Source organism: Cupressus sempervirens, chromosome 9 (genome assembly GCF_028749045.1).
Source record: "Cupressus sempervirens isolate cs-2001-9-10 chromosome 9, ASM2874904v1, whole genome shotgun sequence".
Taxonomy (NCBI): Eukaryota; Viridiplantae; Streptophyta; class Pinopsida; order Cupressales; family Cupressaceae; genus Cupressus; species Cupressus sempervirens.
Genome location: NC_143126.1, coordinates 311,645,357 through 311,717,445, shown reverse-complemented (window position 1 = coordinate 311,717,445; position 72,089 = coordinate 311,645,357). Strand labels below are relative to the sequence as shown.

General features: G+C 34.4%; 1 protein-coding gene across 2 annotated transcripts; it reads left to right on the top strand.

The window, feature by feature from the left end:
- Positions 1-35,384: 35,384 nt before the first annotated feature.
- Positions 35,385-66,123, top strand: ABCG32 (pleiotropic drug resistance 4). Of its 2 annotated transcripts, XM_089799946.1 has the most exons (24): positions 35,385-35,742; positions 36,206-36,326; positions 36,947-37,035; positions 37,110-37,194; positions 37,325-37,484; positions 38,372-38,448; positions 38,537-38,593; positions 38,751-38,841; positions 38,920-39,221; positions 39,485-39,766; positions 40,362-40,678; positions 40,926-41,086; positions 41,538-41,641; positions 41,741-41,891; positions 42,665-42,793; positions 42,878-43,032; positions 43,135-43,467; positions 63,019-63,309; positions 63,392-63,475; positions 63,751-63,884; positions 63,972-64,199; positions 64,697-64,868; positions 65,187-65,441; positions 65,531-66,123. In XM_089799946.1, exons 1-24 carry the CDS (start codon positions 35,468-35,470, stop codon positions 65,798-65,800), a joined length of 4,323 nt encoding a protein of 1,440 aa, XP_089656072.1. In that variant the 5' UTR covers positions 35,385-35,467; the 3' UTR covers positions 65,801-66,123. The 2 variants fall into 2 exon arrangements, with proteins under 2 accessions (XP_089656072.1, XP_089656071.1); XM_089799945.1 differs by having other exon boundaries at positions 42,665-43,032.
- The last annotated feature ends 5,966 nt before the right edge of the window (positions 66,124-72,089 follow it).

The following is a 72,089-nucleotide window of genomic DNA, read 5'->3' as shown; positions in this document are numbered from 1 at the left end:
AGTCCTTCAACCCAATAAACATTGTCACATACAAGTTCTTTAGTCAACAAGATTCATCCTTTTCCTTTTATGTTACAAGGTTTATTGTTTTCAAATCTTACACTACCTCCATCATAATATTCCATATGATCAAATTTTTTTTTGTCACTAGTCATATGATGTGAACAACCACTATCAATAATCCATATATCATTTTTTCTAACATGAGAGATAAGTGTCATTTTATCTCCTTCATCATTAGATGTATCTTTCATAGCAATATATATTATTTCATCTTCACTATTATCAGAATATTTAGCTATAAAACAAGATTTATTACCTTTCTCTTTGTAGTTCTTGTAGTTCTCGAAGTCCTTCTTGCCTGTATGCTTGTTTCTTTTCTTCTTATCTTTGATTTCCTTTTTGGACACCTAGCAGCAATGTGATCAACTTCTTCACAAGAAAAATAGATTAGAGGAACTTTACCTTTGTACTTTTGTCTACCTTTGGAATATTTCCTTACAAGCAGGGCTTCAATAACTTCAAGATCACTGTCTGAAATTTCTTCTGATGTTCCATCTTCTTCACTTCCTGATTGACTGGACTTTGATTTTTTTCCTTTTTCTTTGTGTGTGAGTTTGGCTTTAAATTTAGATTCAATATTCTTTGAAGTAGGAACATAGTTATCATAGTTATCTAGTTCAAAAGCTATCAATCTTCCAACTAGAACATCCAAGCCTAATTTGTTATTTGGATCACATCTCATTTATTGAATAGAAAATAGTGTAATTGCATATATAGGAAGAAGAGTTCTGAGCACTTTACTTACAACAATTTCCTCCTTAATTTCTCCTCCAGATGTTTTGATTGCACTTACATTGGTCTTGATCCTTTCCACATATTTTGCAATGTTTTCATCTTCTCGCATTCTCATTTGATCAAATTATCCTCTAAGGATTTTTTCTTTGGCTCTTCTTACATTTTCATCTCCTCCATAGATATCTTTCAGTTTGTTCCACATTTGAAAATTAGTTTTGCAATCCTTTACCTCATCAAATTTAGTATAACTGAGAGCATATGCAACATCAATCATCATGATATTATGATTCTTCTTTTCAGAAATGCCTTCAACTAATAAAGTTCTTGTGGGAGTTTTATATTCAGCATCAAGATATTTGCAACTTGAATCACTGATGGTAGCCAGATGTAACCTCATAAGTCCTTGCCATGCTACAAAATTATATCTGTTTAGCTTGGGAATCTCTCTTTTGTAAGACATCTTGATCTTTAGCTTAGGTCCTTGAAACCTTATTTACAAGCACCAAATCTCTAATGCCAATTGTTGGAAATATAAGAGGAGTAACTAAGAGGGGAGGGGTGAACTAGTTACTACAAAAAAAAATTCCATATCCCTTAGATGTTAGTACAAAAAGCAGACTAATAACTGAATACTACTGAAGCTCGATAACCACATACAGAATATTTTAACTCGATAATAACTGGATTAGCTCGATAAATAATTAACAAATAAGCTTTTAGATGTTATCAATGATTACCATTACTTTAACTCAGTTGTAAACACATAAAATAAAATAGCATGAACACATTTGACACTAGGATTTAACGTGGAAACCCAATTTGGGAAAAACCACCAATTGCAACTAGTTACTATTTTTCACTCTTTTGAACCGAGCCTTATTAAGAGCCAACCCTATTAAAAGTTACAAAACACATTGTTAGGTATGACCCTATTAAATTATTTAATCACCCTATTAGGAGTGGCCTTGTTAGAGGTCTTGAGAACAATTCATTGGAATTGCCACCTTATTAGAGAATTTTGCAAATAGTTGTTAAGCCAACTCTATTAGGAGATTTAAATCATTGCTACAATGGTTAGAGCGTAACAATGAGATGACCTAATTTGAATGCAACTAATTTTTTGATTATGAATCTCCATTTTGGCTTGTACTTTCTCCTTCTTGATTGAATATATCATTGTTGCTCCACAAGGATATTATGCTTATCCTTCAAATTCACTTCCTCTTCTCATCATTAGATCTTCAATCACATCACCATCTCTTACACTTTCACACTTTGAAATCATAACTTGACCTTATACTTATATCTTCCGCTCTATCAAGTTAGTTCAAATACAACTTAGAATAATTATTATTCATCACCTTTTTCTAATGGAATCAATAGATAGACGAATTAAGCTTAAAACAAAAAAATAAGAAAATTCTTCATTAGTTGACCCAACTTAATAAAAACTAACTCAAAAATGATTTCCTTTGCTAACCAATAGAAGCTCAGTTAACATTGCAAACCTACAAAAATCCTTTGGCAATTGAGTTAGCTCAGTTAGCACTAGTTCCATCCAACTTTCCTTCATTACCCGAGTGAACTTGGTTAACACTACCTTTTGAACTTGGAAAACATAGGAATGCTTAGTAGACACTTAGAACTATCTTCACTACTCAAGTGAGCTTGACATATATTGACTGATAATGATATGAAATTTTTGTAACATTAAAGACAACCCACAATTAATCAATTGTATCCAATAGTTATGCTCGACATGAATTACTTGTTTGGCATGAACTAAGATCTAAGTTGTAAATGACTTAAGTGTATAGACACTCATATGTAAAAACCAATCTAAGATGAATAGTATTTTGTATATGGACATAACCAAGAAGACCTTGTAGCTAGGCATGTATGTTGAACATTTGATGAATCAATAAAATATTTGTTCTCTCTCCTTGGTGTTGTTTTCTATGTTTTGATTTTGTTGTATTTACCCATCTTGGTGGTTGGAAAGTTAGAAGTGCCTTTGGCCCTAGCTTCTCATACCTCCTTACACAAGGTAGTACCAAAGATTGAGGTTCATCCTGGTCAAAATTGGATCATGTAGAATCCTAAGTTGATTTGGTTGTAGGGTAGCATACCTGAGGATTTGACCTATAACTTGTAGAGGGTTACGATGTTGTAGGAACCTAATTACAAAGATGGTTCAAGGTAGAGGAAATACTGACAATTTCATATTAGATACATTGAGACAAATTGAATTTAGATTAGATGCTATGGATACAACCAAGAGGAGAGGAGCACATCTTGATGATGTCGATGATGATAAATATATAACATCAAACACTAATCCAAAACTTGATGAAGATCAAGATGAGGAAAGATTGTTGAGAGTATTAATGTATAGGGTACATTCTAGTCCTACTGTATAAGTTGTTCCTTATAATAGAAAATTTAACACAAATATTGTGTTGGATTGGATCTCTGATATATAGAAATTCTTTGAGTTTTAAAACAATCTTGATAATAGGAAGATGAAAATTGTAGTTACTAGGCTGAAAGGTCATGCCTTATTGTGGTGGCAACATTTTCAAACTAATAGACAAAGGATAAGAAAGGAGAAGATTACGACTTGGCTGAAAATGGTGAACAAGGTAAAAACAAAGTTCCTTCCTACTAATTACAAAATTAGCTTGTTGAGGAAAATTCAAAATTTCAGATAAAGGGATATGACTATGAAGGTGTGTACTGAGGAATTCTATAGATTGGACATTAGATCTAGATATTTGGCTAATGATATTGAGAAAGTTGCAAGGTACCTAAATGGATTTAGATCTAGAATTCAAGATGAAATAGGTTTTATAAAATTGGAAAATTTGGAGGATTTATATCAATATTCCTTGAAATCTAAGGAGATTTTGACAAACAAGCATGAACAAAGATAAAGAGGTAGCGATGGAAGATTCTAGAGAGGCAGAGGTAGATCTTATGGAAAGATAGAAAATATTACAATATTGGGCAAGATAAGGGAAAATCTAAATAGAAGAGTGACGACAAAGGAAAGATCGAGTGGAAAGGTGGTAATTCTTAGCAAGGAGATAATAGTTCTTACCAAGGAAGAGATAATTCTTATTCTAGAGCTATTTTTCATGGTAATTATTTCAGATGTGGAAAAGAAGAGCATAGATCTTTTTAGTATAGATCCTCTAGTGATAATGAACAATGTAACATAAATGTTGTGATTCAAGGAGACATTGAGGTTTCACCAAGTGGACATGAGGTTGGAGAAAACTGATGGTAAGGAGAAACTTATGTAATAAGGAAATTGATGAGGAATTTATTTGGTGACACATGTCTGTTTGCATAATATGAAGATATATGGCTATTGAATAAGAGGTTATGTCATGTAATTTTTGACAATTTGGTTACCATTAGTAAGATGAAAAGAGTAAGAAAATTGCATAAACTGAAGAAACTTGATAATGCTATGTGTAAAAAATGTCAATTGGGTAAAATGAAAAAGTCTAGTTTCAAGAGAAAAACATATTCATCTATTTATATTTTGGAATTGGTTCATACTGACCTTTGTGGACCTAATGGTGTTCAAATCTATTGTAGAGACAAATACTTCATTCTATTTTTTGATAACTATTCTAAGATAATGACTAATGTTTCTTAGAGAAAAATCTGATGCTTTTTAGTTGTTTAAGTGATTTGGAAAGAGTTTGAAGTTTTTGAGATCTAATAGAGGTGGAGAATTCATCTCTAATGAATTCAATATTTTTTGCAATGGTAGAGGAATCAAAAGGTAGATGTCATGAACTAGGATCCCTCCCCAAAATAGAATATCAAAAAGGAGAAATATTTCAATCATGGACTATGCTAAAACATTAATGATGAAGAAGAATATATCACAGAAATATTTGAGAGAAGTTGTAAGTATAGAACTTTATACCATAAACATAGTGTAAGTCAAGAAAGGTACAAATGTTGCATCCTTTGAATTATGGTATCAATATGCAGCTATTTTAAGTATTTCAATGTTTTGGGAAGTAAATGCTATATACTAATGGATAATGGAAATGGAAAACTTGATGCTAAAAGAGACAAAGGAATATTCCTAGGATATTCCACTAAGAGAAAAGTTTATAACTATTTGAACTATAACATGAGCAAAGTTGTTGAAAGTGCAAATGTGAAATTTGATGCATATGTAGAAAATATTAGCATTGAATGGAAGATAGAACCTAAAACCTATAGTACATTCTTATATGTGAATGAAGGTTCTTCCTTCACTCTACTAGAGCAAGAGAAAAAAGTGACAAATCAACAACAAAAAGAGAATGTCAAGTTGCAATAGTAAGTTCTTGATCAACAGGTTGTGGGAACCAAGCAATAGAAAAATGATGCTAAGGTACATGCAAAAGGAGCCAAACATTAGGAAGAAAATTTTGAGAAAGAAGAACCTAAACCTAAACCAAAAATAGAAAGAGAGGATAAACTTGAAATCATTTTCCAAGATGAACCTATAGAAGAAGAGAAAGCATAAGAACCTATACTAGAAAAATATGTGAGAAGACATCATGCACCTTAGAAAATCATCAAAGATAAATAATCCAGATTTATGAAAAGGAAAAGACTTAGAAGTGATACATATTTTCTTTGTGACTTTGAACCTAAATTAGTAAAATATTCTTTGGAGAATGAGGACTAGATTCAAGAAATAAGTGAAGAAATTGAGTAGATAGATAATAATAAAAAGTTGGAAACTTGTATCTAAACCAAAGGACAAAAATGTTAGTGGAACAAAGTGGATAATTAAGAATAAGTTAAATAAAAAAGGTGACATCACAAGGAACAAGGCTAGACTGGTATGCAGAGGTTATGTAGAAGAAGAACTTGACTATGGAAAAACATTTCCCCAGTTCCACAATTAGAAGGAATTAGAATAGTACTTGCATAATCTACTTATAAAGGATTTAAAGTATACCAAATGGATGTCAAATCTTCATTTCTGAATAGAATATTGGAAGAAGAACTTTAAATTGAGAAGCTAGAATGATTTTTTGACCATAGAAATAAGAATATGGTATGTAAGTTGCAAAAGACACTATATAGTTTGAAACAAGCCCTTAGAGCATGGTATGAAAGATTGCACAACTATTTATTGAAGATTGGATTTTCTATAACTAATGATAACAAAAAATTTTACTTGAAGACTAGTAGAAACAATGGGGTATTTTTATCTAAAATATTTGTTGATGATATCATATTTGTAGAAAATAAAGCATTATGTAAATCATTTGCAAATGAAATGAAGAAGAAATTTGAAATGTCTATGGTTGGTGAGATCAAGTTCTTTGTTGGTTTACAAGTATATCAAATAAAGAAAGGTATTTTCATTACTCAATCCAATAACATCAAGGAGATATTGAAAACCTTTGGAATAGAATACTCAAGACCAGTTAGTACACCTATGGTCATAGGAGATAAGTTGTCCAAGAATGATGATTCTACTGATGTGAACCAAATATTATATAGATCAATGATTGGAAAACTAAATATGTATCTCACAAAAGACATGTGAAATGTCCCTTTTCTGATTTTGTATGATATTTCATGCCTCTAGTCATATTTTCAAGATCAAACAACTAATATCACAAAGATCAACCAAATTTCTTAAGAAACCCCAAATCGGGTATGCCAGAAATAGTGCCAAAAGCTTCACAGCTTCACCTATTATTAATAAATCTGAAAGTGGACATTTTTACAGAAATTTTAGCAGCATAAAAGCCTAAAAAATGAAATTTCCAGATCTTTGTAGCCTTTACACAACAGTTCACAAATGTAGGACAAAAACTATGCTCATCGGGCTCCCGAAATTAACACAAAAATGCCCGAAAACACCACAAAAACACTAATAATCTATCTCATAAGTTTAATCAAATCCCAATACATATATTCAGCTCTATTTTAACACCTTAAAGTCTTAAATACAGCAGCAGCCAAAACTGATATGAAATACTCAACTGAAAACACCAAACTCATACAAAAAAACACACCCGAAAACCCACAAATCTACACTGTTCAGCACATAGGCAAACTCTGTATGAGCATGCACATGGAATGGCTTCAAACTCCCATCCTTAGCCTTCCTGGAAACCTACAAACTTCCATTCTTGGGTCTCCTTGGAAACCTGCAAACTCTCGTTCTTGGGTCTCCTTCTCCACAGGTTTGGCAGCCTCTAAAGAATAACAAAGAATGAGCAAAAATCAAGTTCTGAAATCCACCCAAAATGCCTCCAAAACCCTTAAAAGAGGGCATAACCATAACTCACGTCCAAGAGAGGTTAATGAAACATATTTTAATAATAATTTTCATTTATTAGTCCAACGGTTTCCAAAGATTAACCCCCTTTTCTGAAACTTCACTTTCTTGGGCCTGCCTGCCTTAGCAAAGATTATTATTTTTTAATTACTTGAAAAGGGGACATGACAAGTCCTCCCCTCCCAAAAATTGCTTGTCCTCAAGCAATGGCTGAACAATAAACCAATCAATCCACCTGGATCCCAAATGTAGTCATGAACTATACTACTACCAATTAACGCAGGCTCCTACAATATCCTCTGCAATATGACCAAGAGGAATCCATAATCAAACTGACAATTATAGCTCAACCAAACTCCAAAATCACCACTACCATAGTCAAAAACCCATGAGACACAAACTCTTAGAACATCCGAACCCAAGTAAAGTGGACAAATCAAACTACCAACACAGTAAATACCATCAATGCATCCCACTGGCCTATACGGAATGTACAATCCAACTCTGCAACAATGGTGAACGCTCTCGAATGAAACTGTACCAAATATGGAGAATCCACACACTGTACAACTCCTACAGTCAACACAACTCTGCAAATCACCAGCCACTATCTCATAACCATAACTCCCATGCACTGCTGATGGTGAAAAGATATTACAAGATAAAGAGTAAGAAATGGAATCCAAACCAAATTTTCCTGCCATCAACTCCTCAAAACAAGGATCAAATGCTAACTGATGTACATACCCTGCAATATAATGTTGATTAAAAAAACCAAACTCAGTCAACAGCTCACCATGAACAAGTGATACAACCCACTGTGACTGATCACTAGCTAAGTTAGGAGATGTCATAGCCAAAGGAGTAGAATCAATAACAACACCCACTGAAGCATCACTCCCAAACTCCTACTCTAAGTCACGTATTATCAAGCTGTCAACCGTAGAACCTATCACCATGTCATGCCCATCAAAACTCTCATCTTGAGGCATCAAACTATCCCATAACTGATGATAAGCACTAGGAACAAAAGTACATCTCTGTATCATCATCTCATCAACATGGTCATCAAAGGTAAATTGATGAGCGTACCTCACAATGTAATGTCGATAGAATTTGCCAATCTCAGCCAGTGGCTCAGACTGTAATCTAGATGAAACTAACTGCAATTGATCATTAACCATGTTGGAACTGACTACTACCTCTGAAGATATCACCAAGGGAGTAGTATTACTAGCAGGAACCATGCCAACTGCCGACTCACCAACATCACACATGATCTTTGATACATCTCTAGTCTTCGAGCCATCAGTACTAGAGGCCACCACCATGTCAGGCATACAGCAATTTGCTACAACACCCAACTCAACTGAACCTAACTCTAGTGGGAATGGACCTGATATGCCAATGTTAGTATCAAGGATGGATGCATCCCCATCTCCACTGTCTCTGACAATCTCGGCCATGGACATCCTTGGATCACCAAACACCACAGCTTGTGACTATATAGAATCAGGTAAAGATTGTAGTTGCTCTAACTCCATGGTCACCTTAGCCAAATGAAACTGTGACTCCTTGAAAGCCAACTGTGTACTCTCAAGAATCTCAGAAGTCACCTCAAGCTGCTCAGTAAGCTCACTCACCTCATCTTCCTTGGCCAACAATGCATCATATGATGTACTGCCCCACTCCATAAGATAATCTCTGTCGGCTACCAACTGCATATAATTCTATCTCAAAATTTGAATAGCCTCCCATTAAGAGTGGAACTCTGTCAAGGAAAGATAATTGCCTCCCTGCTCATCACTAGTAGGAGAACCCCATCCATAAACTGCTAACAACTGACGAGCAGCATCGAAATGCTGGTAAGTGATAGCAATGTCTCGATCACTAACTCTCAACTGATTAGACACATGATGGCACTGGCTTGACTGTCTCTTACAAACCTACTCTGATGCAGTGTCTAAAGGAGTATCCTCAAAGTTACTAGTCTCTAGAGTATTACCATCCATATCCTATGAATCAAATCTAAAGCTCATATCAACATACGGAGTATCAAAAACATTAGCATTATTGTCCAACTCCTCTATACCCAAGGAAACTAAGTCTTCAAAACTGCCCACTACATCCTCCTGGATGTCATCAATGCAAATATGATCCTAGGACTCATCTATACACACTGCCAAATATGAAATATCATCAACACATTTTAGCAAGTATGGTCGACTGGATATATGAACAAAGCCCAACATCGGTGTATAAAAACTAATACCAACATCAGACAAGATACTGGCACAAGAAAAGACAACACCATGTAATCTGCTAATCAAATCCATGATAGCACCCAAACAAACACTACTACCAAAAAGTGTTAAACATCTCCAGTCAACTGAATCCCAAAAGGCAATATAACAATCTCGAGTCCATATCCATAAACTAGAATCAACTGGTAACTCAAGCAAACTCCTCACTTGAGTAATATGAACAATACCAACTAACTTCACATACCTGTCATGATGAGATAATGAAGTCACAATACTATCTTTGTTCACCTTCAGCTGGCTGGACAAATCATGTGAAGTACTACCAGCCTCAACCTCATGTGATGAAGCATCTAACTATGCCTGGTACTCTTTCTCAGCAAAGTCATGAATGCTCAATGTCTGCTCATCTCTACTAGGTATCTCACCATCCTGCACAACAACATCCTCATAATCATCATCTGAACCCACTACACTGTAGTCACTACCTATTGTAACTATACCATCCTGAATTCCTGTGGCATCACCCTTTGACGACCTATAAAAAATTGTCTCAATTTGAGTATCAAGTTGACCGTTACTATCAATCTATGTAATATCCTTTCCCACCACCTCTTGTGGCAGAGTAGAATCTGAGACCTCTACCTGGCTATCAGCTAGTTTCTCAAACTCCTCATGCAAGTTCTTGGGAATTGTGTCATCTATCTTGTGAGAAAATCTGCCAAATAGAAATCCAGTCAACTTATCCACCTTAGCTGGGTCGAACAACATGTCATTCATTATACGGTGGTGCTCAACCAACTGTTCAGATATGTCATGGCTTATTTTCATAAGTTTATCTCGAATGTCTAAATAACCATCCTTTCTACTGTTTTGACTCTGGATATCAATTGTCCAAGATCGTGTCCTCTGAGACTTTGTACTATACCTGTCCATTCTGGATAAAGTAGAGTGTAACCCCAATAGGATATAACTTCTTCAAACACCAAGAACTAACATGCAAATGATTAGAAGTAGCATGCAACCATAGATTTTGACATGCAACTGATTAGAAGCAACATGCAACCACCAAATTCACCAAGAACTAACATGCAAATGATTAGAAGTAGCATGCAACCATAAATTTTGACATGCAGCTAATTAGAAGCAACATGCAATCATAAATTATGACATGCAAGATCTGGGTAGTTGTCAAAACTGACATGCAAGATCTGGGTAGTTGTCAAAAATGACATGCAAACTTCTACAATCACCAAATTCACCAAGAACTAACATGAAAATGATTAGAAGTAGCATGCAACCATAAATTTTGACATGCAGCTAATTAGAAGCAACATGCAACCATAAATTATGACATGCAAGATTTGGGTAGTTCTCAAAACTGACATGCAAACTTCTACAAACCCTCAAGCTGGCAAGATCATGGCTCTGATACCACTGAAATGTCCCTTTTCTGATTTTTTATGATATTTCATGCCTCTAATTAGATTTTCAAGATCAAACAACTAATATCACAAAGATCCACCAAATTTCTCAAGAAACCCCAAATCGGGTATGCCAGAAATAGTGCCAAAAGCTTCACAGCTTCACCTATTATTAATAAATCTGAAAGTGGACATTTTTACAAAAATTTTAGCAGCATAACAGCCTACAAAATAAAATTTCCAGATCTGTATAGCCTTTACACAACAGTTCACAAATGTAGGACAAAAATTATGCTCATCGGGCTCCCGAAATTAACACAAAAATGCCTGGAAACACCACAAAAACACTAATAATCTATCTCAGAAGTTTAATAACATCTCAATACATATATTCAGCTCTATTTTAACACCTTAAAGTCTAAAATACAGCAGCAACCCAAACTGATATGAAATACTCAACTGAAAACACCAAACTCATACAAAAAAACACACCCGAAAACCCACAAATCTGCACTGTTTAGCACATAGGCAAACTCTGTATGAGCATGCACATGGAATGGCTTCAAAATCCCATCCTTAGCCTTCCTAGAAACCTACAAACTCCCATTCTTGGGTCTCCCTAGAAACCTGCAAACTCCCGTTCTTGGTTCTCCTTCTCCACAGGTTTGGCAGCCTCTGAAGAATAACAAAGAATGAGCAAAAATCAAGTTCTGGAATCCACCCAAAATGCCTCCAAACCCCTTAAAAGAGGGCATAACCATAACTCACATCCAAGAGAGGTTAATGAAACATATTTTAATAATAATTTTCATTTATTAGTCCAACGGTTTCCAAAGATTAACCCCCTTTTTCTGAAACTTCACTTTCTTGGGCCTGCCTGCCTTAGCAAAGATTATTATTTTTTAATTATTTGAAAAGGGGACATGACAACATGATATTGCATTAGCAGTTGGGATAGTTGCAAGATTTTTTGCAAGTCATAAGGAGAACCATATGATGGTAGTGAAAAGGATACTAAGGTACCTAAAAGGAACAAATGATAATGGATTGTATTACAAGAAGAATATCAATTTTAAATTAAATGTGTTTACTAATTCTGATTAGGCAAGAAATATTGATGAGAAAAAAGATACAAGTGGAGGAGCACTCTTTCTAAAAAAGAGACTAGTTTCCTGGATAAGCAAGAGGAAAAACTACATTTCTCAATCAACAACTAAAGCTGAGTATGTGGCAAGAATAGTAAGTTGTTCAACTATCATATGGATCAAGAAACTATTGAAAGGAATAAAGGAAGAGATTATTGATCTAGTTGTTATCTATTGTGATAACACTATTTCTATAAAAATATCAAAGAATCATGTGATTTACACAAAGACTAAGCATATTTCTATGAAGTATCATTACTTGAGAGAGCTAGTTCAAGATAAAGAAGTGGAATTGAAGTATGTAAACACTAAGGAGAAAATAGATGATATATTCACTTAGGCATTACCTAAGGATTCTCATAAATATCTAAGAGTTAAATAGGGGTAATTCCTATAGACAAGGGTACTTAAGATGAAATTGATGTAGGAGGATCTTGGGTTGCCTTATAACCCTACACTTTTTGTTCATTCTGATAGTTCAAACCAAGTTCTTTTAGACCTTGCTAAGTTCTTCAATATGAACTAAGTTGTTTCTTTGGTGATCAATTTTCATTAGTATGAACCAAGCTATTCATATGGTGACCAAGTTCCATCAATTTGAATTTATTTGTTCCTGTGTTGACCGAGCATTTCTTCATTTGTCAAGTGAACCTATGTTGTTGATGCTCGGGTCTTTCTTTGACCAAGTTGTCTATGTGTTTGGTTCTCAGTTGGAGCTGACTCTTGTATTTAATTTAGATCATGAATTTAATAATAGGAACTAGGGGCAAGTGTTAATTGTTTGGAGGTTGACCTTTCTTTGATGTATTATTCTAGAATCTTTTGTAAGCCATTTTAGAATATATATAAGTAGAGGTATTTGGTTTAGTTTTAGGTATAACTTAGAGGAATTGGAGTTAGAGAATATATTGCAAGTTTCAAGTTGAATATAGAACTTAGCATATTATTTTGTATTTGGCCATAACCAAGAAGGCCTTATAGCTAGACATGTATGTTGAACATTTCATGAATTAATAAAAGTATTGATTTTCTCTCTCCTTGGTGTTATTTTCTATATTTTTCTTTTGTTGTTTCTACTCAGTTAGGTGGTTGGAAAGTTGGGAGTGACTTTGGCCCTAGCTACCCATTCCTCCTTGCACTAGGTGGTATTAGAGCTTGAGATTCATCCTTGTGAAGATTGGATAATGTAGAACCCTAAGTTGGTTTGGTTGTAGGGTAGAAGATCTAAGGATTTGACCTAAATTGCAGAGGATTACAATCTTGTACAAAGCTAATTATAAAGATGGTTCAAGGTAGAGGAAATGCTAGCAATGTCGTATTGGATACATTGAGACAAGTCACAACCAGATTAGATGTTGTGGAGATAGCCTAGAGGAGAGGAGCATATCTTGATTATCTAAGTGATGATGAATATATAGCACTAAAACCTAATCTAGAACTTGATGAAGATCATGATAAGGAAAGATTGTTGAGAGTATTGTGTAGGACACATTCAAAGGCTATTATAGAAATTATTTCTTATGATGGAAAATTGGATGCCAATGTTGTGTTAGATTGGATCTCTAATATGGAGAAGTTCTTTGTGTTTGAAAACACTCCTGATAATAGGAAGGTGAAAATTATAGTTACTAGGCTAAAAGGTCATGCCTCAATGTTGTGGGAGCCTTTGCAAACTATTAGACAAAGGAGAGGAAAGGAGAAGAATGGGACCTAGCTGAAAATGGTGAAGAAGGTAAAGAAAAGTTCCTTCCTATTGATTACCAAGTTATCTTGTTTAAGAAAAAACAAAATTTGAGACAAAGGGACATGACTATGAAGGAGTATACTGAGGAATTCTATAGATTGGACATTAGATCCAGACATGTAGATGATGATGCTAAGAAAGTTGCAAGGTACCTAAATGGACTAAGATCTAGGATTCAAGATTAAATAAGTTTTGTAAAATTGGAAAGTGGGGAGGAAGCATATCAAAAACATAAGGAGATCTTGACAAAGAAGCATGGACAAAGAAAAAATGGTAGAGGTGGAATATTCAAAAAAGGCAAAGGTAGATCTTATGGAAAGGTAGTAGATCTAACAATACTATGTAGGATAAGAGAAAATCTTAATGGAAGAATGATGACAAAGGAAAGACCGAGTGGAAAGGTGGTAATTCTTACCAAGGAGGTACTAGTTCTTATAGAGGAAAAGTTAGATCTTATTCTAGAGGTGGTTTTCATGTTAATTGTTTCAAATGTGGCAAAGAAGGGCATAGATTTTTTGAGTGTAAATCCTCTAGTGATAATGAACAAGGTAACATAAATATTTTGATTCAAAGAGATGGTGAGGGTTAAATGAGTGGACCTAAGGCTAGAGAAAATTTGATGGTAAGAAGAAAATTATGTAATAAGGGAAGTGATGAGGAACTTGTTCTAAGAGAAGTCTTTTTAAGACCATATGTAAGATGGGTGGAAAATTCTACAAGGTGATCATTGACATTGGAAATTCTACAAATTTTCTATCTAAAGTGCTAGTTAAAAAGTTGCAGTTGCAGAGGCTGAAGCATCCTAAACCCTATCATGTTTCATGGATCAAAGATAATCATACGATATTGGTAACTAAAAAATTTATTGTGAAGTTCAAGATTGGACACCATCTTGATGAAGTTTTGTGTGATATCATGCCTATGGAATGTTGTCATATTTAGTTGGGTAGACCTTGGCAATATGATAGATACACTATACATGATGGAAGATTGAATCAACATACTCTTTGGGTGAATCAGAGAAAGAAAATATTGTTTCCTTTGATTAAAAGTATAGAAGAGGTTAATTGTACTACTGTGAGTATTTTTATGGTTAATGGAAAGCAATTTGAAAAAGAAGTGAAGAAGAATCAAGCCTATTTTGCCATAATTCTAAGGAGACATAGTTATGCTAGTCATAACTGAGTGATAGATGGTGGCAACCAAGTGGAAGACCTTAGTGATAACCAAGTAACATATAGTGGAAACTGAGTGACAATAGAAGCTAGTAGTATTGACCAAGTGCGAATAGAAAGTGCAAGTTTCCTAAATGAGTAGGTAGATATTGTTGTAGAAGATATACATGGTGGTTTATCACTATTAAGGAGTATTAGTCATTGTATGGCCTTGATTCTTGGAGCTATTTTACCAAATAAAGTACTATATAGATGTTGGAAATGTAGTATTGACTTGGTGAATGAGAGGGGGGGAGGGGTGTGAATCAAGAACTAATAAAACTTATACTACAAGTCACCAATTAAACATTCACCATGTAATCTAGTCTAATTGCATGAAAGACTTAAAGCAATAAAAATTTCATAACACTTTGACACAATAGTTGCCAACTCATAAACCTTCCAAATAGAAAGTTAAACTAGGATGGGGATGATACCCATAAGATTTATTACTGCAGTATAAATTTATCTTGTTAAAGCTTACAATTGACCACTTTTGGTGATCTTTCCTATTAGGAACAATAAGGATTGTTAGGTTCACCTTGTGAAAGGATTTACAACATATAATGAAGTATGGAATTTGTAAGGAGATTTAGAATGAGACTATTAAGTCCACCTTGTTAAAGGATTTGACTGATGCACCTATTAGGATGAATCAATGGTTGATCTTTGATCTACAATTTGGTTTGCTGAATGAGGTTCCTTTGAATAACAATGATCACCATACTATGGTAGACAAGTCTCTCCTTTTCCTTATATTGCTTGTAGCCTTTTTAAATTCACACTCATCTACTTCTTACTTATTCACATACACATCTTGTTATTAATATGATATAATCCATTACATGTATACCAATTCACTTAATTACTTTCTGGAGTTAGCTACAATAACAAATTTATCATAATTCACTAACTTGGCCCACTACTATAACTTGGGTTCTGAAGACAATTTGGTGATCTTTAGACACTTGACAAACACTATCAACAGTTGATAGAATCTGGCACTCGGTTGATGTTGAAGCTTGGTCCATGCTAATTGCTCTAAGTGGTAGGAATACTGAGAAACTCAATAGATACTAAATTAATCAATTGACACTATATAGCTCAGTCAATAATGACTTCAATTTGTTAGCAAGTGCTTGATAGATACTATGAAGCTCATCATGAACTATAGTTTGACTGATTAGCTTAGTAGAAATTGAAACACTTGATTAACACTACTAGAGTTATGGTAAGCTTAGTAGTATTGAAACCAATTGAATAAGTGTTAATTCAATAATAGAAAAATGACACCTATAGAGAATGAAGACCTTAACAAACAAGTGCATGAGTTGTTGTACAAATTTTTGATTAGATAAAGTTTGAGTCTATGTGTTGCACTTGATGTATTAGAACCTAAGAAGAATATGAGAATAGAGAATATGTACTTATTCAAGAGCTATTAACAAAATCACAGTGAGTTGTTATGAAATGGATTCAATTACAAAGCTATGGAGGTATGTATTAAGGGTTGTCATTGAATTCATTACCTTGGATACTAGGTTTGGTAGAGTCAGAACATGCCACTTTGTTTTGTTAAACCATTTTAGACATGAAATAAAAATTTCTTTTCCTTTCTATTTGTTTACCTCTTTGAGCAAGAAATTGAGGGTTACAAGTAGAAACCCAGAACAAACTTGACTCTTCGTGATGGTTTGCTTCTTCTGGTCTGCAAATATCTCAAGACCCAAACTAGAGGCAAACCCTTAGCCCACTCTAGGAATGCTTTAGAGGATATCGGGAGGTCAAATTTTTTTGACTCTGAGAAAATCCAAAGTCTTAGCTCAAAGGAAGAGGATAATACCACCTTGATGGATAAGAAGCCTAAGAGGGGGGGGAATTTTTCTCCCTCCACTAGTAATGTTCCATGTAGGAAGAGCCCCAGAGGATTAACACCTAATCCTGTGGAATAGAGGGAGGAGGAGTATAATGATGAGGAGGAGGAAATGGAGTTAGAGGATGAGAAGAAGGGGGAAGACATCACTATTCTACCTAGGAATCCCAAGAAGAGGAAGGCTAAGGAGGATAGCCCTCTAGAAAGGAGAAGTGAAGACACACCAAAGATTCTTGGCCCCTCCCCTTCCCTCTCTTCACCTCAAAAGAAGATAAAAGAGATATTAGTGGAAGACAATGGGGAGGAGGTAACAAAATAAAGGAGGAGGGTGTGGATACAATTTAATACCCAAATGGAAAAGATGGGGATCATCAAGGAGATAATGAATCCTCAAGTTCTTGAAGATAAGAAGGGAAAACTTCATTTTGAGGAACTCATAGACCCAACTTTGGTAGCAATGTCAAACAATGCAAGGGAGATAGGGCTCAACCTACTCAATAATGCCAAAAATAGTATGATAGAAAAATTTCACTTAATTAAGTGGTTGTTCCATGAGATTGAAGAGCTTAAGGAGAAAAGTGACAAGAGGAAGGTCAAAGGAAGAGCAACGACCAGGGTTTTCTAGCCGACTAAGAGGATCACCTTTCCAAGGTTGAGAAAAGGGTGCAAAGGATGGAAATATAAAACCAAAATCTTGCTAATTAGGAGATCGCCACTCTGAAAACTCTAAATGAGAACATTAATAGCCTGGGAAAATCATTGAAAAATGTGGGCATTGGTGGGGAAAAGGATGAAAGGGTCAACAAGGAATCCAAGCAGACTAAGGGGGAAATGAATGCAATCAAGGGCTTGGTGGAATTATCTACTAATTTGAACTAGAAGTGCACTACCATGGAGATCCAAAGTGCTAATGAAGCAGCTAAAATCATGCAGGAACTTGATAGGAAGATTGAATAGTAAGGGTTTTATTTCTTGTCCTATCCTTTTGTCAGTTGGGTTTGTTGCTTATTCCTTTCTGGCCATTGGCCTATCTTTTGTTTTTGCCTTATGTAGGTAGAAGTACTGGGTTTGGACTTTATTTAATATTATCCTACCAAATTTTTTGTCAAAACTTTTGGGTTTCAAGATCCCTATAAAACTTATTTTTCTTAATAAAAAACAAGGTCATAGTGAAATATAGGTTTCCTATGCCAAGGATGGATGATATAATGGATTTTTTGAGTAGAGAAAAATATTTTACCAAGATTGATTTGAAGAGTAGTTATCATTAAATTGGAATAAGAGAGGGTGATGAGTGGAAGATTTCTTTCAAGACAAATTGTGGTTTGTATGTATGGTTGGTAATGCCTTTTGGTTTCACTAATGCACCTAGTAATTTCATGAGGTTGATGAATGAAGTTCTAAAGAGATTTTTGGGTAAGCTTGTAATTGTTTGTTTGGATGTTATTATTATATCTAATAAGAATAAGGAAGAACATCTTAATCATGTTAGAAAAATAATGCAAAGATTGAAGGAGGAGAAGTTGATAATTAACTTGAAAAAGTGTTCATTTATGCAAGAGGAGATTGTATATTTGGATATTTTATTTTAGATGATGGTTTGAGAATAAATTCTAAGAAGGTTAAAGTAATTTTGGAATGGCCTACACCTAAGAATGTGGGTGAGGTAAGATAATTTCATGGTTTGGATAGTTTCTACATGAATTTTATAAAGAATTTTAGTTCTATTTGTAATGGTATTATTGAGACAATGAGAGGAGATAAAAAAGGATTTCCAATGGACACATGGAGCTGATAAGATTTTTGAGACTTTGAAACAAAATGTTGTTGAGTTACTTGTATTAGCTTTTCCTAATTTTAACAAAGTATTTCAAGTTGAACGTGATGAAAGTGGCAATGCAATAGGAGTTCTATTGAGTCAAGAAGGCAAACCTATTAATTTCTTTAGTGAGAATTTGAATGATGCTAAAAGAAAGTATTATGTGTATGATCAAGAACTTTATGAAATTGTTCAAACCTTGAAGAAGTGGAGACATTATTTGATTCCTAAGGAGTTTGTGTTGTATACTAATCATAAAGCTTTATAGTACTTGGGAAGTCAACATAAATTGAATCAAATACATATGAAGTGGGTTGTGTATCTACAAAGTTTCACATTTGTGATCAATCATAAGAGTGGAGTTACTAATTGAGTTGTTGATGCATTGAGAAGAAGACATTCTTTGTTGACTAAGATGAAGGTTGAAGTTCCTAGTTTTGATGAGATGAAAATATTGTATGATACTAACCCTAATTTTTCTAAGATGTGGAGAGAGTGCAGAGCACCAAATCTACCAGATCACATGAGTAAATATGATGAATATTTCATTCAAGAAGGTATTTTATTCAAAAGGAATTCAATTTTGTATACCAAGAAGTGCTATGAGAGTTAACTTGGTTAAGGAAAAGTATTGTGGTAGATTGGATGGACATTTTGGAATTGATAAGACATTGTGTTTTCTAAAGGATAAATACTATTAGCCACAAATGTATAGGGATGTTTCAAAGTTTTTAAGGAGTCATGGAGTTTGTCAAGTTGCAAAAGGAGTAAATGAAAATACTAGTTTATATACACCTATTTCTATTCCTAAGAAACTTTGGAGTGACATCAGTATGGATTTTGGTCTTGGATTACCTAAGATAGTAAAGGGGTATGACTCAATATTTGTTGTTGTGGATAAATTTTCTAAGATGGCTCATTTCATACAATGCAAGAAGAAACCAAATGTTGAGCATGTTGCTGAGATTTTTTTCAAAGAGATTGTTAGATTGCCTGGATTACCAATAAGTATTATTTCTAATAGAGATAGTAAGTTTCTTGGTTACTTGGAGGATTTTGTGGAAGAAAATGGATACTAAGTTGAGATTTAGTTCTACATTCTATCCATAGATAGATGGATAGACATAGGTTGTGAATAAGAGCTTGGTAATTTTTTGAGACGTTAAGTTGGAGATAAATCAAGTAATTAGGAGTTGGTATTGGCACAAGCTAAATTTTCATATAATAATTTTGTGAATAGGAGTACAAGATAAACACCTTTTGAGATTGTTACTAGAATGCATCCTAGAGGAATATTAGATTTGAATAATATTGCTAATGAAGAAAAGAGAAGTGTTGTAGGGAAAGAATTTGTTGATTTTATGGAGTCTTTGCATAAGGAAAAACTTGAGGTTGGAATAAATTAATTAGAAGTATAAGGAGAAGGTTGATAAGTCTAGAAGACATAATGTTTTTGAAGTTGGTGATGAGGGAAAGGTAGATTTTCTATTGGAACATACACAAAGCTAAATATGAGGAAATTTGGAGTTTGTAAGACCTTGAGAAAGTTTGATAGTGGAAATGCTTATGAAGTTGAGTTACCTAATGACGTGAATATATCTCCTATATTCAATATTGCTAATTTGAATAAGTATAATTAGTCAAATGATTAAGTTGTTGTATTGGATGATTATCATAAGATGTATATTAAAGAGGTTGAATAAATATTGGATCAAAGAATTGGTAAGAGCACAAGAGGAAAATATTACTATGAGTATTTGGTGAAATGGAAGAATAGACTAGTGGAAGATGCTATATGGATTTCTCAATCTGAGTTGGATTAAACTCAAATTGTGACACTTGTATGATGCAGGAGAATCATTTCTTAACCTTGGTTAATATGATGCAGGAGCATCCTGGGTGTCTTTATAATCCTCCACTCTTTTTTTTTCATTCTAGTAGTTTAGATTGAGTTCTTTCAGACCTTGTCAAGCTCTTCAGTATGAATCGAATTGTTCCTTTGTAATCAAATTTCATTAGTATGATTTAAGTTGTTCCCTTGGTGACCAAGTTCCATTAGTGTGTACCAAGTTTTTCTTGTGTTCACCGAGTGTTTCTTCATTCATCAAGTTAACTTGTGTTGCTAATGCTTGGGTCCTTCTTCAATGAAGTTGTTTGTGTGTTTGGTTCTCAATTGGAGTTGACTCTTGTATTTAATTTAGATTTTTAATTTAATGATAGGATCTTGTCTCAGGATGAGTGTTGACCATTTTGAGGCCAACCTAATTTGATGTATTGTTCTAGAAATTTTTTGTAAGCCATTTTGGCAAGTACAAGTAGAGGTATGTGTTTTAGTTCTAGGTAAAAATTAGGGGATAGGGAGTGAGAAGATGCTGCAAGTTTGAAGCTAAATATAGAACTTGGGGTTATATTTTTTATCTAGTTGTAACCCAAAAGGCCTTACAACTGGGAATGTATGGTGAACATTTGATGAATTAATACAATTATTCTCTCTCTCTCTCTCTCTCTTTCTCTCTCTCTCTCTCTCTCTCTCTCTCTCTCTCTCTCTCTCTCTCTCTCTCTCTCTCTCTCTCTCTCCCTCCTTGGTGCTATTTTTTGTGTTTTTCCTTTGTTGTGTTTTCTTGGTGAGGCGGTTGGATAGTTGTGTGTTCCTTTGGCCCTAGCTGCTCATCCCTCCTTGCACCAAAAATAGAGCTATGCATCAAATGTGTTGATCAATATATCTCACAAGTTGATGTAGAGATTCATACTTTAGGAGATTCCTAAAATAGTAAAGAAAGAAGGAAAAAAATTGTATCAGTCATACAGAAGATGACAGATGATGAATTTAGTACTGACATGAAAATATCTACATGGAAAAGATGTATGAGGTAGTTATTATTGACTAAGTGTCTTTAGCATTTTTGTCAAAGAGGGAGAGATTATCAGCTACCATGAGGCAATTAGAAAGAGGGAGAGATTGAATCAGAAAGATGGAGTTTAAAAAGCTTATGTAAGGTGTTGCCAACAATACATAAGAAGCTGACAGATTTCATTATATGATATAATAGAGGGAGCATATATGTTGCATATAAGAGCTACATGGATGAGAATTAGAATGAAACTTAAATAGATATATTATTGGACACAGAGATGAGAATTGAAATGAAACTAAGGATATTAAAGAAGATTTGATACTAAAAATAGAGGAAGGTTTCTTGTTGCAATACATGTTTTGAATTGCATGGTAACTAGAGGTGTTTCCATCAATACCAAAGAAGGAGATTGTTGGAAACCACAATTGGGACACATTATATGTTGTCGTTGATGTCAAACATTATTGGAAAGACAAATTTCTATCTGATTTTGGTTCCATTTCTAGATGATTGATGAAAAGGATTTGAGAAGTTAGACATAAAATAGCACCTAGAGGAAAGTTTGAGTTATGAGAGAAAACAACAATGGGCACTTAATTAGTTAGCCTTTGACAAGATAAAGTAAATTTTTAATCATGCTACAAGTGAAGAAGATAGTTGTACTGAATCCTTGACATAGTGATCAAAGATTGACCAAATACATAGGCTTGACTGAGTAATAGAGAAAAAAAAGGAACTTGAAGTTTGTGTCGAGTGATGCTAGTGTTGACTAGGCATTAGTATATGTGCTAATTCAAAAGTTAGTAGTGAACAAGTAACATAGTGATGACTGAGTGTTAAAACATAGTGTTGGTCGAGGGATAACATTTTGATAGTTAATGAGGAAATCATTATTTCTAGTTGACAAAGTTGATTTCTTAGAATATGTATAGCATGTGGAAGATAAGGATGTATGACTTGGAAAATTTAAATCAAGGTAAACTATGTTTGCACATTTCTATGCAACGATTCAAGGAGAAGTTTGGAGAAGTTTCTAAAAGAGAAAAGAAGAAATGAAATTTTGGAAGGATTCAATGAATCTAACCTATCCCTAAGTTTTACGATGTTGTTGAAGTAGAAAAGATTAGGATTACCTATTTAAGGAGGTATAAGGGCTAACCTAACATGGTTGGAGAAGTTGTTGATGCTATTGATCAGAAGACTTAAGCATAAGGCCAAGAAGAGTTCAAACAGGATCAAGAGTGATTGTTTGAAGGGTTTCCAAGAGCATCTGAGACTGAGATGACAATGAAGGCCAGTCAATGGATCAACATGTGAGCCAAAATGTGATATATATTTTTTAAGTGAATTATATTTGTTAGATCAAAACTTTTTTTACTTTCTAACAATTCTATCAGTATTGAAATCCTTTAATCAAGGTTGAACTAATAGTCATATTTAAATCCTTTAATCATCGTTGACCTAACAATCATATGCATATCCTATAATCAAGGTGGCATTCTATTGGAATTTTTTTAAGTCCTCTAACAAGGCCACTCCTAATAGGGTGATTAAATCCTTTAACAAGGTCACATTTTAATAGTGTTTTTAGTAACCTTTAATAGGGTTGGCTCCTAATAGAGGTCACTTTAGAGGAGTGAAAATATTGGTGGCATATTATTGGTGTTTTTTCCCAAATTGGGATTCTACATTAAATCCTAGTGTCAAACTTAAGTGGATGTTATTTGTGAAAGTTTTACATTTTGAAAGTCTATCATTTTTATGATAGTAGACTACTAGTTTATGTTATAGTAGACTACTAGTTTATGTTACTGAAAGTTTGCAATAGAAGCTGAGTTAATTGATGTTTAGATCTTAAGCAGTTTAAGCTATTTTTTGTTCAATTGGTATATCTAAACCTTAGATAACTAATTCACCCCACCCCCCTCCCCGTCAGTTATTCTAAACATTCTAACAATATTATCTCTTAGGCCATTTTCTAGTCTTGGTATCCCTCTTATACAAAATAAAAGGATGCAAAAAAATTGGATTGACGTATCTTTTTAAAATCATTGTTCTAGGTACTTAAAACATTATTAAAATATTTAAAAATATTGATAATATCATCACATAATGAAAGTAACCTCATTAACATGGGCCAAACTAAGAAAATCAAATAATTTACCCTAAAATTCCTTTGGAATGAAACCTCCTTCATTTTATTGCAATTCCTGAAGAAGCTCATGAACCTTGATTTTGTCTTGTTCATCTTCTGAGTCTAGCAAATCATTTTGGTATGCAAAATAACTAGTTTTTAAGACCCTTGAGACAAAGAGGAGACTAGTGACAATATATAATCATTCTTCTTCTTCTCTATTCATGTTAGGCTACAGGACTATTTTAGGATTCTCATTCCATGGATAAACTCAAGCACAATTCCCATTATAGAGGATGATAAACACAAAAAATTCTATTTTGAAATTACTCACAAGGTATACAAGATTAGTACTACCTTTCAAAATTATAAAGACCTTAACAAGTTCTTTCTCTTAACCAACCTCACATGTATCATCTACCTCCATTTCTTACTATTTATCCTTCTCTTCTTCTTCTTGGAAATCATCATCTTGAACCTTCTTTACTTGTTGATCATCCACTTCTCCTTCATTACAAGTAGTCTTCTAATTTTTATCTTCTACATGTTCTCTATTAGTTTGTGATGATAGATTAGGGAAGTACTATACATACTTCATAATTCTTTGGGCCCTATTTTATCGAGATTTTAGGCTAACATATAATAATTAATTATAACCCTAAAGTGGTAAAAAGACTAGTACAAAAGAGCTTAGGGTTAGGGGTTTTTATAAGGTGTGATGCAAAAATATCTTCTTGTGGTGGTATTTGTTAGGATTAACCTTGGACAAAAATAACAGTTACATACAAATATAAACAATAAAAAAAAAAAATAGATCACATGTAAGAGAACACAAAACACTAAGATTTAATGTAGTTCACCCAATCCTTGGGCTACATCCACCAACGACAAGTCCAATATTATTATTATCTAATGATTACAATCCGTAATCCCCTACAACTAAATACTATCACAACAAGCTACAATATCACCATTACATTATGAAATCCCTAACCCTAAGCCTTTTTTTACAAGTTTTTGTTGCTTACAAAATTAGGGTTAGAATAAGTCATCAAATAGGAAAAATAGTAGCTAATTCCTTTTACAATATAAGGTTATTTTTTGCTTTGGGGGTGCTTCCCCCGAAACCCCTGCGAGGGCATTGTCCCTTAACCCCACCCTATACTACAATAGGGAGTGCACCTGGGGCATTGCCCATTGACCTTGTCTTGATGGCACTACCTCTAAACCCTCATTGAAATAATTTGGAGGGAAACCGTGCCAAATAAACCTCTAAGTTTGATTAAGTTCCACATCATAATAGTATTGAGCTATAATGGATTATAGATTGTAATCAGGTTGTAATAACTAGATCGTAATAATATTGGACTTTCTATTTGGTGAATGTAGCCTAGGCTTTGGGTGAGCCATGTTAAATCTTGGTTTCTTATGTTCTCTTCTATGTGATTTATTATTTTTTGATATTGTTTATATTTGCATGTAATTATATTTTTGTCTAAGGTTAATTTTCTAACAAGTCATATTAGAAAAAGGTTTTTTTTTAGTTATCTTCTATAGGAAAGTCTCACAATTGAGTGGGAGTGATGGTAGATGAGGGTAAGCTAAGGGTTGACAATTTTAATGGGAAGAACTTTCAATTATGGAAAATGAAAATGGAAGACTATCTTTATCAAAAGGATTTAGGAAGCTATTGGAAGGAAAAACTAAGAACTAGAGAACTATGACAAATGAGGACTGGGATATTTTAGACAATAAGGCACTTGGAAGTATTTAGTTATGCGTAGCACTATCGGTGACATTTAACATTACAAAAGCAAATATGATAGAAGAGTTGATGGAAACCTTAGAAAAATTGCATGAAAAGCCCTACACTTCAAATAAGGTATTTCTCATGAAGCATTTATTTACTATAAAAATGGTAGAAGGTGAATTTTTTGTAGATTATTTAAATGAGTTTAATACTATTACTAGTTAGTTATGTTCTGTGGGTATTAATTTTGATGAAGAAACTAGGTCTCTCTTGATTTTTGTGTTCTTTTCTTGAAAGCTGGAATGGCTTGGTAATGGTTGTGAGTAATTCTATTTCTAGATCTAATACCCTAAAATATGATGATGTGATTGGTGTTATTTTGAGTGAGGAAACATTTAGAAAAACATTAGGTTGATCTATATTAGAGCTTTTAAGGCACAAATCAGAGGTAGAATGACTAAGAGAGAAAATAATTTTAAAAATTACGAGAAATCAAGAGGAAAGTCAAAGGGGAAGAGGTCTCAATCCAGAGGACCAAGAGATTGCTAATACGATGGGAAACTAGGTCATAAGAAGAAAGATTAATGGACTCAAAAGAACAATGAAGGAGATAAACCAGAAGGGAACAAGGAGGAAAATGTGGTAAGTAACAAATCCAAATGAGATGCTTTTCTTCTATCTTTAAAAATTATTGACGATTCATGGGTTTTAGATTTTGGTGCTTCATTTCATGCTACACATCATAGAGGTTATTTCATTGATTATGTCCAAGAGGATTTTGGGCTTGTTTTTTGGAGGATAATGAATCTTGTTAGATTGTTGGAAAGGAAAAAGTTAAGATTAAGTTGTAGAATGGGAACCATTGGCTACTACATGAGGTAAGACATGTCCCAAGGCTGAGTAAGAATTTCATTTTAGCAGGGCAACTTGGTGATATGGGTTGTGTAATTACTTTTAATGATAAAAATTGGAAGATTTCCAAAGGTTCCCTTGTAGTAGAAAAAGGTGTGAAACTAGGCACCTTATAACTTTTTATATAGGTCATCTTGTTCCTTCTACTTTGATTAATTCAAAGAAAAATGAATGTTCAAGAACAATTTATATCGATGAGTAGGGAGAACAAATAGCTACTATAGATTCTAATACAACACTATGGTACTATGGACTTGGGCACATGAGTGAGAAAGATATGAAAGTAATTTATTCAAAGAATGGTTTACTAGATCTGAGATGTGCTAATATGGATTTCTATGTAAGTTATGTGTATCAAAAACAAAAGACAATGAGCTTTGTGAAGACTAGGAACGAAAAAAGAAAAGTGAGGGATTAGAGCTTGTGCATATAGATGTCTAGGGATCAACTTAGGTATCTTCCCTTGGTGGCTCTCATTATTATCTTACATTTATTGATGATGCAACTACAAAAGTATGGGTTTATTTCCCTAGACATAAATTTGATGTATTTCAAAATTTCAAGGAATGGAAATGCTTGGTTGAAAATAAGATTGATAAGAATTAAAATTTCTTAGATCTGATAATGGTGGTGAGTATTGCAATCATGAATTTGAAGATTATTTCTCCACTAAAGGTATTTGTAGATAGAAAACTATTCCAAGGAATCCATAAGAAAATGGAGTGGCTAAATGCATGAATAGGACAATAATGGAGCATGTAAGGAGCATGAGGTTATGTGTTGGATTACCCCTAAACATGTGGGTAGAGGCTATCAATACTACTATATATTTGATTAATAGAGGTCCATCTACTCTTTTGGGCTATGGTATTCCAAGGGAAGCATGGACTGGTAAGAAGGTGAGTTATTCTCTTCTCAAGATCTTTATTTGTAAAGCATTTTCTCATATAGATTTTGAAAATAGAACCAAGTTGAAAGATAAGTCAAAGAAATGTGTATTTGTTGGATATGGCATTAATTCATTTGGTTATAGGTTTTGGGATTTTGAAAATGATAAAATTGTAAGAAGAAAGGATGTCATATTCAATGAGAAAGTATTGTACAAAGATCTGTTACAATAACATGAGCAGAAATAAGATGATTATGTAGTGTTGGATGATATTTCAAAAGATGATGTTCTAGAAATTCCTCATGATGTGCAACAACTACAACAAAAAATACCACACACACTAGTGAATGTTAGATAATCAACCAGGCTAAGAAAACCTATAGAAAGATTTTCTCCTTCTTTGTACTCTATTTTACTAACATTTATGAGTGAATATGAATGTTATGATAAAGTTGTGCAAGTGGATAATAAGATTCAATGGGATTTTGCAATGGTAAATAAAATGGATTGCTTGCTGAAAAATAAGACTTGTGATTTGTGCAAGTTGCCTACAAGTAAATGGGCTTTATAGAATAAATGGTTTTACAAGTTGAAAGAAGAGGATGGAGGTAAGAAAATATTTAAAGCTAGGTTAGTTGTAAAAGGATTTGCATAGAAAAAGACATTGATTTTGATGAGATATTCTCTCCTGTTGTAAAAATGACTTATATCTGTAATGCTTTAAGTATTGTGGCTACTAAAGATTTTTATTTGGAGCAACTTGATGTTAAGAAACCTATATTCATGGTGATTTGGATGAAGGGATATATATGGTACAACCAAAGGGATTTGAGGTCAAGGTAAAGAGAACTTATTGTGCAAATTGAAGAAAATTTTATATGGATTGAAGCAAGCACCTCAGCAATGGTATCTAAAATTTGAAAGTATTATGCATGAGCATGGATATAGTAGGTGTCATTTAGATCACTTTGTTTATTTCAAGAGGTTTAATGATGATTACTACATTATTTTATGTTTATATCTTGATGATATGCTTGTAGCTAGGTATAACATGGATCACATTAAGGGGCTGAAACACCAGTTAGCACATGCATTTTCTATGAAGGATTTGGGGGCAGCAAAACAAATCCTTGGTATGAAGATTTGTAGAGATAGGAAGAACAAGAAACTAGCATTATCTTAGGTTGATTATATTGTGAAGGTGTTGCAACGTTTCTCTATGAAAAATGTTAAAGTTGTCAGCAAACTTTTACCTAGTTATTTGAAGTTGACCAAGGAGATGTATCCAAAGACATAAGAAGAGGAGGATAAGATGTCCAAGGTACCTTATGCTTTAGCTATAGGAACCTTGATGTATGTTATGGTATGTACAAGGCCAGATATTTCACATGCAAGTATGCTATGGTATGTCATTAGCAACTATATGAGTCATCTAAGGCTTGAGCATTGGAATGTAGTTAAATGGATTCTCAGATATTTGAGAGGTACATCCAATAAGTGTCTACATTTTGGGGGCTCTACTATGGATTTATATGCATATGTAGAATCAAATTTGATAGGGGGTATTGATACTAGGAAAATTACTATAGGCTATGTATTTACTATTGGTGGGGTAGCAATGAGCTAGGTTTCTCATTTGCAAAAGGTTAATGCTTTATCCACTATACATGTAGATCATGTTGTTGATATAGAGGCAACCAAGGAGATGATATGGCTTTGGTTCTTCCTAGAAGAATTGGGACATCCTCAGAGAGATAATTATTTTCTTACAAATAGTTAGATTTTCATTCATCTTGCGAAGAATTCAGCTTTGCATTCAAAGACAAAACAAATATAGTTATGATACCATTTCATTTGGTTAGTTTTGGATGATGAACAATTAAAGCTTGACAAGATACATACAAATGAAAATCCAACAGATATGTTTACAATGGTAGTAACAAGGGAGAAGCTAAACTCCTCTTCAATTGTGGTTGGTCTTCTAGAATGAACAAACTAAAAAAAATAAGAGTCTAGGGTAGTTTGATCCAATGGGAGCCCTATGTGGTAGTGGTATTGCTATAGGATTAGTCTACAAGTGGGAGATTGTTGTCTATTATGGAACCTGATTAGTCCCCAAGTGGGGAGATTGTTTGTTTGTGGTGACTAATCAAGAAAGTTTCAAGAAAGTTTTTGGGCCCTATTTTATCAAGATTTTGGGCTAACATGTAATAATTAATTATAATCCTAAAGCAGTAAAAATACTAGTATAAAAGAGCTTAGGGTTAGGGATTTCTATAAGTTGTGATTCAAAAATTGCTTCTTATAGTGATATTGAGTTGTAAGGGATTATGGATTATAATCAAGTTGTAATCACTGGATTGTGATAATAGTGGACTTTCTATTTGGTGGATGTAACCTAGGCTTTGAGTGAACCATGTTAAATCTTGGTGTCTTCTATTCTCTTCTGTGTGATTTATTATTTCTGATATTTTTTATATTTGCATGTAATTCATGTAATTGTTATTTCTATTTGAGGTTAATCCTAACATTCTCTGGAAACCATATTAATAGTGGTATCAAGTTAATTTACAACTTAAACTATTCCTACCATATTAGGAACTTCCATTGGTTCCTCATTTTTTGAGTATCTACATAATCTATTATTGCCTTTATACCACCAACATCCCATCCAAGTCAAGGCATGTAACTTTAGTAAGTTATGGCTCCAATAGGTCTAATTCATCTTCAACCCTTCGATGTTCTTTTTCCTTCTTTGGTTCTTCATTTTTGACTTGTATTATATATTCTTCCTCTAACTTAAAATTTTCTTTGAACATCTTCTTAGTTTCTTCTTCAACTAATTTTGAATCACCATAGAGTAGTCTAGTTAGTCTTTTCTTTGTTTGGAATATTGGTCTAGTTTTCCCAAGTTTTTCTTTAATCTCCTAAGAGTGTAACTCTAGTTAGAGTTTTCTAACAAATACTCTATTATCTCATTATGTTTTTTTATTTCACCTCCCTATCTTTCTTCCACATTATTATATTGAGTATCTAGAATCTAACCTAAATTAATGCCTTGTTGAGTTTGTTTATGATAAAAACTACAAAATCCTCCAATTTATATGTTCATCTTATTTGATATAATTATAGAACCTTTTAACATTAATAATTATTACCTAACTTTCAACTTGATTGATAATTTTTTCAATAGGGCAGTACTTACCTATTTCTACTTTTTTTTATTTCATAGTTGGTTCTCCAACTAGTTTAGATCATTTACCACTTACACTCATTTTTATGTTGACCCTCATATAGTTTAGTGGCCTCTTCTTTGTCATATTCAATAAATCTCTCCCATTGTTCTTTAATTTTCTTCCTTGTTGGCATTGATTTTGTGGGTTTTACTTCCTTTTCTTAGCAGGCTCATGCATATTAGCCTTAGCATATTTCCCTCTACTCTTTTTATATAATTTAACTAGAAGTGTCTCCTTTTATTTCCTTAGTGTTTCACTTATGCTTTGTCTCTCATTAGTGGCTTTCCTAATAGAGACATGAACTTCGTAAGAAAAAGTGATTGAAATGATAAAATATAATAAAATGAAATAGCATGAAATAATAGATTTAATCCAAGAGAGCAACAAGAGTTTTACCATACAAGTGATACAAGATCAATGGAGCAATACCAAAGAGCAATCAACACAAGAGACAAGGATTTGATAAGGGAAAAACAAAGAAAATCCTTTGTGAGTATTATGAATGAGGCAAAAGCCTAAGAATGAGAGAGAGAGAGAGAGAGAGAGAGAGAGAGAGAGGAAATGGAGCAAAATAGCTCATTTACAATAGCATCAAAAATTTGATATGAATAATGGAGACTAGATGAAAATGAGAGAGAGAAGCACCTCTTTTAAAGAGATGAGAAAGGAGTTGCATGTCTTTGCATGTGTAACTCCCATTTTTATGAATGCCACATTCATAAAAGGTGTGTGCAAAGTGTCAAGTTTCTCTTAAGGAGGAATATCTATTTTCCTTATTAAAGGAAATACAAAAATGAGTTGCCCTCACAAGTGGACAATAGGACAAGAATGACATGTCTTTTACATGTAAACTAGAGGACAAATAAATAATACATAAGGGATACCTTGGTTTATCCCAATAAATAAATAAATACAACCAAGTAAAGATTATTAATTCTAACACCCCCCTTTAATCTTTACTTGGGGAGATGTTGTCAAAACCAATTTACAATATTACAACTTGATTTTTTGAAATATCTTCACTGTGCAAGAGGTCTCTTATTATCATGGGTACATCATTGGAGATCCAAGAGAAGTGGATAATTCTTCAAGTGTGTTGCATCTTCAAGAGGATTCATGTGGCATAGGATCTGTACAATAAATAATGATATCTTGTATGTGCCTTGATCGATTACTTGAAACATAGAAACAAAGGCAACTATCCACAAGGATAATTTCATCTTATATTCAAGTTAGAAACTTTTTATGTATAAGTAAATTCTCATAGAGTAAATATAAGTGTAACTTGGTACCACAAAGAAATCAAGATAAATCATATTCTGCAAAGAACAAATATTGTAACATCTTAGGTTTAATTCTCTTGGGTTCCCGAGCGGGGCGTTACAAAAGGTCTATATTAATTTCTTCTATCATAAGTACAAAATAAATATTATTTTTTCAACATTTGTCTCGAATCACTCTCCTTTTTATAATATATATTTAAAAAAAGAGAGGTCGAAACTAAGTTTTTCTATCGTATCCAATCGAAGCTATCCATAGGATGAAATCCTATTTCTAAATACAAATAAATCTATTTTTTTAAAACATTTGATTCAAATCATGCTAACAAACATTAAATTTCCACAATCTTGTGGATTTGATTTGTTTGATTTTTTGTATCAACATTTAAAATCACAGTCCTTATAATCCATCATCATTCTTTTGCTCTCTTCATCATGATAGTAGATCATAGAATGTTGATAATAGTATGATCCCAATAGTTGATACAAAAACTTAAACAATCAAATCTCAAAACTAAAGAATCAAAATCAAATCACCCAATGTTTGTCTATAACAAGTGACTCAACTGTCATAGTTCCTGCCATTTGAATTTTTAGTTTAAACAAAATAAAAGTAGCAATGTTCCCATTCAAACATTGATAATTACATGAGACGGTCTATGCTGAATCTTGATGTGAGTGACTTGCTATGGTTTGAACAGTGTAAAAATAACTTATTTGCATTAGATAGAAAATATAGCTTCAGATAAGATGGCGCCCTGGTATATTAGCACCAAATTCACCTTATAATACAAGAAATATAAAAGATAAATAAGTTAAAAGAAAATAATGGAAGAATAGAGAAAAATATTCGTAACAAAATATTTGAATTGTTGGTCTTTATATTGTTTAAAATTTACAAATATAATTTCAAATGTAAAAAATTGCTAAATTTTTATCATAATTTCTTTGGTTTTTTAAATGTAAAAGCTTAATTCCTAAAGTTTTTATAATGTTCTTAAATAACCTTTAATCAATAAATAATTATGAATAAAATAAAATCTAATATATTTATATTAAATTATTGTGATTAAATATTTATATAAATATTCTAGTTCACAATCAATAATTGAAAAAGTAAAATAGAAAATTGAACATAATAATATAAAATATTAAAAATAAAATAAAACTATATTGAAAAATATTAGAATTTAAGTTGTATTTCTTATATAAAGAAAATAGTCAACATGTCATGTCATTGATATAATTACTATTTGATCTTTATGTTTAAAATAGTTCTAAAAATGATTTTCTATGATAAAAGAAGATTTGTATAAAAGATGACATAAGCTATAATTAATGCATTAAATATGGTTTAAAAAGATTTTTAAAAAAGATGACATAAGCTATAATTAATGTATTAAAAGTAGAGTGTACAAAATATTTTAATTTTTTATAAAGAAAATTAATTTTACTCCTTACTATTATTGCTCTAAGCCAATCAAAGAAGAGATAAATTGTTTTGATTAAATCATTTAAATAGATGGAAAATTTAAAACTATAGTTTGTAGACATATGTTGTAAAAATTCCTAATTCTGATTGGCTATTTAAAAGTTACTATTGCATCCTATGGCATCTAATGGATGCAATAGTATTTGCCTGCCATGGCAGGAACTAATAATTTCTTCTATCTTAAATACGACATTTTTTTAAATTTTTTTTCGAGCATGCGGCTCAAATCACTCAGCTTTTTCAGAATATATACTTGATAAAGAAAAGGCCTATAGGCTGTTAGGTTTATTACATTAATTAGGTTAGTTTTTGTGTTTATGTTAGGTATAAATAAAATCAGTTCAATATATAGTTGCTGGGACGTTATTCCCGTAAGTATCCTGTAAGCAGTTGTTGTAAGGGAAAATAAAACTATATAAAGATGCTCAGACATCAATGTAATTGATTTAGTATTATATTCAATATTATTCATATTATTTTAGTATCATTTCAATGTCATTTTCATTATCAATTCTTTATATTTCCGAATGTATCCTGAAAATCTGAATCAATAATTTCTCTTTCATTTCATATTTTCATTTTCACATTGTTTGAGCCTGTTACAGTGGTATCAGAGTAGGTTAAACAATGGGGAGAAGAGTGCCTTTGATGGATTTTGGATGATCAGAGTCTAAAATAATATGAGGTTGGAGAAAATGGAGGTTGGAGGATTTTTATCATCTCAAGCTAGCTTCTCGCTTAGAGATGATTATTGCATGAGAGGCCACTATTTGTGTCCTTGTAAAGTTGGGGCTTGGCCAATTCCTCCCTGAAGATAAGAGGGGAATCGATAGATTTGTGTCCCTAAAGAAAAGAGGGGGCTTAGCTACATGATTGTCCTTCTATTGAATGAGGAGGCGGGGGGGGAGGAGACGGGGGTGGGGGGCATGATTTCAACAATGGCGTTTGAGACACTTGGAGGAGATATCGACTTTTGAAGAAAAGACGTCCAGACATATTAGTGGTGATTGTTTCTATGGCACTTGAAGAGGCATTAGACACACTCGGAGGAGATGTGGACTTTCAAAGGAAAGGCGTCTCATGTGCAACACGAAAGGAGGCATCAAGCACACTCCATGGAGATGTGAAAATGTGGAGGAACTATGTCTCGTTGTGTAAAAGAGGTAGAAACAATGTTTTTATGAGGCCAACTTCAGGATTTGCAATTTGAAGTTGGGATATGAGGGCAACTTCAAGATTAGGATTTGAAATTTGAAGTTGCGGAGAAAGATTGGTGAAGGAGCTCAACTTCAGGATTAAGCTTTGCACTCTGAAGCAGATTACTTTCAAAGATCGGTGAAGGAGCTTCATCAAAGTTTATCATCTTGGTGAAGACTTTTCAATTTTGTTAGATTAATGTAATGGGGGGGGGGATTTTGGACTTATTACATTAATTAGGTTAGCAAGAATGATTGTTGAATTAATGTAATAAGGGGGGAATGTTAGGTTTATTACATTAATTAGGTTAGTTTATGTGTTTATGTTAGATATAAATAAAATCAGTTCAATATATAATTGTTGGGAAGTTATTTCCGTAAGTATCTCGTAAGCAGTTGTTGTAAAAAAAAAAAAAACTATATAAAGATGCTCAAACATCAATGTAATTGATATGCAATATTATTCATATTATTTTAGTATCATTTCAATGTCATTTACATTATCAATTCTTTCTGTTTCCGAATATCAAAAATTTCTCTTTCATTTCATATCTGTTACATAGGCTACTATGTTTTTCTATGGTATCCAATTCAAGCTATCCGTAGGATGAGAAGGACCGAGCAACAAATCTTCAGGCGACTGGAATACGGACTGGCCGGGTTATTAATGGCTGCGACGGGATGAACGTCGGTGTTAAAAGACCAACCTTTGTACTGCTCCAGCAGTTTTTATCTGAGAATGACTAATAAAGACAGTTTAATGCATGACGACCAGTCGGAGATGCTCAAATCTACTCCTCACCAGCTCACGCGTTTCAGACATGAGTTCGCTTTTATCATCATGAGACCCACAAGAGTTATTACAGGCTGATAAACATGGTCAAGTGTACACTGAAGAGTTGAGAAGTGGAGATTTGGAAAATTGTAGGTTTTCGCCAACGTGCTGAGCGTTATGGCAAAAGCGACCATTGTGTTGAACAAGCGGAGGAGTTTGGTATGGATTAGTTGAGAGGTGTGAATGTAGTAGATGGGCGGCATTCAATGCGTTCTCATCTGGGTAAAAAGAGGGATGAAGGGGAAATTGAAGAATAGTTTGTAGAAGGGCCGCGGGGGGATCAGATCAGAGAGGATGCAGAGATTAGGGAGCATCTATGCCTGGGGCTCTCGTCGCTCGCAGGCAGAGGACGACGATGAAGAAGCGCTCAGATGGGCTGCTTTGGAAAGTCTCCCTACTTATGATCGCCTTCGCAGGGGTGTTCTTCGTTCAGACGCCGGCGACCACCAAGACGTCCATGTCGCCGCTCTCACCTTTCACGACCGCCAGCTGCTTCTCGACCGCCTCTTCAACATTGCTGACCAGAATTCCGAGCGATTTCTCTTCATGATGAGGGAAAGAATCACCAGGTCAGTGGAAATTTCGCCCGCATTTGCATTCTCATCTTCATTTGCATTTTCCTTTGCATTTGCAGTTTCCTTCCAGGTCAGTGGAAATTTCGCCCGCATTTGCATTCTCATCTTCATTTGCATTTTCCTTTGCATTTGCAGTTTCCTTTTCCTTTTCCTTTGCATTTGCATTTGACTTTCCATTTCCATTTTCCTTTGCAATTGCATTTGCATTCTCATCTTCATTTTCATTTTCCTTTGCATTTGCAGTTTCCTTTTCCTTTTCCTTTGCATTTGAATTTCCATTTTGATTTGCATTTTCCTTTCAATTTTCGTTGGCATTTGCATTTTGATTTGCAATTTCCTTTCCATTTTGATTTGCATTTTCCGTTGCCTTTGAGTTCTCATTTTCATTTCGATTTGCATTTTCCGAGTTCTTGGCGCTTAATGTTTTCGTTTTCGCCTTTATTTTTTCAAACTTCAGAGTTGGAATCTCGTTGCCGAAGATCGAGGTGCGGTTTCAGGGATTAAATGTAGATGCAGATGTTTATATCGGCAGCAGAGCTCTGCCCACCATACCCAATTTTATAGTTAACATGGTACAGGTAAATTTGGCGGCTTTTTTCATCTTAATTTAACATGCATTTTCATTCTAATTAAGAATATCAGATTTTGTTGCATTTTTCATCTTAATTTAAGATATATTTTCCATTTTAACTAAGGATATCAGATTTTTGCGGTTTATATTTATAAGTTTGAATTTTATATTTATTAGGTTGAATTGATTTTGAATTCGATTGTATTAGACTTGTTTTGTATACATATTTTCACGTTTCCGTGAAAGATTTGTTCTGTAAAAATGTTTTAAATATTCCATGAAAGATTTATTTTGCATGAATATTTCAAGTTTTTGGATATAAAAAAATTATTTTGTATCAATTATCCGACATTTCTGAAGATTTGCTTTTCATCATCTTGAATCGTATTCTGCAGTTCATTATCAGAATAAAAAATATAAAAAATTATTTTACCTCAATATTTCTGATGGCAGTCTGATATATCATCATAAAATAGATATTATAGAACAAAATTCAACAATAACCTTCTAATTTGTTTAATTCTGCATGATCATAGTACATAACTAATTTAAAAAATATTTCGAACTAATATTTTTTTAATTGGTTGCCTGCTGCTTCAACGCTAACGATCTGTATCAATCACCTAGGCATTTTTGAGGTTCCTGCGAATATTTCCGAGCGGAAAGAGGATACTCCCCATTCTATCAGATGTGAGCGGGATAGTGAAGCCGTCCAGGTACAAATATTTGCCCGTCGTAAAGAGAGTTTTTAATTCTCCAACTGTACTCTGACAACTTGCATTTAGTACAGGATGACGCTTCTTTTGGGACCACCCAGCTCTGGGAAAACGACCCTGCTTTTGGCGTTGGCCGGTCGCCTCGATTCCCAGCTGCAAGTACGATATGTCTGTGTTATATATCTTCATCTCTAATTTACGGGATTTCTAAGTAGATTAACTAATTATGATGTGATCCGTTGCCGCTGCTCACGCGTTTCCATGTTCTGTCATTAATTTGCATGAGCAGATCTCTGGAAGGGTGTCTTACAATGGTCATAATTTGGACGAATTTGTGCCTCAGAGAACCTCAGCTTATGTTAGTCAGAATGATTTGCATGTGGCTGAATTGACAGTGAGAGAAACTCTCGAGTTCTCGGGTCGTTGCCAAGGAGTTGGCACTCGATATGGTACTTAGCTTCGCTTTAATTGCTCTAAAATCTGTACCGGATGTATAAATCAACGATTTGGATCGTAATTTAGTGCTGCATAGTTGTTGATCTCTGTAATTATAAACATTAATTTGTAAATGTATTATATTTCTTACTGTTGGTCATAATTTTCACTGTGCAAGATATTGCTATGAATTATTTTTTATATTTATAATTTTTACAGTTACAGATATTGGTTTGAATTGTTTATATACAATTCATGATATTGGTATGAATTGTTTATACATACGAGTTTTGAACATTTTCGATCAAATTCTTTAATTGGTATATAATTTTTTAAAATATCAATCTTAGTTCAAAATATTGTTATGAATTGGCTGTATACAATTCATGATATTGCTATGAATTGTTTACATGTAAATTTTTTAACATTTTCGATTAAATTATATAATTAAATTTTAAATTAATTAAAAAAAATCTATTAAAATTTTACTGATAGACACAGTTTATAAAATTGGTATGAATTGTCTCTTATACAAATTTTTTTCCAATCGATTTCAGCCACATCAAACTGATATGTTCTCTCACTTTCTGATGATAAGATTATTAAATATTATATTGAAACTTCAAGAAAAACTACACAATCTAATTCGACACCGAACTCGTAACAATTTCTTACACCATTTTCAACTTTCGTTAAACAGGTTTGTTAAAGTCTTATCTGTTTATTCTGTTGACGGACAGAGACAGTTTGAATGGCTTATTTGTTTTTTTGTTTTCTGATGATCAAGACGTTATGAATGGCGTAAAAATAGTATTCTGTTTGTATTGTCCACCAACTACCTTGCTTTTACATTCACTTTGCATACAGACATGTCAACTTGGGTGTTTTAAATTTCATACAGACATGTTAGTGGAGCTATCCAGGCGGGAGAAATATGCTGGTATTAAGCCCGATGAGGATATTGACATGTTTATGAAGGTAAAGTTTCTTGAAACCATGTCTACGTTAAGGTTAGTTCCCTCAATGACAGTTTTAAGAAAGACACATCTTTTGGAGATGAATGCAGGCATCTGCGTTAGAAGACCAGCAAGCATATCGTCTCGTAACGGATTACGTAATGAAGGTCGGTGTTCTGCTATTTGAATACAATTGGGAGCACGTCGGAAATATATGGGATAACCTTAAATTTGATACTCTATGATGATTTGATGCATATTGATTCTTTTCAGTCAAGTAAAATAATTCAAGCATTTCCTGTTTGTTGAACAAATAATGTGCAGATTTTAGGGTTGGATATATGCTCTGATACCATAGTGGGAGATGAAATGCGAAGAGGGATTTCCGGGGGTCAAAGGAAACGTCTGACAACCGGTAAGTTGGAGTGGGCAAAATGGGCCGTTTTGGGTGGTTATGAAATTTATTGAGAATGGTGTAAAACATAATGTGCAGGGGAGCTGCTTGTGGGTCCGGCCAGAGTTCTTCTGATGGACGAGATATCTACAGGTCTCGACAGCTCGACAACGTTCCAGATTGTCAAGTATTTTCGTCAATCCGTGCATGCATTAGATGGCACCGCAGTCATCTCTTTACTTCAGCCTGCCCCTGAAACTTTCGAGCTCTTTGATGACATTATTCTGCTATCAGAAGGCCAGATTGTATACCAGGGACCTAGGCAACATGTTCTGGAGTTCTTCGAATCAATGGGTTTCAAGTGCCCCGAGAGAAAAGCTGTAGCAGATTTCCTGCAGGAAGTATGTACTACAATAATAAACAAAAAGAGAAATTCTCTGGTTTTTAAATTTCCTCCACTTGGCATCTTATGTATGATAGTCTCGTCATGATCTGTATTACATATCGTTTAAACCCAGCATCTTGATTATATGGATTCCAAAATGGCGATCGTTTTAAAAATCTTCATCATGGGTGTTTTCCGGGAGCTTTTTCCTTCTAATTGTGAACTTTGCAAACATTGAAATTTGTTACCATCTATTTAAATTTTAAAAATGGTGTTCAGGTGACATCCAGGAAGGATCAGCAGCAGTATTGGGCTCACGGTGACCGGCCATATCGATACGTGACCATTGTGGATTTTGTCAAAGCCTTTCGAAGCTTTCCTCTTGGCAAAAAGCTGTCGGAAGAATTGGCAGTACCTTACGATAAGAGGAAGAGCCATCCCGCAGCTCTTGCAACTTCAAAATATGGTGTAGGTAAAGCTGAGCTCTTGCGGGCCAGCTTTTGGAGGGAATGGGTTCTCATCAGGAGAAATTCATTTATTTATGTCTTCAAAACTGTGCAGGTATAAATATCTGTACACCAAGGAAAATTTCTGGAAAAGGCTTGTGATTAATTTTGAATTTTTGAGAATTAGTTGAAAACGGCTACTTTTACAAATCCCTTTGTTCCTGATTGTGAACTTGGGAAACCTTAATCTTTTACTTATTTTCATCAAGGAAAAGATTTAGAAGGCCAGAGCTATGTTAAAAATATTAACCTATCCAAGCTAAAGATATTTGAGCATTCATGAAGGAATCGCTTGGAAGCCAACAGCCGAGTTAAAAATATTAACCTATTCAAGCGAATGACCTTTGAGCTGGCGTCAAAAGAAACAAAGAATAAAACAAAGGGTCTATAGAAACTTCATAGTATCTCCGGGGTGACAATTAATGCATACAGATAAAGCTGTATTGTTTGCTTTAGATTCATAAGATTTCTAAAAACCTGTTCTTGGTTGGCGAGCTCAGTAACTTGTTCATATTCACTGCATGTTTCAATTTTATTGGTTGTTATTGTAATTGAGTACATCAATCTTCCTCGTTCTGTTGTTTTTGTGTAAATTGTTCAAATTTCTTTATTTGAGTGTTTGAACCTTACTGTTTTTGTTTCTGCAACAGATCTCCTTCGTTGCATTCTGCACAATGACAGTTTTTTTCAGGACAAAGATGCATCATCATACAGTAAATGATGGAGGACTTTACCTGGGTGCACTGTACTTTGGAATACTTATGTGTATGTTTAATGGTTTTACTGAAACTGCCATGATCATAGCCAAACTTCCCGTTCTATATAAACAGAGAGATCTGCTCTTCCATCCCACATGGGTGTACACCCTTCCTACATGGGTTTTCAGTCTGCCTAGTTCGTTACTGGAATCTAGCATTTGGGTCTTTATGACTTATTATGTAATTGGTTTTGATCCCCAAATTGAGAGGTAGCGACCCTTGAATAGGGAAAGTTTACATTGTTATTTGTAATTTGGCTATAATTTCTCATTTGGATTGCTCTTAAGAGGCTAGGAGAACCCTGTAATGATCTTCGTATAAATTTTCATTTAATAAACTCATTTATAATCTGAGTAAAAAGAACCCCAAGAAATGTCCTCTCCTGATTTTGGAACTCATCGTAATGCATGTCAACGGTTTCTCATTTGGTGTAATGCTTAATTTTCTGATGTGCAGATTCTTTCGTCAATTTTTGCTTGTTTTAGTTGTACACCAGATGTCTCTTGGCCTCTTCAGATTAATTGCTTCACTGGGTCGTAACATGGTGGTTTCTAATACATTTGGTTCATTCGCAATGCTGATAGTCATGGCTCTTGGAGGATTCATTCTTTCTCGACGTAAGATCTACCCTATGCACGAGTTCATTTATTCTCTAAAAACTGCTCGTTATTATATTTTCTTATATGGTCAGAGAGTTTTTGGCAACATGCTATCTTTTTTTTTTTTGGTTTTTCTGTTGAGCTTGCTTGATAGCAATAATGGCATAATACTAATGTATTGATTATTTTAGATGTCATGCCACGCTGTTTAAAATCTGTGACTGTTTTGCTTAGTTCTGTTGGTGCTCAGGGTCATTAGTAACAAATTCTTTTATGTGTTTCTGGCTTAGATTGTGTATGAATTTTTAGCATCAATATTTCGGATCACACTCTGTGCTCCATCATCAGGATGAGAAATGCTAAAAATTCATATGCAATCTAAAGCCAGAAACACATAAAAGAATTCTAATGGATTGTGGAAATATGATGATATTGAGGGTCATAAAGTTTATTCATTCCATTTCAACAGAAAGCATCAAAAGCTGGTGGATATGGGGTTATTGGATATCTCCATTAATGTATGCTCAGAATGCAGCAAGTGTCAATGAATTCCTGGGACACTCATGGGATAAGGTATAATAATAGGTTTAGAAATTATAATTTAACGTAATCTTATCTGCGGTTAGAAAAGGATGTTGATCAATTATTGATGCTTGGTATTGTTCACTGCAGCATGTTGGTAACCAGACATTAGGCGAATTGGTGCTGAAATCTCGTGGTTTATTTCCATATGCCTACTGGTACTGGATTGGTGTTGCAGCTTTAGCGGGTTATGTTCTTTTATTCAATGTTCTGTTCACTTGGACATTAGCCTACCTTAATCGTGAGTATCATCCTCTCATATAACTGCGTCAAAAGTTTTGGATAATTCTTGAAACATTTATTAGGAAAATAAATAAAAATCATAGTGGTAATAAAGATTTTAGCTTCTTATGTGAATGCAAAATAGCTGTACTACATATAGCTGAAATTAAGGTTGAGACTAATTATTTAAGGAAAAAGTGGCAAGTATATAAAAATAGAATATTAACAAAATTGTTATTAGTATTTTACTTTTATTGAAGAGAAAACCAACCCAACCTGACTATAGCATTAGTATAGTAAAAGCTAGACACTACAGCTCTACATGGTAGAGCATGTCATATTGTGGTGTTTATCATCTAAAATGTCTGTAGGTCTTGTTTGTGATACTAAGTATTTAACCAAAACATAATTGTAATGTTATGACTGCAGATCAGAGAGATCAAATTTCCACAATCCATTACAATTACAGTGATTGGCTTTTGGATTAGATTGTGTTAAGATTTTTACCATTAACCTTTCGAATCACACTAGATGCAAAACAAAGTGTAGTTTGAAATGTTTTGCATCTCTTGCTCTCTTTCATTCTGATGATGGATCAGGTAGTGTGATTCGAAACCTTGATGTGAAAAATCTTAACACAATCTAATCCAGAAGCCAATCACTTTAATGACTGTAGATGTCATTTTTTTACCAATTCAAGCTGCATTGTAACAATTGTGTTTATTATTTTCACTGTGCACTGAATTTAATAAAATATGTAGTTTCTGAGAGATCTGAGATCATATTTTGCAGCCATTGGGAAGGCTCAGGCAGTGGTCTCTGAGGATGTTCTCCAGGAGAGGCATGCAAATAGGACAGGAGAATGCTTGATAGAGTTGACTCCAACTTCTCGAGCAGGGTCTATTAAGGAAGCAACTCAAGGTATTATACAAATAACTCTGGAGAAGGATTTCATTGTAGAAGCGACAAAAAAACAAGGCATCCTTATTAAGTTTGCATTTGCAGGACCAGATAGAAGTTTTAGGCTTACGAGGTCAGCATCTGTTCAAAATGGGAACTCAGAATCTCTCTCAACAAAGCAAAGAAAGGGCATGGTTCTTCCATTTCAACCATTTAACATTTGCTTCAAACATGTTAACTACTATGTGGACATGCCACCGGTACATTAAGATTACTGCACTGCATGCATAGTAAATTCAAATAAAGTTTTTGTATACATGTTGCTGATAGCATAACCTTGGAAAACCTGATTATATCCACAGGAAATGAAACAACAAGGCATAACAGAGGACCGGCTACAGCTTTTGCGAGATGTTAGTGGAGCTTTTAGACCTGGCATTCTTACCGCTTTGGTGGGAGTTAGTGGAGCCGGTAAGACAACATTAATGGATGTATTGGCTGGGCGGAAAACAGGTGGCTATATAGAGGGTAGCATTAATATATCTGGTCATCCCAAGACACAAGAAACATTTGCTAGGATTTCAGGGTACTGTGAACAAAATGACATTCACTCACCTCATGTAACAGTTTATGAATCCCTCATATATTCTGCATGGCTTCGTCTTCCATCTGAAGTTTCTTCTGATACCAGAAAGGTACAATTATCTGTCAAGATTCTTCAATATGTGATCTGTTATAATTAAAAAGGAAGGCATTGTTCAATCTTATAGGTAAACAATAACTGTATATTGATTGTAAACAATTACTGTATATTGTTTCTTCTTTTTCCTTTTGCACTTTACTTCATAAGGTTTAGTAAAGTGTTCTCTTATACTTTATAAGACTACAGAAATAGTAAGATCCATAATAAAATATACAGTATGCATCTCTAGTACTGTAAGACCTATTAAATAGAAGTTTGATATGCGTGCAAACAGACAAGGACCAATAATGGAATTAGGATACAGATTTGTTTCTCATGTTAAGCCTTAGAGGAAAGATATGCATATCTCATAGCTATGAATTTTTTTAGCAGCATAAAGGCAGTAAAATAACACTTTAGGAGCAAGAATTAGAGAAGAGTAGAAGCAGTATAGACAGAGAAAATACACCAATGTACAGGGGAAAAACCCTTTAGAGCAAAACAACTTCACCCTTCTAAGCACCATACCAATGTATTATCTGGTAACATATAAACCATTACAATGCACTGGCAGGCTCCGAGCCGTAATGTGGAGATGAACATCCTTGTCCATTGGAGGAAATCTGACAGCATAACCCTACAACTTCTGACAGCATAACCCTACAACTAAGTTACTGGTTCAAGTTCGGTTCCAAGTTTGGGTACGAAGGACCAATTCGCTGGTACAGTAAAATTTTGAAAAGGGTTTTAAGTTTGTTAGTACAAAAACATGTAAAAATTATACACACACATACACACATGAATGAAGCCTAGAAGCATGAGTAAAGATTAGAATTTCACATAGTATCATAAAATCATTTAAACAACAAAAACACCATAAACTTGTAATTATAGCATCATGAATCATGATCATAGCATCATATACATCAAGTTCTTTCCTCAAAGATTCAAAACATTAAAATTAAATCATAACATCAAGTTCAAGTATTATTGTTTGAAGTTCAACTAATGGATTAAAAATATATTGATATTCTTCTTCTTCTTCATCATCTTCACTTCCCTTTTAAAGATTTTTCTCTTGGCAAAATGTTTGAGGTAGTCTTAGGTGGTCTTAGGTAGTCTTAGCCTCTTGGGTGGTCTTAGGTGGTAGCAACTTTCAAGTCTCCGAGTCCCAAGAATGAGTTTGAGCAATTTTGGCTTGCTGGAAAGTAATGTGTGTCTTGGGTATGAGCAAGTGGTTGAGCTAAGCCTGTCAGGAATATATAATTGAAACCAAGTGATTTGTGAGGAAATGAGTTAGAATAATTAGAAAATACTTGTTCCTACTTCAAATTGACCTCAAAAAGCCATGACGGGTTGCAGGAGATAACACTACCGAAGTCATGTTGAATCCTACAATTTGGCCAAGTCTAGAATTTTTTGAAACCTTGAAAATCTAGAATCTGCATTTTAACTCCTATAAAGCTAAAACCTATCTCAAACATCCTAACAATATTTATACAAATATAACTTACAGTATAAGATAAGATAAAAATATTAATGTCCAACAAGAAACCACAAGGGTTTATGGGACTGAACATACAAACAAAAGAGCCGACCAATGCGGGAGCACCAAATGGTGTTAGAGAAGAAACAAAACAAGACACAAAACTAGAAAAACCAAGGTAAGGACTAAGGATCCTTCCTTGGTACAAAGAAATTAGTCACAGAAGGGTATAATCGTGGATGATCCAAAATCTTAGATCATCGCTAAGAACCGTTGTAGGAGTGTTGTTGTCTGGAAAGATTGGTGCAGTGTTTGACCGATTTGGAGTAAGCGATACTGGATGGCCTTTTCGTGCCCCATGTTGGAGACAGGGGGGAGAAAAAGGTGGTGATGAGGTGGTCTGAGATATGGCCCTAAGGTATGAGTGATTGCATGGTATGCTAACAAAGTTGGGTGGCCTCCTGTAGGTGAAGTGCAAGGCACCGCTGGTCAATATAGCTAAAGAATGCTGAAAGAGAAAAACAATCTCTGAATAGGCAGTAAAATCTCCCTTTGATCTCATAGTAGATAGGATGACGAAATATAAAGTGAGTCTCAGTCTCAACCTCCGCCAAAGTACATAGTCGACAGATCCAGTCCTCTCTATCTATATGGTGATCGGTCTGGACCCAAAGACGGTGGGAGCTAACTCTGAAGGAGCCCAAAGAGAATCGTAGGGCGTGACTTTAGCACCGATAAAGATAAATAGGGAAGACAATAATACCATTCCGAATCTCAAGAAAATGCTCAGCATAAAAGGTCAAGAAATACTTAAATGTTATATTTGTATAAATCCTCCTGCCCTTGAGCTCATAAAATGACTAAATTTGACATCAATTCGATCGATTAGTGCCTGCTTTGCTCGGGTACGAATGACAAATGGGTTGGGTCGAACTAGGTGGCTGAAAATTGAACCTTGCTCACACTAGCAATCGAGTTGTACCAAGACTAGTACCGGTTTGAACTTTGCCTGGTTCGACAACCAATATAGGCGAACTAGACATCCTAGTCCTACAACTAAATAGTCCTCCCTCCAATACATGCAAATATCACTTTTTTGAACATTTCAAATTCACTCACCCAAGACTTGTTCATATTGGTAATTAACTCACTTGGAAACCACTAGTGATATCCAAAAGCTCACATTGGCCAGCACAACAACTTATTAGGTGATTTTCATGAGGTGGCATGTACTTTCAAAAGCTCTCTTATAAGTATTTCAAGATATGTTTGAACAAGTTTGCATATTACAAGAACTGTATAAAAAGTAGACGATTCTACCTATAATCTCGGTTCCTCAATTTTTTTTTTCTCGTAAACAAATTGGTCATATCTCAACCAATTTTTTTCTTATGTGTCTCCTTATTATTTTGGCATTGTTAACACCTGCAAGCTTAACATGTCTCTAGTGCACTTGGACCTTTTAGTTGGTGATAGAATCTAATTTTCAAGCCTCGTGGTTACTAGTAGGCTCAAAACTTCTGACATTAAAATTTCAAAACCTAGAGGTTGTCATGAAAATATGCTTGACAAAAAGTTAACACATAAGGATCATGTGCTCCCAAGTTTTGGGGGTATTTTAGTTTGTTTCCATTTTAAGGCGGGTTTGACTGGTTTTCTTGATTTTGGCTACGACCTAGTGTCTCTTTTTATTGTAGTAAACCCCAGCTCCGCTTTTGTGGTGAATTGGGAAGTCTTTTTGGAATCTTTTTTTTTTCTAAATTGGGCTCTAGAGGGCCCTATCTACAAAGGAGGTCCCATAAATTGATTGTTTCAGTCCGTGAAGAGCAAATGACAAGAACTATAATATTTGATCATTACCCCTTCCATGGTTCCTCAAACCTCCTAGAAATTGATTGTTTCAGTGCATGAAAACCAAATAACAAGAACCAAAATAATTGTTTAATACCCCTTTCATGATTAAGCAACCTCTAGTTGTCTTTGTACACTTAGCGTTAGTTTTCTTATTTGGCTTGTTGGGTAACTAAACTGCCAGTGTTGTGTTATGTTTTGGAGTTGGAACTAATTAAATTATTTTAGTGATTTAATTTAGTTGCAAAATGGAAAAGTAATTGTTCAAAGTATCTTCCCTCAAGATGTTACCCCATTTACTATATTTTAGAAGCAAGCTACATAAGGCTTTCGACTAACAATTTTGAAATTGTAAACAACATATAAATGCAGAACAAGTGCTGAGTGAGGGAAAAATGAAGCTTAATTCAAAAATTTGAAGGGTCCACATGGTTGATACTTGGATGATCACTATTGTTGTTATCTTCTCCTTTCTAGAGTTGCGGTGGGCTCTTTACTTTGACGGTTTCTTTATTTATCATTTATTTACCAAGTTGGATACTATGTTGGGCACCTGAAATGTTTCTCCTCTTGATGTGTTGGCTAAAGTTTTTGTAAGTCATTGAAATCACAACTAACAAAAATTATGACTTTAGGCAATGTCACATGAGATTTCTTTCTCCTATTAGCGATAGGGGAGGCTCCCTTCTTACCATAGGTGGCTTCAACAGAGACCTAACTTAAATTAACAAAAGAGTGGTTCTTCTTATCACTTTCTCTTTTTTCAGGAATGATTCATACACAACTAAAACTTTCAACTTAACAAAAGGTATGTAGTATTACTATGATAATACCGGTGGTTGTGGGTTTAACGTAAGAACAATGCTAGAGACAACTATTTACTTATATATTTTGTGAAACATATGTAGCAACCAAAAGACTTCTACGCTTGTCTCGAATGAGGATTCAAGTAGAATAACTGGTAAGGCACAAAATCTCTTATTGGATACTCTCAAGTTTAATGAAAACATTTACAACTAAGGCCCAAAGTCTTCAACTTCAAGTAATCACAGCCACTTCTAACTATAACAGTTTGTCTTCCTGCAACACAAAGTCTAGTTCAAATTGGTTCTGATTGCATTAGGCAACTTAAAGTCCGCATAATTGAATTCAAATCCCTCTTGAGCAAAGCTCCAAAACTCACAATCAATTTCTAGAAAATGTTGTCACATAACAGCTTAAATCAGCACAAAGTTTGGAAGCAAGTTGCTCCTTTTATTGAAAGCAATTAAATTTACATTTAAGCTCAAAGTCTTAGAGTGCAAATACAAAGTGGAAGAATTTTCTTGCATCCCCAAAAGATGATCATTCACAATGAACTCCTTCCTTTATATAGGAAAAGAGGGAAGAGAAAGGTGGAGAAAAAAGGGGAAAACCTTAAGCTACCTTGGCTTATTCTTTAACTAACTAGCTAGCCTTTACTTATTCAATGCTACAAGGCTTATAGCACTTGCAACATGAATACAGGTATAACTTTGCACATGATACTATCACATGCAATTACATCTAGTTTTTACATTACATGTAATCTGTCAAATACAAATTGCTAATACATGATGAGAATATTTTTAAGTGCCTGAAAAGACATGACACCTATTACATCATCCTTTGTTGGTCTTCCTATTGTTATAGGGATGCTTTATGATTGATGTGCTTAGGTTTGGTGGAAGCATCTTGATCTAAAAGAGGAACTTGCATCTTGCATCTTGCATCCTTGACCATTTTGTAGTATAATGGTGGTTGTTTCTTGAAAAGCACATTTATTTCTTTCCATCTTTGTCTTGAAAGCATTTTAGGCTTGCAATCATTGCATCTCTCATCCCTTTCTTTGTATGACCACATCATGTTGTTGTTTTTGAATTTTCAAAAAAAAGCCATAACATGATCTTTCAAGCTTGAACTTTGTAGATCTGGAAGAGTATGCATATAGGATATAAGTGGAAGGCCTTTCAGCAACAAAGGGTGAAGGATTCTAGGCAAAATCAGTTCTTTACGTGAGGGGAAAATATACTTTACATGAGGGGAAAATATAAAAAATGGGATTTTTTGAAGGCACTGCATATGAGTGGACAACAAGCTTTATGAATGGAAGAACACATGAAAGATGAATGGTATGGCATTTACTTATAATGGAGTTTTGAATTTCCATTACAAGTGAACTACCAACATGAAGTTTAAGTCGCGTGGCAATGATGGAATAAGTACGGATAGGGAACATGTAATGCATGAAAATGAGTTTTTGAAATGAATTTGCATGGTGTGACAATGAGCTTGCTTGTCTTGTATGCTCCAAGCATAGAACAGTTTTTTTATCTTGATTGCATATGTAAGCAAGATGATGTATGTGCATATGCAACTTTGAAAAATCAAGATGGAAGATAGAAGAGACAACACTAACTAAAACATGTGCAAATCTGAAAATGGAATGAAAAATTTGCAACCATCTACAAGAACAAAACATTTACAACAAAATCCTTGAGATAAACATAAGAAAACTTACTTCTCTTTACCAAAAACAAGAGAAGTCATTACAAACCCTTGAGCAAAATCTGAAGCAAATCTAATAGATTTTTGGATTTAGAAAATATTGCAACATGAGGATTATATAGACTTCGAATCTTGACTCAATCATTATTGAATTGAATGCATTTTGGAGTCAAGATTCGTTGCTTCTCAAGTGTTAAATGATGGAGAAACAAAATGCACAACTATAACTACTATATTGACCAAATCAAAACCATATGTAATGGCAACCAAAAATGGCGCCTAGGGCATCAAATACAACTTGAAATAGATAAGGGAAAAGTTGGGAATGGCATATCTTACCCTAGAATCCTTCCTTGATGCAAGTCATTGCGGTTAAATGCTTAAATCTTGCATTAATGAGCCGTTTTTGACCAACAAAGGCATTTGGACGGGCTGTTTTTGAGTGTTTGCATGTGCTTGAAAGCATGTAAATGCATGGAAAATCGCTGCCTAGCAATAGATAGAGAAAAGCGCTTGAAAGAAGTAAAAACATGTTTTCAGAACTTGAAAACATATGATTTACACCTCCAAATGGACGCCCAGCAAGAAATGCTTAAGCATGAGGTTAAACACTTGTTTTTTGATGTAAAAAACACATGCATTTGTTCCAAGAATCACCGCCCAGGTCTATTTAGTTGGAAGCATGCACGAAAATGTGCTTTTCAAAGTGGAAAGCACATGTAAAAAAGCCTTCAAAATTGCTACTCTAGCTTGGAGAAGCAAAATGCATAAAAATAATTGTAACAACCACTTTTTCCCGGGTCTTAACTAACAACTAACATATCAAAGAAATACAATTATTACTTCATTTTCTTAGGAAGACAATTATATTAGTTACGTTCATGTGAATGAGATTAACGGCTACAATCAATTAAACGAGATTTCATGACTAAGAATTGAAAACATTATCAATGAATTAACTATGGAAATTAAAATCTACATACCAAGGGATTCGAAACCGAAATCAATCTAGGGATGCTTCTAACACCCGAGTTAGTCCACGAATACCACTTAGGATCAAATGACGATTATCATCCAATACCACTATATCAAAATCAAATGACGATTACCATCAAATACTTCTATATCAATATCAAATGACGATTACCATGAAATACCACTATATCATTTAGGGCATCACATATTGCTGTATCATTTAGGGCATCAGATACCATTGTATCATTTAGGGCTTCAGAGACCACTATATCATTAAGGGCGTCAGATACCACTGCATCATTCCTGGTCTTTTGATTGCTTAACTGTGGCAATAACATAAGATTAGAAGATACGCTCATAATCATTATTCTTATAAATGAAACACTGAAACAACAATCCTATAGATATAATCCATATTCAATTGGAAGATCATCTGATCTCACTGGTTACCAATTACATTGACGAGAAAGATTGCTTAGATACGATATAAATTAATCCATCATATCTTCTACTTGTATAAATATCATAAAAAGTAAAAATACTTGTTACCAATAAATATTTGAGTGCTCAACTTATCTTTATCTGATGCACATCCTGACATCTCATGGAGAGGGGAAACATTGTCAGGGGCTTAACCACCCAACCACGGACCTTAAACTTATCTCCACGCTTTCTTTAACTAGAAAGGCCCTCTTTACTCGAGATAGGCATGGAATAGCTTGTCAACCACTGAGCATCCTAGTATCTAATCACACCACTTGACTTGACAACAGGAGAAAAACAATAAACATGATCATGCATGAGTTATTAAATGTTTCCTTTTAAAAAAATGATAAACATTGTTATGTCACATCGGATTTTGTTTCATGTTATTGCAGATTCCTTTCTCTTAGCTCTTCACCCTTGAGTCCCAAGTGTTTGAATCTTAGAGCAACCCACTCTTTTTGTTGATCCTTAACTTATAAAAGAATATTATATGTTTCCAGCTTATCACATTTTTTGTGATCTAAGAAAGTAGTTATTAGCATTGCAGAATAATATCATTTAATTCTGACTTCCAACGGCATAAATAAATATGAAATCATGTCATGGATACTTGGCTTTTATTCATCTTAACTGATGATATTATAAACAAGGATGATTTTCTTCATAATCCAGAATTGTATCTTATTGCTATAAAAATCGGACTGCACTAATAACTGATTAAGAAATTATAATGCATTGTTTGGATTTTTGGTTAATCACATAGCCTGGTAAAATCTGTAGGAAAGAATGGAGCATTACTGGATGCTCAACAACCCGTCTCACTCTTAACAGGTAAGATCTTGAATGCTAATCTCCAGTATAAATACTGCTCACGATTTCAGCAGAACTTAAGTATAACAAGGAAATTGTGGATGGAGAAACAATGCAATGGTTACTAGATGGTAACTGCAGAGGTATCAACTGCTAAGAAAAACGTAGTCGGGTAATATGAAAGAGTTGGATGAAAAAAAACAAGGAAGTCAGACGCTTGAACAGGGAAGTCGGGTGATGGGAAAAATGAGTGTATCTCATCTGCCTCTGTCTCAACTTCATAATAAAAAGGTAACGTGTCTCCTTGGCTTCCAAGAAGTTGAAACATAAAAATAATATCTTGACTCTTGGACGCCAAATAAATGTGCCAAGTGTTCAATCGGTTTCAAGCAAGAAAAAGAATAAAAAGATGGAAGAAGATTTGAAAGTAATAAATCGAAAATAATTATGGTTTATATCTATCTATATGCATGTAGATATATTTGTGAGGTGGCATCATTTTATTATAAAGAAAATAAAATTATGGTGTCACTTTATTTTATATGTATGTGTACGTAGATAGGTATATATTATAATAATATAATGAAAGATCAATCAAAACTTTTGAGGTACGCATTATATTTTAATTAAGTTAATTAATGTTTTAAATATTTTATTTAATAGCTCATGCGGTTTCATCAATTGTATCCTGATGTTCAAGTCGCTAGGTCCTCAACCATGGTGATTCACGATTCATACCCATTTGCCTAGTGATGGTGAAGCTCCTGTGCCCAATTCTTTTCTGACAATGCTTCCACCCCTTCGATGTGCATCGTACAAGGAAATTCTCCGCAGTTAAATCATATTACCATAACAAGTTATTTAATCATATATAATCATATGGCCAACCACCTTTTCAATTCCATGAATTCATGATAAATAATCAACTAACATGTTATCTTCATGTGAAATTATAATAACTAACCATCTTACCATTTCACAGGATTATAATAGATTTAACTGTCAACTGACTTCATGTGAACCTCAACGGCTATATGAGCATTTTAAATTGGATCGAAAATTGGGATGTAGCAATAATGAGTAATGACGGGTTTTTAGGAGTAAAAAACAGATGCAATCCTTGCAAAAATTGCCACCCAAGATCTTTCAGTTGAATAGAAGCATAAAGGACTTTTTAATGTCAAAAACACATGTATTTTGACTCGAAAAAAAGCCACTATCCCCTTTAAGTTATTAAAAACAGGCCTTTTTCATATGCAAATGCATGTGTAAATGGGTTAGAAGTTGCCACTATAAAGCCTTTAAGTTATAAAGTTTATAATAACGAGCGTCTTATATGAAAGACATCTTATAACCTCACTTGCACATGTTAAGTTATATGTATATGCATATAGTTTGAACTCAACATATGTATTTGCATTTAAAATGCTCATTTTTATGGAATAAAGTTATAATAATGGGCGTCGTATATGAAAGACATCTTAAAACCTCACTTACACATGTTAAGTTATATGTATATGCATATATTTTGAACTCAACATATGTCTTTGCATTTAAAATGCTCACCTTTATGTATTTGGGACTATAAATATATTGATAGTGGAATTTTAAAGGTGATTTGCATTATGCTGACATGCAGTGTTAAACAAAAACCCCACTTAATTGCATTAAAAGTGTCTCATGTGATTGTATTTATAAGTATAGTTTTAATGATATCATTAAAACTATAGTTGTTTCGAGTAATTTTCAAGTCCCAGAAATGGTAAAAACGCCCAGGCATACATAGAAAAGATCCAGCAACATATTTTATGCTTAAGCAACCATTCTAATGCCGTTTTGGGTTTTTTTGACTGTCAGAGACTCAGAAGAGCTGAAAACATGCTTTAGCAACCATTCTAATGCTGTCTGTAGTTTTTTTTAACTGTCAGAGACTCAGAAGAGCTGAAAACATGCCTTAACAACCATTCTATTGCTGTTTGGGTTTTTTTTAAAACTGTCAGAGACTCAGAAGAGCTGAAAACGCCACTGCAACTTTCCTTTTGCTTGGGCATTGTTTTTGAAGATTTGGTTTGTTTTCTGGACACCAGCAAGTTCTTAATCTGTACACTATCAATAAAAATGCCCAGAGAACTTTGGTGGTGGCTCATTATGTATTTTCAGATCAATCACTCTATAAAATATTGTAAGTAATGTTTGCATCCTCAAAGATTGTTGGTCTCATTCGACAAAAAGTAAAGAGCACAGGGTACTCTTAATCAACCGTTGAAAATGAATCTAAAAGGGTGTGACTTTTGTTTGTGGAATGTTTAACAGTGTGCCCATCAAACACAATTCCAACAACTATTTGATATGCTGGCGAAGTGAAATGATCCAGTCAAAGTAAAGGATGTGAGTTGTTTGATGGTATTTTTCAAAGGAAATATGAGAGCACTATGCAATAATAAAACCGTTGCATGAATCACGGAACTAGTTAATGGCATGTTCAGATTTGACATAAAGGGATATGTTTTTTGAGCTTGGAAGACTGAAATTGAAATCAGTGACTGCATAAGATGTTTGACAGAATGTGAAATATGGCAGAGGGTTACAAAGGCAGCTTTAAATATCACAATGCCTAAAATTAAGTGCAGTTCAAATAAAGACTGTTGAGGGTCAAAAAAGATGGTGAAATGCATTATTTCATTGCTATGAAAGTGGGTCTTTAGTCCATAGTTTCATGGAGTTTCCTGACGAGGGAATGGGTTTTAGGGATAGCGGGACCGAGGGCTTGATTTTAAGGATGGCAAGGGTACAGTAGGGGGACAGTGGCCGAATGGAAGATGTGGTGTAGCAATTGATAAGCAATGAGGTGAATTGAAATCCTCGAGGAAAAATCTGCAATTCCCGGCCAGTGCCTCATGAAGGGCAAACTAGTTTTCGTGAAGTTAAAGGTTGTGATCAGTATGTAATGGCATGTGCCATATAGCAAGAGATCTGGTGGTATCCCTGACAAAGGAGGCTTCCCTCAAGACCTCAAATCTTGAAACTGCCCCTCTATAGGGAATGTGGGTATTTTTGAGGAGGATGCAATGGTAAATGTGTTTTCACACCCACAGAAATGGCATATTCTTTTGTCCTGGTTACTCGCAAATCTAAGGGAGATCAGTGTACTGGGTATCATATGTAGATTCAATCTGAGTTTCTCTCCTCTCTTTAAAATGTAATTGCTTAGAGTGCAAGAGCTTTTGGATCTCACCACATAGAATGTAATTGCTGCTTCATCTGAAAGGGTTCTAATCTTCTAGCTTCTGGAAGTCTGCAACCAGGCATATGATCTGCAGGAATGTACAGTGTGGTCTTAGGTGAAAGTTAGTAACTATTAGTCATTATCTCATGGTGTTTCTGTGCTTTAAAATGGGATTGTATGAATATCATATTGCTATTTAGTTTCTAAGCATAAATTTAATGCCCCTTGAATGGAAATAATCAAGGATTGTTGCTTTTTTTCACCATGATTGTTTTATGTCCAAGGGATTGACTAAGTCCTCTTGTGAAACTAGTGAGGCTATTGTGTTATCTAATGGGCCTCAAGAATGGTTATATGGTAGGCTTTAGAGATTTTATTACCATAGGGTCTTAGTACTGTGAAAGATCATCAACACATGTTTGACATTGTGGCACGAGATGTAGGATGCATAGCTCTCTGGCCCACTATCAGGAAGCCTTCAGTCTTCTGCAGTTTTTCCTTCTAGGATGGTTCCAAAATCTATAAATCTCAACGAATCATTCTCTTTCATGTTTATTTATTAGGGTTTTTGTCTGATGCAAGTGCATCAATTATATGTATATTTAATTAATATGGTCATAGGTTCTTGATATTTCTAGACTCGTGTGTATGTGGGATTTGTTTGATATAACCTATTGATAATCCCACAGTGAGTTGATAAGTAAATTAAATCTATTTCATTTTACCTCAAGTGTAGGAGGTTATAGTGATTTTAGGAGTGGTAACGAGTCTATTTTGGCTTGAGTTGGTTTTCTTTTGATGTTTAAAAGCCAACCTTTATATTCAGCAGTCAAGCAAGGAGACTTACTCATTTGTAGTCAAAATAATATGTTTATTTGTTATATTAAACTCTCATTTAGCAATATATGAAACATTTTTGAGTTAAGTGTGCTGAATTAGTCAAACATTTGCTGCACTATTATTGGTATCATAGCTAGGTGGATTGTGTTACTGGAATTTTGGTGATCGTTGGTAGATCCAAGGAGATTGAAGGTGCTATTTATCATCATTCAAAGGAATTCGGATCACTGTTGTTTGATAGAGCTAAATTGTGGTTATAAAAGATTGGTGGGTGCTCAAGGAGGAGAAAAGAAGCTACTGTTGCCAGGGAGTTCACCAACAGTTGTTTTTCCATGTCACTGATAGAGCTGTTGACTGCCATTGTCAAAGGAGTTGCTAACAAGAGAGATATTTTAGGAACTATTGCACTATAGGAAATCACAGAAAGGGAGGAAGAAAAACTGTTGAGAATTTTAGAACTTTCAAAGGATAACAACATTCCAAGAAAAATCATCCAAGGCAGAAGGAGAATGCCAGTAAAGGTTTGAGGGAAAACACTTCTAGAAAAAATTCACAAATATTGGTAACACCCCTTTACAATATCTCTTAACTTCTTGCTTACCTTGAGTTGATCCAATGAATGGTGAGAAGGGGGATCCTTCCCTTTAAGGTAGGAGAGACTCTGTCTCACAAGGTGTGGCTGGTCAACCTATTTTGCAACTGAATTTGCATAAACTGGCAGTTACGAAATATCCTCCCAACACACATAACATGTGGTACTAAGTCTCAGCATAATTCCATGGCTTGAATTACAAACATTCAAAATGCAATGCTTTGCTGACCGATGTGAGACTAAGTTTTGTGAACATCAAACAAAACAAAAATATTCTGGTCGACATGCTTGCGGTCTCAGGTTATGTTGAATTCTAAGCTGTGTGCCTAGCTTTTATGAAGGCAAACACATCCTACAGGAACCAGATCATTCTTAGGCTGTTATCACTGCTCCTTTCTTCCATGCACTGGACGTGAATTCTGGGTTTATTAAAAAGCATGTCAACATTTTCTATATTCCAACTTGCACAATTAATTCCAGTATGCAAACATTTATTTGATATGCCTTAATCAAGATGCTGATATTGACATGCATGTAGGGCTAACTATCCCAGCCAAAAGAAACTGCTCATCAATTCAGTGTGCATAGTCCATTCAATTGCTTGAACCAGCTCTGTAATACAATTTGATCATTTTAAAGACAGTAATAGATTACCTGGCTAGAGTAAGGTGAATGATAATTGGCTGAACACAGCTGACTGAGACAAAGCCCATATGTAAAAATATATGAAGGTGAGCTGACTCTTATTGCCACAAGTGGGTCAGCCAAATGCCAATCCTGGTGATGGCACAGCTTGTGTCTCATTCCTATCAACATGAGTGTATGTGTGCGCTTGACATATTTATTATGACATGGAAATTAGGTAACAAAATAACAAGAATGGGCATCCAGGTCGATTTGGTCCATTATCTTTACATGGTTGAACAAGGCTGTAGATTGTCTCACTGTAAAAGATGGAAACATTTTATTTAAGCATTTTGATGCTAAACTTATCTAACTCAACCTTGAACTTACGTTTTGCCAGATCTCTCTTCTGAGTGCTTCAATCTCTCTGAAGTGCTGTGCATACCTACTCCAGATTCTGCTTAAACAATCACCTCCATTTTACTTGGTCAATTCCATTCAACATATACACACGTTCTCTTCCAACAACCTTATTATAGTGCTCCAATTTTTCATACCTCTTCCTACAATTCCATTGTATGTTTTTTGACAGTACTTTGAGCTCTGAGTGCTCAAAAGTTTAGTTTTACTATTTATATTTATGTATGTTATGTTCTAAATTCTTCTTGCTCAAATGAGGTGGGAGTAACTCCTAATTTTTACTAACTTGTAGAATCAATTATTTTATTTTTCTAATGCAAATAAGGTTAATTTCAAGGGTCAAAATATAAATTTGTGGCGAGAAGCAGGCCATTGAGAAGTTAGAACTAATCATTGCTGGAGAGATTGTAGAAGAAAGGTGTTAGGTTGTTGAAATAGATATGTCGAGCTCTACAGAATGGATAAACGGGATATATATATATATATATATATATATATATATATATATATGTATGTATGTATGTATGTATGTATGTATGTATGCAACCCTGGTATATTGTTCCTCTGTTGTACATAACCTAAAAAAGTCAGCAAGAGAGTTGTATCTGCCAAATGGATTAATCTAAAACACAGGTTGGAGAAGAAAGTATTGCGTGGAAGAGGACGGATGGAGTTAGGAGGACTAAAAAATGTTGATTGACAGAAACGCATTTTCCTGATGAATGAGGGTGATAACAGGATTTGCATTTCACATGAGAGTGACTGAATTAGATTTGAATTTGAAGAATGTTGCAACAAAAGTAGAAATGTCTGCATGAGTTGTCCATTAGAAAGGCTATTAAGTTTCTATCTGGGAAGAGTGCACCATGATGGAAGAATATTATGCAATTGAATGTATTAATGGAGATTCTCAACCAGGAGAAGGGATCTTCCAACGAGGGTGACTGAAATGGATTCACATTTAAAAAAACAGTGAGACGAAGAAATAATTTCTTAAGCAGTCTATTGGAAAAAGATGACAAGCTTCTATTTAGTGGAAGGTGACATAAGTGTACCATGTTGGAGGAATATCACACGATAGAATGCATGAAGGGAGACTTAAGTATGAGAAGTAACCCAATGATGAAAATTGGCAAAAATGGTGTGTGCCTGTGTGAAGCAGCCTGATTGAGAAAGACCGAAGATAACATCCATATGACAAGCAACTTTCTTTATGATGAAGTTTTGAGCTACATCGCAGTTAAGCATATACAGAATTGTTTCAAATGTTATAGTGCCTTTTTCTCATGTGAAGGTGAATGTGAAAAGAAGAAAAAAGAGGGTTTGTGAGAGAATAATAGTGTAGATATCCACTACAAGTTGAAGGAAGAAAAACCTCTTTTTGAAATGTTTAATTGCTCGAGGTTCCTTATTTGAACAAATATCTAGTGATGCTGCCAATTCATGGTCCATTGTAAAGCTGACCCATGTGTCATGGTTTTCACTTTTCAGCACCCCAAGACACTTTCTTGAGGGGATCTAATCTGAAAATGTTTCAAAAGTTTTAGTAGTTTGTTCTCATACAATGGTGAATGTGAGAAGAAGAAAAAAGTGGATTTGAGGGAGAATAGTGTGTTGATCTCCACTGCAAGGTTTTTGGAAGAAAAACCCATTTTTGAAATGACTAATGACCTAGGTCAATTGTTTTAACACAAATGTAGTTTTGCTGCTAATTCTCGGTCCATGGTTAAGCTTATCCACGTTTCATTGTTTCCACTTAAAAGAACTCCTAGACACTTTCCTGAGTTTTGTGATTACTCAAGGATCAAACCATCTGACCAAGATGCAGCACACACATTTCTAGAGATGTGAGCCAATCTAGGTAGATTGAATATTCTGACATTGTACCATAGTAAAAAAAAACCCTTGTGTGATCTTCAATGATCAATTTCAGCATGGTTCCAGACACATACAAAACAAGCTACTTAGGACCACCCACAATATATGTTATTGACTCTGATATTACATTTTGACACTGTATAGGTCAACTGCTATAAGTTGAAGAGTCAAGTAAAAGATCAATAATTTGGACTCCCATAATGGTTACTTATCCTTAATGGATTTGTAACATTATGTATCAGTATATCTAAAAATGATAAGAATGGAATTAGACATAGGGAGAGCTTGAATCATAGGATTCAAACCAACAAATAATCCAAATGGAATTACAAAGCTATTAAACAAGTTTTCTGCAGTCCTCGAATCAGTGTTTCCATTGGCATAATCCTTGGCAATACAGTTCCATTTGAAGATTGAAACCTCCATAATTTTCAAGTAAATTTAGCCGCTTGCATGTTTGAGGGTCGAATTGGTGCTAATTTGATGTATGATTAGATATGTTAGAAACATATTTTTCCATGAATGATTTCTCCAATGAAGAAAATATCAAAATTGGATTTCTGAAAGTATTTCACCCCATGAACAAATATGAAAAGTAAACATTCTAAAGGCGAAAAAAGAATCTGGCACAACGCGGGAGAAATTTCTAGAGGTCTTCATGGATTAATATTATCCTGGATATATTAATGATAATTGCAATATTTATTGGCAACAATCACAGCAAGGAAATGATCAATTAGTCCAAGATACATTGACCTCCATACTAGACTTGTTTGGGCAGAGCATCACAGAGCCTTGAAGTACCATGGATGTTTGCAGCCATTTCATTCTGTCCATATTAAAGACGGAGAATTATGTGGTTAAACAAGCAACCTCTTGTATAGAGTGCCATGTGGGCGCTGGTATAGAGGATTTTTAAGTCAAACCCTGTGATAGAATCATTGACCGTGATCCAAGTGTTGTGATTGCCGCAACACAAGTCTATGCCTTTATTAAACCAATCTCAAGAAGAAGCATCCCTGCTGATTCCACTCAGATTAGTGGTTGCAGTTGTTGATCAATGGCAGTAGAAAATTTCATTCCTCAAGCAATTACGAAGTGATAAAATTATCAATCATGCCTCCTTGGAAGCCTTGCAAATTGGGATGGTTCAGTTTTGACAACACCAAATGTATACATGCCATTGTCAATGCTTCTTATTGTGTTCCATACATCCTTTCACACATGAGATGATTTGTGATAAAATGTCAATTGATGTTTTTCATAGAGTCCTTGGGCATTCATGCATGCATAATCACTATGTTACATATATAGTCAATCTTGGAAGTGACTCCTTCCTATAATCATGGCACACCAACTCCTAAGAGGATTGTGCCAAATTTGTTGTAGCTATCCAACATTTGCAAACACTCAATAGCATAAACAGCCTAAGTTGTAAATTCATTAGATTTTGGAAATGGTGAACACACAAAATTGTTCTATGTTGTTATATAGCAATGTCCCATGGTATCAAATTGGCTGGAAATAACAATGTTTCCGGGTGTAGTTCGTTCTGGAATAAGGTAGAGATCTGAATTGCCTGTGAAATTGGACTGGTTTTGGTTTTAATTGATTGAAAATTTGAGCCTTTTTAAACCAGTGAAACCTTAAATGAGTGTCCTTAAATGCTAAACTTACTGGCATTGTTATGTGTTCTGGGTGCGAAGTCTTGCAACAGTGAGGAAAATGGGAAAAATGGAAAACAATTTTTGTAGTCTCGAGTTGCAGCAACAACAGACAGTGGGAGCAACAGCAAAATGATTTTTGTGTGTTATTGGCTGACAAGGTTAAGGGGTAAAGGTCCATGTAGGGACAATAAGGAAATTCATTTATTTAATTATTTATTAGGATTGCATTATACATGATTACTTTCATCAGATCACCATTTAATTCTTATATAATCAGATTTAGTTTTCCATTTCTACTGACTTTTATTATTGTAGTTCTGCACTTTTGGATATTTTAGTTATACAATTTATGTACAGATTATTTTTATAGCATGACTAAGTATTGTTAACTGTGTATATTTACTATTTAGTTGTATAGGATACTTCATGAAATAAATTAATATTGTTTATTTATATATTATTATATATTATATTATTTTTAAATTTTTTTGTATGGAGTTAACCAGCCCCAAAAAAACATTGCTGTATTGGTATGTTGTATGCAACTACCCATTCCCAATTATGATTCCAATTTGGCAACTTAGGAGTTGTGAGAGCAGTTCAAATCACTCACTGGGGAAGATGGTTCCTAATCATTTCCCCACTTGCTTCCTTGTATTGTCATAATTGGAACTATTGCTGTTTAATTTTTTAAGGTAGAACGAATGATTCAGGTGGATAATCCAATCACAAGTGCAGTGATGTCGTGAAGACCATTCTAATGTCTGAGGACAATGTCAAATCATGCTTCATGGTCTATGGACGGGGTACCATCCCGAGGTTTTGCAGTCTCTTAATACACTTCCACCACACATTTTTGTAGTTGCATGAGACAATCTAGGTATATCAAACAGGGTGCCATTATGTGGTCTTAGTCATTAGCTTAGTTGGTGTTCCAGGTACATACAAAACAAACCACTAAGATATTCTCACAACTCGTGATACCACTAATTTCCATTATGTAATATTTTGATGCCATTCAGCTCAATTGATAGAAGGTGGAAACTCATGTGGAAGTTCAACCATATAAACTTCCATCATGATTCATTTGTATTCAGAGATTTGTAACAGTGCACATAATCTACACAACAGATTTCATGAAATAAACATTTTGTAGCTCAGGCATAGAATCTGGAAGATCAACAACAATAAATAAATAAATACCCCTCAAGAGTATACCATATAACATAAAATTAATCAGCATATTTCTAGTCCAGTTCTAATAGCTCTTCTAGGCATCTCTCTCTAATTAATGCTTACCTCTGATTTATTAATCGTATTGTTACTATGGATATAACACAATTAAATTTGAATCTCCTGATATCTGGATCATCAATCCAAGCATGGCTGTAGAAAATTGTAGCTGTGTAGACACCAAATTTGAACAGTCCACTTGCAATCGAGAAATAGATTATTGGTAGTGTCCTCATCTACTTGACAGATTGAGCATGCAGAAGCTTGGTTGGCACCTCAACCCTAGCCCTAGTTTCATTGCCAACCATAATTTTGCAGCATACTCACCAATGTAACTTTTTTAGCCAACTATGTTACAACATATGCATTTCAAGTCAATTCAAAATCAGGATGCCTGACCTTCGCACTCACATTAATCTAGCATTGTGGTTGCTTGAAGAAAATGTAAGAGTGTCATCAAGAGTTTTGAAAAGGAAGTATGCTGAATTGCTTCATTTCACTGATGAGCTTTAAATTAAAAAATGATGGGATTGGTGGCATCATGAACAACCTGTCCAAGAATTCTTTGAAGCTTTGCAAAAATGATGAACAACATCTATTAGTTTATAAAATGTTTTTGGGGTATACACGAAAGCTGTTTTGATCTTGTGAGCATTGAAAATTGGGATCTCCATTTGACGTCTCATTAATAATGCCTTGACTCACTACTGCTGGATAAACAAAGAGGCTGCTGGCTACCAAAGATTTGATAAGTGCTACGAAAATATTCACTGTAACAATCTCCTTCTAAATTGAAGTCCCGATGAATATTAATCTGGAATTCTTTTGGCTCCATCTATTTTATTTGTTTTTTAATATTCTAATTTCCTACTCTAGCTTCATTGATCTATTTTTGTTTTTATTCTATTTAATTGTATATGTAATATTACAATGTGAAATTCAATGTTCAGATGTTTGTGGATGAAGTAATGGAACTTGTGGAGCTCACTTCTTTGAGAGGTGCCTTGGTTGGGCTTCCTGGACTGAATGGCCTATCTACTGAACAGCGTAAGCGGTTAACAATAGCAGTAGAGCTTGTGGCTAATCCTTCAATTATATTCATGGATGAGCCAACTTCAGGCTTGGATGCTCGGGCAGCAGCTATAATTATGAGAACAGTAAGAAATATAGTTGACACGGGGAGAACTATTGTTTGCACAATCCATCAGCCTAGTATTGATATCTTTGAGGCATTTGATGAGGTAAAGATTTGGTTTTCTTAAAATAGCTTTGTGAAGCATTTGAAATTGGCATCTTCTTAAAGCTAAATGAAATATGCTGCAGCTATTCTTAATGAAGCGAGGAGGTCAGCTTATCTATGCAGGTCCACTTGGTCGCAATTCTAACAAACTTATAGAATATTTTTCGGTAAGATGCCATCCGCTATGGTTTTATTCTGTTGAGAGATTTAGATCTAAATCTGGTACCTTTTGATGAACAGTTTGAATTTTGGAGTTGTAAGTAGTCATAGTTTGTTGTACAAGAACCAATAGGAAGTTGATTTTATATACAAGGAATTGGTCATGCTGGATAGTGTTGACCACTAAGCTTTTAGCAAACATTCTCAATACATTGAGCTTAAGAGTCGAGCACTAGCTGCAATCATCATATATGTTTCAGCTAATTGAAAATGATTCATGTAGGCCATTGAGGGGGTTCCACAGATCAAGGAAGGTTATAATCCAGCTACGTGGATGCTGGAAGTAACTTCTATGTCAGAAGAGCGCCGTCTAGGTGTCAACTTTAGTGAAATCTATAAATCATCGGAATTGTATAGGTGAGTGAGTTTGCCTTATTGATCTCTTCAGCCTGGTCCAATGGATTTTACATTTTGTTTTCTATCTTGTACATTTTCCTATCACAGGCAAAACATGGCAATAGTAGATAGTTTGAGCAAACCAGTTCCAGGCTCAAGAGAGCTTCATTTTGAGACAAAGTACTCTCAGCCCTTTCTAGCACAATGCATGGCTTGCCTATGGAAGCAGCACTGGTCCTACTGGAGAAACCCTCAATACACTGCAGTTCGACTTTTCTTCACATTAATTATCTCATTAATGTTTGGCACTATATGTTGGAAATTTGGATCCAAAAGGTTGGTGTTCGGAATTCATATTTCATCATTGTTTCAGTTTTATTCTTCAAATTACATTTTTAGATGCTGTAACTATCTGTTAAAACATTCCTTTGCTCAGATATGTAAGTCCTATATATCACCTCATATTTAGATTAAATCTGCTCCTTGTACAGTGTGTTTTTGTACTTCAATGCTGTATGCCTGTTATTAGATAATGTAAATAGCTGCTTGAATTTTGTTTTTATGAATGAAAAAGCGTCTATGTTGTCCCTGATGGATCAAATTTAGATTTTCAGGAGGTACGTGAAGTAAAATGTGAAAAATATGTTTCTATAAAGAGCTCGTATTTTGAAGGCCGCGTCAGAAAAAAGTTTCCCTTATCTGTTTTCCCAAAAATATTAGAGCCAGTGAAATTAACCAATTCCTTTCAAAGCTTATACTACTTAGAGTTCCTTGAAAATTTAAAGGGAGTTAACACAAAGCTAAGAGAAGGCATACGCTGTGTGGTAGTACAGGAGTGAACAACAGGATATTTTGAATGCCATGGGTTCAATGTATACAGCTGTTCTCTTCATGGGTGTCACCAATTCATCTTCAGTGCAACCCGTAATTTCAGTGGAAAGAATGGTTTTCTATCGGGAAAAAGCTGCTGGGATGTATTCAGCCCTACCGTATGCTGTTGCTCAGGTGCGTATCCTGTAGTCACAAGTCCTAAGTTTGTAGAGAGGTTGCATTCAAATTCGGGGTCCTCTATAACAATGAATGGGATTTTAAATTATTGAAGGTTAGGGTAACAAAATGTTTTTCACCGGACCTTGAACAGTGGCATATTATGGTTTAATAGTTAGAGGTTTTCACAGTCCATTAGATTGAAAGGAACTTTTACGAAAGCTGCGTGTGTAGCTTTCATCAACCTATGGGCTAATTAAGTTAGGTTGAAATTGCTTTTTTTGAAAAATCTGTTTTATAAATAAGTGTGGCCTGACGATATTAAAATGCAAGCAGGGGGCAATTGAATTTCCATATATACTGCTCCAAGCAATCATCTACGGAGTGATCTTTTATTCCATGGCCTCTTTTGAGTGGTCGGTGGGAAAAGTATTTTGGTATTTCTTCTTCATGTATTTTACCTTTATGTACTTCACATTCTTTGGGATGATGACAGTGGCAATCACCCCAGACCATAATGTTGCTGCAATTATAGCAGCACCTTTCTTCATGCTGTGGAATCTATTCTCAGGTTTCATGATTCCTCGTCGGGTAAGCTGCCTTGACCCCCATTAACAAATGCTTTGGACTTATGTGGAAGTAGAATCTAATAAACAGGGTGGGTGCCTGCAACTTGACAGATGATTCCTCCATGGTGGAGATGGTATTATTGGTTGAACCCTGTAGCTTGGACGCTCTATGGCCTTTTGTCTTCGCAATATGGAGACGTGGAGACCAGTTTAAGGCTGGCCGATGGGACACACCAGCCCGTAAAGCATTTCGTACGAGAGTATTTTGGGTATCACTATGACTTGGTGGGAGTGGTGGCGATCGTGTTGGTCGGCTTCTGTCTCACCTTTGGTCTTGTCTTTGCCTTCGGAATCAGACATTTCAATTTCCAAAAACGCTAGACACTCTAATGCCTTTTATGCTTATACTCCATGAAATAACACACCTTACTCTGCTTGCACCATAATTTGTTATCATTTTTTGTAGATAAAATGTACCATTTTGGTGCATCTTCGTCCTAATGCATTTTTTTTAGCAAGGGATTGATAAAGGTTACTCCCCTTCTCACGAGAGGTAAGGTAAGGAAAGTGGTATAGCAACGTGACCAGCCAAACTTTTAGGTTATGGTTTAATTGTTGTGAAACTACGCTTCTTACTCTCCTTTATGAGATATATAAATCAAGTGAAATATATATTCAATACCATTTTCATTATTTATTATAAACTCTCCTGTATGATATGTGTCTGTCTGTTCAATGCGATTTCCCGCTATTTTATAAGATGTTTATTGGGAAACAATGCTTCTTAACTCTCTTTCTGACATATATAGATCAATTTAAATGTACATTTAACATCATTTATTATTAATTTAAAAGTATAATCAATACAAATTTTATTAAATTTTATAAGATGTGTGATTAAAAAATTTCTTCTACTAAGTAATTTTTATCAATATTATTGATTAAAAAATTTAGTTATGAAATAAATCGTGTAATTTGTTTTAGGGTTTGAATAATTGATATTTTAGTTTTGTAAAGTTTTATGGATATGATCTAATTGTGCGTGTTTAACTACAACGTATATACATGGTTTGTATCTTATGTGAAATCAATTCAATCTTGCAATTGATAGATTAATGCAACACATTTGTGTTAAATGAGGCATTTATGGAAACAAAATTGCTTTCAAAGTACACCAAACTCAATGTGTCCTAACTATTTATATGTACACACACATTTGCAAATGCATGATCACACTTGCACACATGTTGATAGATATATCCATCTAGATGCACACACACGCACATGCACGTGCACACACGCACACACGCGCACGCACATGTGTGCACACACACATGAAAGCATTTTTGTTTGTGTAAATGCCTTGTGTATAGCATAAATATGTTGTAGTTATATATCAATTTCAAGATTGAATTATCTTTGCATAAGATAAGATATATAACACAATTCATATAACCCACACTTCTATAAAAATCCTTAAAACTAATTATGTCCAAGAGAATGTATACTTCCCAATTGTGTGTGTAGACATCAAAATTGATTAATCTTCTTTCATCATTTTCCTTTGTCGATTAAGTAATCATCATCTCCAATCATTTTTGATCTTCACCATTAATCCCTAATCATTCCAAACCTTTTGTAATCATCCAAAATCTTCCTTGTTTTATTCCTAATCATATCTAATTTCCCCTAATCGTCCTTAATCTTTCCCTTTTCATTCCTAATCAATTGCACTCACCACCCCCGTTTACTAACATTGATTAAGTAATTTTATTATTTATTTTAATTTATCATTTTCCAATAATTAATACATTGATTAATTAAACTTCTTCTACATTAGCTTAGCAAGTTTATGAGCGACGAGGTCATCTAGATTCCCTTGATGCTTTTTAATATTTCAAAATTGATTTGCAACTCTCATATTTGGTGGGGGTTAACCAACTTTAGATCTTGTTAAACATACACATGTTTTTACCATTCTTCCAAGGACTTACTGTTAGGTGCTCTAGCTTTTCTTGCTACATTCCCCAACAACATCCCTCTTTAAATAGTTACCTTTACTTCAAAACATAGCTCTTCAAATTGTCCCCAAGGTGCAAGGAGAAAGTGTTTAAACCATTAGGTTTCTAGATCTAGAAGACAAAAAAATTGAAGAAATTCAAATGTGGTTGCCAAAAACAACACTTCTGTCCACAAGGAAACTCGACAACCACTTACACATGAAGTTTAGTTTCACCACCAAATCAAGGAAAGATATTTGTAAGGAGTGTTATTAAGGTCACCTTCCCAAAGGAAGATCTTTATGAGCAACTATTCCCCAAAATTGGATATTTTTAATTACTTTATAACATGCGACGTATGAAATTAAACTAATAATGTTGAACTCTAAGGATAACCATGGACAGAGAGAACTCATAATACCATATTTTGTTAATTAAGGAAACCTTGGCCAAGGGAAAACCATGGTGGGGATGGTACCCACAAAATGATCCACCAAACAAAAGTATACTATTAAGGATGTTGACCCTGTTAGTAGTCTATTACATACATATAGTGTCTCGGTCCTTGTTAGAGGACCAGGCCCTGATAAAAGCCTCAAACTTGTTAGGAGTTATTCCAACCTTGTTAGGAGTTGATATAAACAATTACAAAATGTATGCAAGATGAGCCCACTACCCTAGCATGCAATTATACAATGTACTTATTTATACAAAAGAGATAGCTACAAAAACCTCTTTATAATGCTGATATCTTCAATATTTGATATTTCGTTTGCTTTTCTTCGCATACCTCTGATCATACATCAGACTTCGCATCAATATAATTCGCATATGAGTTCGCTTATCATTTGTCACTCACATAACTTCACATGTCATCATCTTTCTTTTATACATTTACTTTTTACAAAACTACCCAGTCAACCTTCAAGCTTTCACATGCTTGGTAGAGTGCAAAAGTGATTTTTTCCCTCTTAGGGTTAACATCTAGGATGTCGTCCCTAATTAGTTAAGTAATTATTTCATAACCAAAATAATTCCTTAACCTATAATTCCCACTTTTATGTTATATGCTATTATGCCTATAGATTGCCTTTACTAGTGTTTAATCCATAACTCATTCTATATTGATTGTACTGACTTGACGCAAGGAGGGTGAGAAGAACTAGGGCCAAAGGCACACCCAACAATCCAAACCAACCTTGCAAAGTTAATACAACGGAAGAAAACACACAAAGAGAACAACTCCATAGAGAGAGAACAACATTCTTTATTGATTCATCTAATAATCAACATACATGCCTAGCTATAAGGTCTTCTGGGTTACGACTAGATACAAAATACATTTTAGATCCAAAAGCTAGCTTCAAATTCACACTTCTAGACACATGCATCAAACTTTTATAGTTCTCTCCAAATCTACCAAATCTCTCCTAAAATCTCTACTCAAATCTAAGCCTAGACACCTCATTTATACTTGCCAAAATGACTTACAAAAGATTCTAGAACATTACAAAATAGAAAGGCCGACCCTAAAATGGTTTGCACACATCCCAAGACAAGATTTTATCATAAACGTCACAATTAGAATTAATCTTGCAAGTTGGCTCCCATTAAGAACCAAAACACATAAAACTTGTCCAAAATGCTTACACTCGACATCAACAGGTTCACTCGGCACATGATTGAATGCTCGACAAATACTAGATAACTTGACACCCACTTGATAGCTCAACACACACTGTGGAACTCAACACACACTACAGAGTGAGATGAGGTAACAAGCTAAATTCGAATATTAACATGACGTGGGATAACTTCAACTCGGCTTATATTGTAAAATTAATGGCACTCGACAATTGCTGCAACTCAGCAATGACTGTAACTTGGCAACAATTGATAGAATGAACACAAATGAGCAAGATAACACATCAACCTAGGATGCTCTCGCATTATACAACCAGGGTAGAAAGAAATGATTCTCTCGAATCATTGAGATGTCACAACTTGAGTTGAATCCAACTTAGATTGAGAAATCCATGTAGCATCTTCAACTGGTCAGTTCATCCACTTCACCAAATATTCACGCAGTCTTTTCCTCTTGTGCTTTTACCAACTCTTCGATCTAATATCTATTCAACCTCTTCAATCTACTTCTTAGGATAATCATCAGGTACAACAACTTCATCATCTAACTTATGATACTTATACAAATCAACAACATTGAATATAGGGGATATATCCATGTCATCAGGTAACTAAACTTCATAAGCATTTCCACTATCAAACTTCTTTAAGATCTTTCAAAGTCCAAACTTCTTCATTTTCAACTTACTGTATGTTCCAACAAGAAATCTTCCTTTCTTCAAATGAACCATCACCTCATCACCAACTTCAAAAACATGATGTCTTCTAGACTTATCAACATTCTCCTTGTACTTATGATTACTTTTTTCCAACTTCAACTTCACTTCCTTATGCAAAGACTCTATAAAATCAACAAATTCTTCTCTTACAACACTTCTCTTTTCTTCATCAGCAACATCCCTTAAATTTGATACTCCTCTAGGCTTCCTTCCAAAAACAATCTCAAAAGGTGTCTTTCCTGTACTTTATTCACATAATTATTATATGCAAACTCAGATTGTGCCAATACCATTTCCCAATTATGTGGTTCATTTCCAACTAAGCATCTCAACAAACTACCCAAGCTTCTATTCACAACCTCTGTCTGTCCATTAGTTTGTGGATGGAAAGTAGAACTAAACTTCAACTCAGTACCCATCTTCTTCCACAAAGTTCTCCAAAAATAACCAAAAAATTTACTGTCTCTGTCAGAAATAATACTTCTTGGTAATCCATGCAATCTAACAATCTCTTTGAAGAAAAATTCAGCAACATGCTCAACTTCTGATGTCTTCTTACATGGTATAAAATGAGTCGTCTTTGAAAATCTATCCACAACAACAAATATAACATCATACCCCTTTGATGTCTTAGGCAATCCAAGAACAAAATCCATACTAATGTCACTCCAAGGTTTCTCAGGAATAAAAATAGGTGTATACAATCCAATATTCTGACTTACTCCTTTTGTAACTTGACAAGCTCCACAACTCTTCACAAAATTCTGAACATGCTTATACATTTGTGACCAATAATACTTTTCCTTCAACAAACTCAATGTTTTATCAATTTCAAAATGTTCAACCAATCCACCACTATGCTTTTCCTTAATCAGATTCAACCTCATAAAACTTCTAGGTATACACAACTGAATATTTTTGAACAACATACCTTCTTGAATAAAATATTCATCATACTTACTGATGTGATCCATTAGATTGGTGCTCTGCACTCTCTCCATGTCTCAAAAAAGTTAGGATCAATATCATACAACTCTTTCATTTCATCAAAACTAAGAACTTCAAGCTTCATCTTATTCAACAAAGAACGTCTTCTACTCAATGCATCAACAACTTTGTTACTAACTCCACTCTTATGCTTAGTCACAAATGCAAAACTCTACAAATACTCAACCCACTTCATATGTCTTTGATTCAATTTATGTTGACTTCCCAAGTACTATAAAACTTTATGACCAGTATACAACAAAAACTCCTTAGGAATCAAATAATGTCTCCACTTCTTCAATGCTTGAATAATAGTATAAAACTCTTGATCATACACAGAATACTCCCTTTTAGCATCATTCAACTTCTCACTAAAGAAAACAACAGGTTTACCTTCCTGACTTAATACAACTCCTATTGCACTACCACTTGCATCACATTTAACTTGAAATTCCTTATTAAAATCAGGCAAAGCCAATATGGGTAAGTCAACAACCTTTTGTTTCAAAGTCTCAAAACTCTTATCAGCTCCATGTGTCCACTTGAATTCCTTTTTATCTCCTAGTCATAGCATTACAAATAACACTAAAATTCTTTATAAACTTCCTAGAGATTTTAGCCAAATCATGAAATGATCTTACCTCACCCACATTCTCAAGTGTAGGCCATTCCAAAATTGCTTTAACCTTCTTAGGATCCCTTCTCAAACCATCAACTAAAATAGCAAATCCCAAATACATAATCTCCTTTGTAGAAGTTGAGAAATCCAACTTCACAGATCTTCAAGAACACCTGCATGCAAATATCCTGCAATGAAGAGAAACTAAAAAAACGGAAAAAGAAGAGCTTAGAAGTTCTTAAAAATGTGAGAGCGAAAATGTATTCTAAGTTATTGAAAACAAAATACAAAAGTTCAACCTTTTAAGGTGAACGAAACCCTAAAGGAAAGAAAAAAGACTAGGTTTGCACATTATAATTAATATAAAATATTAATTATATGCATCTAAGAGAGCTAAAGCAACTAGAGTAATAAATGACTTACTCTAACACCCCCCCTTAAGCAAAGCTTAGGAGGAAGCTAACCTAGCAAAGCTATGAAAGTAGAAAAAATGTCCCGGCAACAAGGCCTGATCAGGTACCCAATACAAATAAATCTCTGTGAACCGGAGACAAAGGAGAAAACCTAGTGGGAAAAACCCCTCTCCAAAAAGAGATAGAACAACCATGCTGAAAAAAAAACAAAAATAAAATGGCTCAAGAGACTTTCTCAAAACCATAAACAACCCCCCCATGAGAGAGAGTTGAGACATCAAAGTCCCC

What these genes read in the sequence shown, in the direction of transcription:
- ABCG32 (XM_089799945.1), top strand. Translation starts at nt 35,468, where the DNA reads ATGCAGAGATTAGGGAGCATCTATGCCTGGGGCTCTCGTCGCTCGCAG. An exon ending in AAGGAAACGTCTGACAACCG is followed by an intron (nt 38,842 to 38,919) that starts GTAAGTTGGAGT and finishes CATAATGTGCAG; the next exon opens with GGGAGCTGCTTGTGGGTCCG. An exon ending in TGGAAATTTGGATCCAAAAG is followed by an intron (nt 64,200 to 64,696) that starts GTTGGTGTTCGG and finishes GTGGTAGTACAG; the next exon opens with GAGTGAACAACAGGATATTT.